The sequence below is a fragment of the Salvelinus sp. IW2-2015 genome, unplaced genomic scaffold (genome assembly GCF_002910315.2).
Source record: "Salvelinus sp. IW2-2015 unplaced genomic scaffold, ASM291031v2 Un_scaffold415, whole genome shotgun sequence".
In the NCBI taxonomy this organism is placed as follows: domain Eukaryota; kingdom Metazoa; phylum Chordata; class Actinopteri; order Salmoniformes; family Salmonidae; genus Salvelinus; species Salvelinus sp. IW2-2015.
Window position 1 is genome coordinate 41,763 of NW_019942553.1, and position 72,089 is coordinate 113,851.

Genomic DNA, 72,089 nt, shown 5'->3' on the forward strand with positions numbered 1-72,089 from the left:
CGTCCATGTGTGTGTGTTAACTATTTAACTGGCCGCTAAAATTTTAAATATTGGTTATCAGTATCAGTTGTAATTGTAAATTACTTGCAGGAATATCTGAATGCGGATGATGACTCACAATCTACATTGTTTTTCAGTTTGCTTTTTCCCACATTGTTTACTCACTGTTTAATCATCAACTCTACCTTGTGTTTTACAGACGACCCTCCCTTCCTTAACTATTAAGATGGATGATCTATAAAAAGAGAGCCGCTGTTCCAGCTCCAAAACACACAGTATTACTGCAGAACGGTAACTGCTCAGTGCCAATCTAATGTTCACCAATTAGATTTGTGTGGCCGGCCGGCCGTAGGTGGCTAGGAGCTGCAGTAAATGAACAGAATGATGGAAAACGTGTCTGGAATGTATTCACTGGCAAGCAGCTACTGGGATAAAGATAGGAGAGCTGTGCTGTGTTGCTGTCTGTCTGTCTGTCTGTCTGTCTGCATGAGGACGAGACAGGCAGGAGTGATGTGGAAACGTGCCACTGGAAATGGGCAGTGGGCACACATAGACACGCACATACATACATGCGTGCGTGCACACACACACACGCACATACATGCACGCACACACACAAACAAATCATGAAACTTCAAGAAGTTTATGCTGTTTCATTTAAATATTCCATCAAAATGTGTCAATTCCTATACTTCCCATACCACTGGCATCCCTAAACTAAGTCTCAGTAGTATGAAATATGTTTGCTAGCAGAGGTCAACATTACAATGACACCCAAACTATATGAATAAGATATGATGTCCTGCCTTAATCATAGTTAAACAACACAGGTTTACTTTTCTAACAGGAGCGATCAATAAATGTTCTTCATTAGAAGTTGTGCTCATTTGGTTAGCATGCAATGTTCTGCTCTGCCATGAACTAACATAGGGCCGAACCTGACGGTGACGTAAAGTCAAAAAGGCTCCTTAGAACAGTTTCTACCCCCAAGCCATAATCAAATGGCCACCCGGACTATTTACATTGACCCCCCCTTTGTTTTTACACTGCTGCTACTCGCTGTTTATTATCTATGCATAGTCACTTTACAAATTACCTCGACWAACCTGTACCCCCGCACATTGACTCGTTTTTTATTTTATTTTTTACTTTAGTTTATTTAGTAAATATTTTCTTAACTCTATTTCTTGAACTGCATTGTTGGTTAAGGGCTTGTAAGTAAGCATTTCACTGTAAGGTCTACACCTGTTGTATTCGGCACATTTGACAAATAACATGTGATTTGATTTGATAAAGTACAAGTATCTCAAACCTTTGTGTGAATCTTCCACTGACATCAATCCATGAGGTACAAAGTGTGTTTCTAAAGTTAGGGGACAGCTCTTTAAAGAAAACACAATTTTGTTAGAACTACTATAGCTTAATCCATATACTGTACATCTATACATACAACTGAAAAAACACCAATATGGATGAATATAGCCCAGATAACTTTCTCTCTGACTGAGTCATTCTGCTGCTGTCCATCCACCTGTCCACCTGAGAGAAGAGAAGAGAGAAGAGAAAGACAGAGGAGAGAGAGGGGGTGTAGAAAAGAGATGAGGAAAGGAGAGAGCTCCCACAAGCGAAGGCAGATTAGCACTGTCTCTCATCTCAAATACAGCCCACAAGAAAAACAAAGAGTCTGACCTGTGTTGGTAAACGCCCTCTCAACAAGACACTTCAGGATTACAAAGAAGGATCTCTCTCTCTCTCTGTTTATGTAGTCTGTCCACAAGAGATTAAGCAGGAAGAGGAATGGGAACTTTGGTTAGCACTTGACTGAAGTGTGTCGTGATGTGTGTATGGAAGTGATCTGATGATGGGGGAAGTTATGGCTGGTGAGAGGAGAGGAGAGGGGAGAGGAAAGAGAGAGAGAGAGAGAGAGAGAGAGAGAGAGAGAGAGAGAGAGAGAGATTTAGAGTGGCAGAGGAGAGATTTAATATGCTATACACACACTGGCTGAGATACATAGAAAAGGTAAAAATAGAACTGAACCATACCAAGAGAACAGAAAAAAATGTACGGAGAGTACCGGAAGCGTGCAAAATGGCCAGCCGAAAGACAAAATACAAATACCTATATGTGTTAAATATCAGAACACACATTGCTGGCTTACTAATGAATCCCATTTGTGGGAGAATAGAGCAGTTTTGGATCAAGAACGAATGCACATATATCTATAGTACTTGTGATGTGTACTGAGTGTAGAAATGTGATGATCACATACATTTGTCACTTATTCTTGAGGCATAAAAGCCAAAGACAGAATTTGTAACATTAAGACTACCCAAAACAAACATTAAACTTTCTATGGCTGAAGTGCTTTCTTCAATTCAAACTCCTGCTTTTCCACCCACCTGGGTCAAAACTATTGTCCATGATTCAACAAAAGCACTCAAGCAGTTCAACACGTTTTAACTAGCTACAGCGCTGTGTAAAAACATTGATTCAGTATGCAATTTATTCAATCCAGATGGCAAACTGACTTTCAGCTTTCCAGCAGAGCTCTTTTAATCCCACACAGAGAGCTGAACAGTTGAAGAGCAGCGTTTAGCTTCTATTTAGCACTTCTCGCTTGCTATCTCTATCTCCCTTTTCCCCTTTCAACAGCGAGCCTCTATCTCTCTCTCTCCATAGCGAGCTGAACAGATTGAGAAGCAGAGTTTTAGCTTCTTTTCAGGAACTCCCAGGTGGTTATTGCGCCTTTGCTGCCGTATGGCACTCTCTCGTCACTCAGTCTAGATTGAGCTAGCAGGAGGTGCTCCAGCTGACAAGGTAGAAACACGATATAAAAGAAGGATATCAAAATACAGCATGAGGCTGCAGACCAGATGAGCTGTTTTTCCTGAAGTCTATCACTCATTATTTATATATCAACAACAGTGTGGAAACTAAAATGATTGAGAGGGCTTGTAACAATGCTTTAAAAGGTACTTCAGGATTTTGGCAATGCCCTTTACCTACTTCCCCGGAGTCAGATGAACTTGTGAATTCTATTTGTATGTCTCTGCGTCCAGTATGAAGGAAGTTAGAGGTAGATTCGCAAGTCAAAGCTTACTAGGGTTAGCACAATGGCTGGACGTCTATGGTAACAGCTAGCATGCCATAGACGTCCAGTAATTGTGCTAATGCTAGTTAGCAACATACTTCAAACTGAACGTAGAGATAAAATGATATCCACGAGTTCATCTGACTTTGGGGGAGTAGATAAAGGACTTCATTGCAAAATCTGAAGTATCGCTTTAAACCTATACTTCTTTAGAGACCTCAGTCGGCAACGCTGGTGTACCTTGAAGATGGGGGAGAGTTTGGAGATACATCCTCTAGGCCAGATCTAAAAGGACATGAAGCCGGTCCGTTTCAAGAACAGCCTCTATCTCTGTGATATTACATACACATAGCATTTACGTCAAGATTTCACAACATTCAGTTATTCCTTGAGGGGAATATAACAGTAGTAGGCTTTGTAACAAAGTCAAACTAGTAGTAACCAAACATCAACATTCTGGGAGGACATTATGAGAGAGAATAATAGCTGAATATGAGATTATAACAACAAGCACAATTATATACAGTTGAGTCGGAAGTTTACATACAATTAGGTTGGAGTGATTAAAACTCGTTTTTCAACCACTCCACAAATTTCTTGTTAACAAACTACAGTTTTGACAAGTCAGTTAGGACATCTACTTTGTGCATGACACAAGTAATTTTTCCAACAATTGTTTACAGACAGATTATTTCACTATAATTCACTGTATCACAATTCCAGTGGGTCAGAAGTTACATACACTAAGTTGACTGTGCCTTAAACAGCTTGGAAAATTCCCAAAACGATGTCATGGCTTAGAAGCTTCTGATAGGCTAATTGATCATTTGAGTATATTGGAGGTGTACCTGTGGATGTATTTCAAGGCCTACCTCAAACTCAGTGCCTCTTGCTTGACATCATGGGAAAATGAAAAGAATCAGCCAAGCCTCAGAAAATAAATTGAAGACTCCACAGGTCTGGTTCATCCTTGGAGCATTTCCAAATGCCTGAAGGTACCACGTTCATCTGTACAACAATAGGACACAAGTATAACACCATGGGACCATGCAGCCGCATACCACTCAGGAAGGAGACGCCTTCTGTCTCCTGAGATGAACGTACTTTGGTGCAAAAGTGCAAATCAACCAGAACAACAGCAAAGGACCTTGTGAAGATGCTGGAGGAACAGGTACGAAAGTATCTATATCACAGTAAAGAGTCCTATATCGACATAACCTGAAAGGCCGCTCAGCAAGGAAGAAGCCACTGCTCCAAACCGCCATAAAAAAAGCCAGACTACAGTTTGCAACTGCACATGGGACAAAGATCGTACTTTTTGAAGAATGTCCTCTGTTTGATGAACAAAAATAGAACTGTTTGCCATAACCATGTTATGTTTGGAGGAAAAGGGGAAGGCTTGCAAGCCGAAGAACACCATCCCAATCGTGAAGCACGGGGGTGGCAGCATCATGTTGTGGGGTGCTTTGCTGCAGGAGGGACTGGTGCACTTCACAAATAGATGCATCGTGAGGACGGAAAATTAGTGGATATATTGAAGCAACATCTCAAGACATCAGTCAGGAGTTAAAGCTTGGTCGCAAATGGTCTTCCAAATGGACAATGACCCAAGCATACTCCAAGTTGTGGCAAAATGGCTAAGGACAACAAAGCCAAGGTATTGGAGTGGCCACAAAGCCCTGACCTCAATCCTATAGTAATTTGTGGGCAGCACTGAAAATGTGTGTGCAAGCAAGGAGGCTACAAACCTGAATCAGTTACACCAGCTCTGTCAGGAGGAATGGGCCAAAATTCACCAACTTATTGTGGGAAGCTTGTGGAAGGCTACCCGAAACATTTGACCCAAGTTAAAGAATTTAAAGGCAACGTTACCAATACTAATTGAGTGTATGTACATTTCTGTTTACAATTTAAAGGCAATGCTACCAAATACTAATTGAACTGTATATATTGCTGAGGTATTTGTCAGCAGGGAGGCTATGCTATTGGCTGCTGAGCAGATATTGGCTCTAGAGAGTGTCTGAATCTCAGCACAGCTTAGTCCCCATTACAGTGCAGCCAGGGAGTCAGCAGCAGCCAGTCAGGCAGGCACAGATCCCCAGAGACTACAGACAAGAGAGGACAACAACAATATCAACACAACAACACACACAGATATGCGCTTACGCACACAACATTAATTGGTGAGGAAAATGGAATGTTGTTCCCTTATTCCCATAACATTACATAACTATATCACACGTCCGTGCTTATAGTAACACTATCTCCCATCATCAATAGCAGAGGCTGTAACACATGTAATTAGCGTGATTGTGTGGAACACCTCTCAGTACATAGCCTATATCCCACATACTCAACTGGCGGATCGTGGACCGGATCCGGACCCAGAACGGGGTCAATATGGACCATAGGCCACCTCCCAAAAATATATATAATATTTATACACATTTTTTACTCGGTCAGGCTTCGACCCGTGGTACCATAAACACACAAGACATGGAAGAATGCATAGAATTGCAGGAATTTGCTTTAAACTGCAAATTGTCTATCCGCCAACAAGAGGGGTGTGACAGTTTCAGGTCGCATGGGTTGCGAGTGGGGTTTGTTACTACGCTGATAATGACATTATCCATCTGGACCTTTGCCACCTAGGAAATGTGTGACCGGACCTTCTCAAATAGTACTTGAGTACCCTGGCCTCTATCAGCCGCCACTATCCCCCATGCCTTAGTCTACGTGCAGCCTGTGTGTTTTTCACCTCTCCACCAGTGGCTTAGGCCGTAAACCCTGATAGGCTATGGAGAGGACAGTCAGAGGAGAGACCCGGGGATATTGGGTTGTTGGGTATCCTCCAGAGTCCTGGGCTGCATCCCAAATACCTCTCTATTCTATTTTTGACCTGGGCCATAGGGAATAGAGTGCTATTTGGGATTCACACCAGACTAACCTGGCAGCCTTCCACAGTGACTGCAGGACACAGACATGATCCTATACAGGGATGCCAAGAAGAAGGGCCAGTGGCAGTCAACCTGGCATTAGTACAGCTAACATGTACAGGCCATCTTGGTGTAAAATTTCTCTTTCCCTCTCTCTCATTCTATCCCCCTCTCTCTCTATTATAGTTCCTCTCCATCCCTCAATCTGTATTGTCCTCTATCTCCCTCCATTTGCTGTGTTCAACTTCTATAGCGCCAAGCCCACTGAGAGGATGAGATGATAGTGTTGTCAGTAATGTGCAGAGCTAATGTGCAGAGCGTGCACCTCTACAGACAAAACACATCATTCCTTTGTAGCTCAGTTGGTGGAGCATGACGCTTGTAACGCCAGGGTAGTGGGTTTGATTCCGGACCACCCATATTTAAATGTATGCACGCATGACTAAGACTTGGATAAAAGTGTTTTTCTAATGGAATCTATTATTATATATTTATTATCATTCAGAGTGACTGAACACACGCAACAACCCTTGGACACACACACACAAAACATCCAGGAACACACACACACACACACACACACACACACACACACACACACACACACACACACACACACACACAACACACCACACACACCACACACACACACACACACACACACACACACACACACAACACACACATATATATACAGGTACTGTGCTGCACACACACAAGTACGCCAAATACGCACCATAACAAGTACGAGCACCTCAGTGAAAACATAATTAATATGCAGATTGAATATCAAAAGGAAGAGAAGACTTAATGGGATTCCATGAATTTAAAAAAAAGTCCTCAGCAAACTGCAACAAAACAATGTTCAAGTTCACTGCTTTGACACAATCATCTGTCTGACAGAATCACCCTCCCATTTCAAGATAGACTCTACAGCAGGAGAACTGCAGCACTCTTAAATAAGCGTTGTCACTCCTTTCAAGTTCATCATGAAAGAAGAAAGGAACGATAGCATACTCCATGTCTGAGCCAGAGTAGTGAGTGGAGCGGAGCTGGAGCAGGAGCGGAGCTGGAGCGAGGGAGCGGAGCTGGTGACGAGGAGCGGAGCTGGAGCGAGGAGGCGAGGAGCGGAGCTGGTGCGAGGAGCGGAGCTGGAGCGAGGAGCGGAGCTGAGTGCGAGGAGCGGAGCTGGGGCGGAGCGAGGAGCGGAGCTGGAGCGAGGAGCGGAGGCTGGTAGCGGGAGGAGCGGAGCTGGAGCGAGGGAGCGGAAGCTGGAGCGAGGAGCGGAGCTGGTGCGAGGAGCGGAGCTGGAGCGAGGAGCGGAGCTGGAGCGAGAGAGCGAGGAGCTGGAGCGAGGAGCGGAGTGGAGCGAGGAGCGAGCTGGCGGAGCTGGAGCGAGGAGCGGAGCTGGAGCGAGGAGCGGAGCTGGTGCGGAGCGTGCCCAATTTGACTGGAGCATGGAGCGAGATTCCCAAATGCTCCAATTCTTCTCCAGTAGCGCTCACTTCGACCTCAGGGCATGCCCGGCCCAGCATGCATTTGTAGTGTACTTGTGTGCTGCTATAGCCCCTTGATGTAGCTACTGTCATGGAGTTCGCTAAATATTTTCATAAAGAAACTGAATCAAGGTGACTTACAAAGATGAGGACCAAGAGCAAGAGAGTGTCCATAGTAGTGTCCATAACTAAAGAACCATTGTGGAATCTGAAAAGCATGACGGTGTACTTTACTTACTACATTGCACATGCTAAAAGAAAGCAACGAGGTGGATAGATAACTACGTGTGTCATTGTGGCAAAGTATTTATAAACAAAAAATCTGATCTCTTAAACGTTTCATTCATTTTTGTTCTATAATCTATAGAATAGGCAATAATTGAATTTGGCCCAATAGACATGGCATATTCCCACATTCAAGGAGTTTTCTGTTTTGAGTGTGTTATTTTGCCTAAAAACCTTTAGGCCTACCTATAGAATAATTTAAAAAAACAACTCTGCATCTCTGCCCAGCCTGGCATCAGTGGTCAAAGGGTGTTTAGCATCTCCAGTGGCTCTGCAAGTGTGGAGAGGATATTCTGCGATGCTGGCCTGCTCCCCAGGCACCATCGCGTGAGCCTGAAGGCAGACTGGCCAAACTCGTGTTTCTGAAAAATGAATTCTAAAAATGAATTCAAAAGGCACTAATAAGTCATATTTCATTTAATTTGTATATAATTCTAAGTAAGTCATAGCCTAAATGCACAATTTATAGACTATACTGATTTAATACAACAAAATGTTGTTTAAATGCTGAGCTCTTTATGTCCCTACCAGCCTATTGTGTCGCACTCGCAAATGTTTCACAATGTATTTCTTTGTAGGCTATAGCCTTAAAATAATTGAAATAATATAGCCTAAATAATTCATTTTCATTACTTCTTTGGCTCCAWGTCTGGMTCCTGACCTATTTAGAGTGTTTATATGCTATTTAATATGACATGTAGCCTTTTTGAAATTATGAGCGCTTCTTACATTCACCTTTTCATTTAAATCCATATGGTTTGGTTTCAATACGTCAAAACCAATTGGTAAGTCCAGATAGTTACAAAAATAGATGGGTGTTGGTTAAATTGTGATTTTAATGAATGGAGCGAATTTGGAGCGGCAGTTTTTTTCCTTTGAGCGCAGAGCGTTTTTAGCGGAGCTGTTGGAAAGGACGATGAGCCCTGGACGCTCCATGAGCAATGAGGGGGATTTCCAACCGCTCAACTTCGCTCACAGGCTCTGGTCTGCGCCACAAATGGCACCCTATTCCCTTTATAGTGCACTACCATAGGGTTCTGGTCAAAAGGTATACACTATATAGGGAATATGGTGCCTCTATCATATTCAGGAAACTTGTTTAGGTTCCCCAATGCATAGACAAGCAGCTAGCCTGCACAACTAAAGCATCTTCTCCTCCAGCTATAAACCCATTTTAAGAGGCTGTACTGATGTATTCTCTAGAGGTGCACTGCTACACACGGTGGATTAACACTTGTGGAATTCTGTCTGGTTTGATCTGTCTCTTCAATGCCATGATCACATGGTGTAGGTTTACAGTCAGTGGTTGCTCTTCCTTCATACAAAAAACTATGACTCAGGCAGTCATCTCTTAGGAATATGGGAAGTTCTGACAAAATAACTGACTTAGAAACAGCAGGAAATGCGAACTTGTAGTGTATTCGAGGTTAAAAATGGAATCTAAAGTTTGTAATTTCCACTTAAAATGTCAGACTTAATGAAAAATGTATCAACCCCTACAAAAAATCTCCATTAATTCTAATCCACATAATAATTCACATTTCCTGTTGCTGCAGGATTATTTTCCGGCTGTAGCAAACTGGCTCAAATGAAGATCCTACATCTGTCTAGGTAGATGATCTGAACTGTCCAGACAAATCAATGAAGAGCTGCCTAGCTATTGCTCATTGCCAAATGAAGACGAGAAGGGACAGATGAAAGTGATAATGTCTGAAGGAGGGAGAGAGACAGAGAGAGAGAGAGAGACATCTAGAAGAAATTCCTAACAACATTCGGCCACATTCATTTCTCAGTTTCCCAGTTTCGCAGACAGACATGCATTGGTTCTGTAATCCAGGAGACGAAACACACTTCATAATCTCCTGCTTGATTCCCAGTACGACAAAGGCTGAGAATTACTTTTCAGCAATAACATTTAAACGGGTAAATGTAATGTGCAGGGAGCAGGATACACACGAGGCGGTGCATAAAAGCTGGGATATTGGATCATTAAACTGTTTTGATTACTGATGCATATATCAGATCTGTCAACTACTTTCTGCATCCAATCTCACACCTGATTTTGATACACTGATAGACCTCTGCTCAACTCAGCATGCACTCCTCAGCCAGATTCATTACTACTGCTCAGTTCAGTTTGCTTTGGTTCACGTGTGAACTTTTTGGCTTGGCACGACTCGACCACCTGTGTGTATGTGTGTGTGTGTGTGTGTGTGCTTGCGTGCATGTGCGCTTGCGTGTGCATGCATTTATGCATCTGTGTGTGTGTGCGTGAATCTGTGATTGAGTGTGTGTACTCTACTCTGAGCCAGCTCATTAGGCCTCTATGGCACACAGTGTTAGTGATGGATTAGTACAATGGGCAAGTGTCAGTGATGAGGATGGCTAGGAACAGTACAGGGACAAAACACAGGCCATCTGTTTGGTCCTGGCCAGCCTGAGACACAGCAATCATAGCGGGAGGCCAGGTCTTCTGGGTCACTGCTCCACAGTGGTCTGAGGGAGGAGAGACAGCACTACTGCACCCATAGCAGCACACAGCACAGAGACAGTCCACGCTGGATGTGCTCTTCGCAAAAGCGAACCCCATAGGGAATGGCCTGCAGAGACGTACTAGATATATACACACATCTATACAGAGATACAGCACAGTATGTACACACAATCAGCTTCCTCTTCTGCACACCAGCTCACTACTGCCGGTGCTTTAGTCATACAGTGATACAGTGCATGTTCTGCTGTGTCATGTACACTCAGTGACAGTTTATTAGGTACAACCATCTAGTACCGGATCGGACCTCCAGCCTGTTTTCAGGAGTGGACTTCGAAAGGTGTTGGAAACGTTCCACAGGGATGTTGGTCCATGCTGACACGATGGCATCACGCAGTGGCTGCAGATTAGAAGCGGTACATTCAGGCACGCATGTATGTCGGGAAACAGCCTTTTCCATCATCCCAAAGATGCTTACGTGGTTTGGTCAGCAACAATGTTCAGATATGGTGTGGCGTTCAATCGGTTCTCAATTGGTATCAAGGGACCCAACGTGTGCCAGGAAAACATTGCCCACACCAGTACACCATCGCCACCAGCCTGTACTGTTGACACTAGGCAGGATGGGTCCAAATCCTGACTGCCATCAGCATGACACAACAGGAACCGGGATTCGTCGGACCAGGCAATGTTTTTCCACTCCTCAATTGTCCAGTGTTGGTGATGGCGTGCCCACTGGAACCGCTTCTCCTTGTTTTTGCCTGTTAGGAGTTGAACCCAGGTGTGGTCGTCTGCTACAATAACCATCCATGACCAGGATTGACGAGATGCCGTTCTGCACACCACTGTTGTACTGCGCGGTTATTTGTCTGTTGTTGTACCGCCTGTTAGCTTGCACGATTCTGCCATTCTCCTTCGACCTCTCTCATAAATGAGCTGTTTTCTCCCACATGTCGGCCGCTGACTGGATGTTTTTTGTTTGTCGCACCATTCTTGGCAAACCCTAGACACTGTTGTGAGTGAAAAGCCCCAGGAGGGCGGCCATTCTGAGATACTGGATCCGGCCCGCCTGGCACCAACGATCATACCACAAAAAGGCACTTAGGTCACTAGTTTTGCCCATTCTAACTTTCAATCAAACAGTAACTGAATGCCTCGATGCCTATCTGCCTGCTTTATATAGCAAGCCAAGGCCATGTGACTCACTCTCTGTAGGAACGATCCATTTTCGTGAACGGGTGGTGTACCTAATAAACTGGCCAATAATTGTATATACTGTACAGTACAGAGCCTTCACTGCTCTGTCATGTATATATACTGTACAGTACAGAGCCTTCACTGCCTCTGTCATGTATATACTGTACAGTACAGAGCCTTCACTGCTGTGTCATGTATATACTGTACAGTACAGAGCCTTCACTGCTGTGTCATGTATATACTGTAGGCTATACTGTACAGTGGTGTCAGGTTCTCTCTGGGCTGCTGTCTCATCAATCTACAGAGAGAGCCGCAGTGCTGAAGGGAGAGAGGAGAGAGAAAGAAAGAGAGAAAGAGAGAGAGAGAAGGGGAAGAGAGAAAGGGGTGAGAGAGAGAGCGAGAGAGCGAGGGGAACAAAGAATGGATTCTGTGCTCAGAGGTTCAGATACCAGCTAGGAACTAACAGGAAGGAGACTGGAGCTGGGAGAAGGAGGGTAAAGATCTCTAGGGTGACATGGGTACAAATATGACACTGCCCCTTTGGCATTACCTGGGAATAAATACCTGGGAAACAATATGAAATTCCTAACAATATGATGCACCACCTAAACGTCACAGCTCCTAGGCTAAAGACTCGTCTGAGTGGACTCAGTGGACACTTCCATGCACCTCAAACTATTGGGATTGTTTTGTCTTTCTATTTTCTCTTTCCCTCTGTATTTCCCGACACACTCAAGTCACTCACTAAACCCTGTTGAACTTGATTGTGTTACAAGATCTCCCACTCAGGTAGATTACAAGCTTAGAGGCATTAGAAATGTCAGATCAAGAGTTGCAGACTGTAGCTAGGTAAGTAATGAATCCCAAAGAGGTAGCAAACCACAAAGCACTATGGGAAGAGTTATTGTCCAGAAAAGACTAGGTAGAAGGAAAGGAATAGGAGTAAGATACAGTACTATTAGAAACTGGGTGGTTCGAGCCCTGAATGGCTGAAAGCCGTGGTATATCAGACCGTATACCATGGGTATGACAAAACATGTATTTTTACTGCGCTAATTACGTTGGTAACCAGTTTATAATAGCAATAAGGCACCTCGGGAGTTTGTGATATATGGCCAATATACCACGGCTAAGGGCTGTGCCCTAGCACTCAACATTGCGTTGTGCATAAGAACAGTCCTTAGCCGTGGTATATTGGACATATACCACACCCCCTCGTGCCTTATTGCTTAATTATACTATGCCAAGATATTACATTTTACTTATCTTGTTTACATTATTCTCTGTCTAATCTTTCTTGAGGGAAGTTGTTAATTTAAAGTAATTCATGATAAATCCATCTGTATCTCTTAATTTCTCTGGACAGATTGGGGCATCCTAATACTGCTCCATATAGGATGAAAATGTACACTGAGAGAATATACTCTATACTGAGAGTGACTACAGCGGGAATCTTCATTGCTCCTGTGCTGACTGTGGATCCTACAGGCACTGCTGCAGAGTCCTGAGCTATCCCAGTGACATCATCACTGGGTGAGGAGAGAGGGAGCATGCAATGGTTGCAAAGTGAGCTAAAAGATTATATTTTTGCTTCCTAGCTGCACCACAACGAAATGAAAAATCACTACTAGCAGCAACATATCTGTTGCTATTGTGGTGTGTGCGTGCGCATGTGCGCACGTGTCTGTGTGTGCGTCTGTGTGTGTTTGTGTATAAACAGCCCCAAAAACATGTGTGCTGTGATGCCTGCAATCGTAGCAGTCTGAGGTAGAGGTGAAACGCTCCAGGAAATATTCCCTCCTGACACACATTTGTATTATTTATTGTCGTGGGTCGGCACAGCAACAGTAGAGCCGCGTGAAKCCTAAACAGAGTCAGAGACAGCTCTGTCATCACTGCCTCACTGCTGACGGAAGCAGCCTGTCAGTCCGCTCTGCAGGCAGGCACTCTGTGGCTCCAATGTCTGTCTGACAGCGACTAGGTTCATATTCACTAAGCTACAGAGAAAGGTGTTTATCTATCAAGGTTTGTAAGCAACATAACTGTGCTTATGTTCCAGTAAGGCAGAACATTCTACTTTATAACCAGTAATGTATGCTCTGGTATGTTCCTGTTACTTAATAGGACGTGACATGGTATTAATGTGTATTGTCTGGTAATGACTTAGTATAATTCAAAACGACTAGTACTAATTAACGACCCAAACAAACAAACAATTCATAGGCTATTAGTGTGTAACTGCAATTTTACCATGGAAGTAAATACCATATCAAAATATTTCTGTGCTTCTTATCCGACACTCTACAGGTCACCTGGGACTGGTGTGGTTAAAGGTCCACTTCTGGTGCTGCTGGCTAAATATGGAGGTGTAAGGTTTCATGCAACACCTGCCTGAAGTTGGCAGTCAACCAGAGATGTTTGTTTTGTTCTTCCAAACTGCTATGGAGTATAGCGTATCTTAACAGCAGTACAGCACTGACTCCAGGAATGGGTTAGGGCACAGCAGCTCAGATGCATGCAGCTTAACCAAGTATTAGAGAGATGCATGTTGGGTTTATCAGTTGTCATGGTGAGTAGTTAGTAAAAGTAAAGGAGAAAACTCACCAGACCAATTGTCGGTCTGCACAGTACAGGGCTGCTCCTCCACCGTTCGCTTGCTGTCAGAGCGGTGGGATATAGGGACCACCCACCGTTGGCGACTGACCATAATGACCATCATTTTCGCCCGTTTCTACATGTAGAATCGCTTTGCACTTAGTTTTCAAATTACGTCCGCACTCTGTTCAGAGGTGGTAAGTAGTCTCACTGGCAGACGCTCGCCAATCCTACGGTCTGTCCACTCGTAGTAGTAAAATCAGCACCATTTCAAGCTGTCAGTGACAATGATGCAAATGTTTAAATTCTGAAATTTGGCATCAGAGATTTTTTAAACATTGCTGAAAGAGCAGCAATCAAAGGGACAAGCTAAAGCAGTCAGTGCCTGCACCCTAAATGTCACCCTATTCCCTATGAAGTGCACTGCTTTTGACCATAGCCCCATAGAGCCCTGATCAAAAGTAGGGCACTAAATAGGGAATAGGGTGACATTTGGGATGTATCCAGTGACATCATTAGAATTATGGTTATTACTGTCATGACCGCAAATCATCCTAATCTGAGAACGCACCAAAGCCTTGGAGGATTTATCTCACTATCCTCTACATTATGGATTAACCATGTTGTTGCAGGGCGCTTCGAATCAAAGTGACATGCGTTGTGTAGATTCAGCTCTGTGGCGTCAGGACTGGTTCAAATAGTATTTGTGAGCGTTTGCTTGAGTCTGTTGCCTTCACTGTACGATTCCATTAGTTCTACTGCACCAGGCATAGTCAACTAAGCAGCGAGAAAGTATTTGAAAGACAAATACTGTTTGAACTCAGGCCTGTGGCGTAGAGTAGGCCTGTAGCTAGAGGGACTGATAAGCAGAGCTGTGGCTGTCTAAATCACATTTTACTGCTATTCTAGGTTCTATTAAGCCTGAGCCAGCAGTTAGAAATACATATAAATAGGGGAACAGCAATCCCATCTCAGGATTATCATGGGGTGAAATGATCCCACTTGGAACCCTCTCTCTCTCCTGTGATGTAATGTTCACTCTAGGTGGAATTTCAGTTTCAGGATTTATTTGGTATTGCATCTAGGAGAGATTATTTTGACTGGGAATGATTGGGGATTAACCCACATGCAGTTTTAAGAAGTCCTTTTGGTAATAACATGTTCATGTACAGTAACAACAATGCACAATATGACAGTCCAACTTAACAAAAAGTACAATTTATAAGGCTTTAAATAGCATACTTCATAATCACAACATAAATGCTTCACAAAGAATCTATAATTGTATGTCATACTCTATAAATGGTGGATAAACATACATAGTGCGTTGTGTCACATTTGGCAATTGACCCTACAGTGGGAATGGTTATGTCACCCTTTATAGAGCATGATATACGCTTATAGATTATCTGTTAAGCATTTTGCAGTGCTTACAAAGCCTTTATGTATCTATTAAAAGTCTTAAAGTCGTACTTCGTATAAAGTGGGACTCAACAACTAAATGTGCAAATATGATCAAAAGACGAGTATTGTATAATAATATGAAGAAAAATGCTTCGATAATTTTAGATCATCTTTTTTAGATAATCTCTGTTAAATTTCAACAGTTGTTACGTTTGTTGAAATGAGCGGACCAAGGCGGCAGCGTGCATAGAGTTCCACATGTTTATTTAAATGAAACTCACCAACAAAACAATAAACACAAACGAGACGTAACGACTGGAGTGCTCACAGCACTAACACAAAAACAAGATCCACAAACTAAAGGTGGAAAAAAGGCTGTCTAAGTATGATCCCCAATCAGAGACAACGATAGACAGCTGCCTCTGATTGGGAACCATACCCGGCCAACAAAGAAATAGAAAAACTAGAACGCCCACCCAAATCACACCCGACCTAACCAAATAGAGAAATAAAGGCTCTCTACGGTCAGGGCGTGACAACGGTCTGCTTGTATTTTGACAATAGGGACATAATTATGATCAAACTGTATGGTATAGGCATGAGAAGAAAGAAAAGCTAACTTGACATCTACAATAGGCTTTTTCTATCTGAATGTAGGCTCCAAAAATGAAAACAAAGCTGCCTAGCCCTTTCCTGCAGTCAATGACCAAAAGCACCCTCTTTGGCCTCATGGGTGAAATGTTATTCATATTTTTCCTAATTTAATCATTATTTAAGATTATTTTTAAAAACCTGACTGAAATCCAGTGTTCCTATGTCAAACTGTTACGTTATATTTCAATCTTCTGTAATGTATATAAAGTGTAATATTGGGATGCAAACTCAAAATGTAATACATTTCAACTCTATATCTGACATGGTACAGGTGTCTTATTTTTTTAAGCCCATAACCATGTGGTGTGAAGTGTATACTTTGTTTCAAAGTAGATGTGTTTAAGACTTACCAATAATCACTCTGTGGAACCTGATTTAGCCCACTGCAGTAAAAGTTTACACAACCCCAACATTACCAGGCAACACGCCAGGCAGTAAACAACATAACTTAACAACGCCCACTTAGTCGATAGCAGCGGAAGTCTATTTCAATAATGCATTTACAAGACAAAATCAGACTCCATCCAAGTCCTGCATTGACTTCCAGGGAACGGTGGTGATTTCATTAGTGCACCACAGAATGCAGCATCTTAACTGAGGCCTGTAGACTGTGGACGTCCCAAATGGCACCCTACTTTTGACCAGACTCCTATGCACCCTGGTCCAATATAGTGCACTACATAGGGTGCCATTTGGGACACCACCACTGACTCTGTGCCAGTGCCTCAGTCACCCATACTGATGAGGAGGAAAGGACTTCTCTTGCGCATCTGGATCAATACATTATATGAAAGACAGAGACATATTTAATTCAAGCTCCTGTCTAAATCAAATCAAATCAAATGTATTTATATAGCCCTTCTTACATCAGCTGATATCTCAAAGTGCTGTACAGAAACCTAGCCTAAAACCCCAAACAGCAAGCAATGCAGGTGTAGAAGCACAGTGGCTAGGAAAAACTCCCTAGAAAGGCCAAAACCTAGGAAGAAACCTAGAGAGGAACCAGGCTATGAGGGGTGGCCAGTCCTCTTCTGCTGTGGCGGTGGAGATTATAACAGAACATGGCCAAGATGTTCAAATGTTCATAAATGACCAGCATGGTCAAATAATATAATCACAGTAGTTGTTGAGGGTGCAACAAGTCAGCACCTCAGGAGTAAATGTCAGTTGGCTTTTCATAGCCGATCATTAAGAGTATCTCTACTGCTCCTGCTGTCTCTAGAGAGTTGAAAACAGCAGGTCTGGGACAGGTACCACGTCCGGTGAACAGGTCAGGGTTCCATAGCCGCAGGCAGAACAGTCTAAAATCATTAATAAATGTACTTGTTTCTTTTTTAAACTTGTATGAATTCCAGGTGAATTGAAGAGGGTACAAGTAAGGAATACCATTGTGCCATAAGATTAGAAGAGCTTTGGGGAAATACAGTACACTTCAAGACTTGGCTAGGAGTGATTCCAGTTTCCTTCAGGGTGAGCAAGACCAAACACCATCAGAAGTTAAAATGCTCATCTTGCCACAAAGTCAGTGCATCTCAAAATCTTGAGTTCCTTCCTTTTTTAAAACGTTTATTTAATTACTCCAGTGGGCTAAATCAGAGTGTTTCTTGGTAGTCTAAAATAAATCTACTTTGAAACACATATGGTTATAGGCTTACAAAAAAGAAGATACCTGTACCATTTCAGATCATTTTGAGTTTGCATCCCAATGTTACACATTATATACATCACAGAAGGCAGAACTATAACAAAACCGTTTAACATATAAAACAGGATTTCAGAAATATGTTGATTCATGAAATTATGAAAAATATGAATAACATTCCACCCATGAGGCCACTAGATGGCACTTTGGTCATTCGACTGTAATCAGTATCATAAAGGGTTTGAATATGTCCTGTTCCAAACCACCCTGTAACAATAGAGAGCAGCAGATCCAGAGATGCATTCTGAATAGAACCAGAGAGCACATTATAAGTACGGCTGTGAGCAGTGCAGCTCTAAAGCGTTGAGGTACACAGACTAATAATGCCCAAATGCAGTATATAAAGAGCTGAAGCTCTCTTTCTCCCATACACTGTCTGTCTGTCTATCTTTCTAGCTATCCATCTATCCATCTACCTCCCCTTCCCTCTCTCTGTGAGAGAATTGCAGATCAGCAACAATGGTCTGAGAGTGATTCAAATGTGACTTGTGACAAGCCTTAAAATGTGTGTCCTGGAGATGTGTCTTGTGTTTCAATACTTTGTCTCTCTCTTAGAGCAGATGCAAGGACCTGATCAGGCATGGGTCAGCAAAAGGAAGGCCAGGGTCATTACAATACTCAGAAAGTCAGAGGTTCTCATACAAAGAACCCAAAAAATGGTCATGTTGATTGATTGCAGATGGCTGACCTCTTCTTATACTGTAGATTCTCTGAAAAGGTATCAGCATTTGTTTACAGACTTTACATGGTTGGTGTTAAATCCTACCATTTCCTTTCAATTCAGTGTTTCAGTCACATTGGAAAGTAGGCTGTAGCTTTCCTTTGTTGTCAGATCCCAGAGATGTTGGTGAAGGTCTCTACCTATTGTCATTACTAATATGATGGTGAGGAGAACTGTCACATCTCTAAGCGTCCGGGTTAGGAGACACACTCACAAACTGCTATTGATGCTGATTATCACTCTCTACCTAGGCCAAGCCAGTCTAAGACCAAGACAAACATAGAAAATGTGAAAAGTGTCATAGATCAATAGATGATCCATAGATGATCAATATTGCATGATGAACGATTCAGGACAGTTGCAGTGCACCGAAGCCACGCTTCCAAAATTCAGCCAGCAGAATGACATCAAATACCCGATGAGATACATTAGATCTTTACACATTTAATACGCAATGCAGATTACGGTTTTCTCTATTTTCATCAAGCTGTCATGTGATGCGCACAGGTAGCAGATACTCATACGAAAGAGACATGACCCACACTGGGGCAACCAACGGTGACAGCAACAGCATCAACATAATAGGTTCCCTGCTTGCTAAACAGGAACTGACCTGGATCGTGCAGGTGTACTCCGAGTCATCCAGCAGCCTCACCGTACAGTTGTATTCTCGTTCCAGATTCCTGATGCTGCCACTCATGAAACGGCTCAGCATCTTCTTGCTCTGTGTCTGTGAATGGGACCACAAAAAACTGCACACAGCATAGATGTAATGTCACATCAACAAMGTCCCTCCTCTTTGGTCCAACACCTGGATAGCAGCAATGTCAATCTACAGCGGTGGTTGAGCATCGTATTTCCGGTAGCCCAGATGTGATATCGCACTGAATGCTCAACGGCTGGGCAACCAAAGAATGTATACTGTATCACTCAATGTGATAAAATGTTAGCCTGCTGCTGAGGTCCAGTTAAACTGTTGTCATACCTCCACACTCTTCATTGCTCTMTTCAGTCAAATGCTGCTGGGCGGGCCACGGACTAGTCTCTGAATGACGTGTCTGCGCGCAAACGACAGTCAAAGCAGAGGAAATTGGCTACATTTCTGTGTGTAAACCACAGGTTGGTTCTCCGCGRGAGCAATGTGACGAATAGTAATTTCGAATCTCCCACGTTTCCATCAGAATGCAGGGCCATGCCCATCAGCTGAAATAATGCCAGTTAGCCTACACCACCAAGGATACGAAATGCCAGCAAGGACTGCTCGACCTGATTCGATGAGCTGCTCAGTTCAAGWGCTGTTTACATTGTATTTCAAATCGCACCGTATGCAAATGAGTGCATCACGCGCTCGAGGAGAGCCGCTGGAAAGGAGGTTGGCGAGCGGGAGGTGTTAATCGGAGACGTGTTTAATAATAACAGAGAATGCAATAGTCATATTTTTCTAGATTCAACCTTTGAAATAACCTAGGGAATATGCAATGTCCATAATTGCAAACAGTATCCAATGAGGATACAACGACCATATCACCTCCACCCTACCTGACACACCTAGACCCACTCCAATTTGCTTACCGACCCAATAGGTCCACAGACGACGCAATCGCAACCATCGCACACTGCCCTACCCCATCTGGACAAGAGGAATACCTATGTGAGAATGCTGTTCATGACTACAGCTCAGCATTTAACACCATAGTACCTCCAAACTCGTCATCAAGCTGGAGACCCTGGGTCTCGACCCCGCCTGTGCACTGGGTCCTGGACTTCCTGACGGGCCGCCCAGTGTGTGAGGGGTAGGTAACAACATCTCCACCCGCTGATCCTCAACACCGGGGCCCCACGGGTTCGTTCTGAGCCCTCTCCTGTACTCCCTGTTCACCACGACTGCGTGGCCAGCACGCCTCCAACTCAATCATCAAGTTTGCGGACGACACTACAGTGGTAGCTTGATTACCAACAACGACGAGACGGCCTACAGGGAGGAGGTGAGGGCTCGGAGTGTGGTGTCAGGAAAATAACCTCACACTCAACGTCAACAAAACAAAGGAGATGATTGTGGACTTCAGGAAACAGCAGAGGGACACCCCCTATCCACATCGACGGGACAGTAGTGGAGAAGGTGGAAAGTTTTAAGTTCCGGTGTACACATCACGGACAAACTGAATTGGTCCACCCACACACAGCGTTGTGAAGAAGGCGCCAGCGCCTCTTCAACCTCAGGAGGCTGAAAGAATTCGGCTTGTCACCAAAAGCACATCACAAACTTCTACAGATGCACAATCGAGAGCATCCTGTCGGGCTGTATCACCGCCTGGTACGGCAACTGCTCCGCCCACAACCGAAGGCTCTCCAGAGGGTAGTGAGGTCTGCACAACGCATCACCGGGGGAAAACTACCCGCCCTCCAGGACACCTACACCACCGATGTCACAGGAAGGCCATAAAGATCATCAAGGACATCAACCACCCAGCCACTGCCTGTTCACCCGCTATCATCCAGAAGGCGAGGTCAGATCAGGTGCATCGCATGACCGAGAGACTTCTATCTCAAGGCCATCAGACTGTTAAACAGCCACCAACTAATTTAGTGGCCGCTGCCAACATACTGACTCAACTCCAGCCACTTTAATAATGGGAATTGATGGAAATTATGTAAATTTACCACTAGCCACTTTAAAACATGCCACTTAATATAATGTTTACATACCCTACATTACTCATCTCATATGTATATGTATATACTGTACTCTATATCATCTACTGCATCTTGCCATCTTTATGTAATACATGTATCACTAGCCACTTTAAACTATGTCACTTTATGTTTACATACCCTACATTACTCATCTCATATGTATATACTGTACTCTATACCATGTACTGCATCTTGCCTATGCCGTTCTGTACCATCACTCATCATATACTTTTATGTACATATTCTTTATCCCTTTACACTGTGTTGTATAAGGTAGTAGTTGTGGAATTGTTAGGTTAGATTACTTGTTGGTTATTACTGCATTGTCGGAACTAGAAGCACAAGCATTTCGCTACACTCGCATTAACATCTGCTAACCATGTGTATGTGAAACAATAAAATTTGATTTGATTTGAGGTAAGGGAAAACAATGATAATGTAACTTATTATAGCCTAATATGCCTATAATTGATCTCACCGGGGAGTCTATAATTTATTGCATAGACTAGGCCTACTACTAGGATTGTCTGGTTATGCAATAGGCTGTTGGCTCCCTCAGGTGGTGGGTAATTTCTAGTGCAGTCGCTCTTGGTAGTCTTGAGCAGGTGGGCGCTAGACCACTAGGAGAAGCCGCTGGAAATGGTTGACATAACGGTATGTACCTGCCCTACCTGCTTTACCGTTATCTCAGTGTACGCTTATAATAAGTAGAGGGGTGGATGGGATCGCAGATCACAGAATAGGCTACCAACACATGTGGAATGCATGTAGCTGTAGGAGATGAATATATTAGGCTACACAACAGCCCTGTGAGTATCGGAAGCTGTCAATGATATCACTTATCAATTATTAATGAAAGACTCATGTTTCAAACAAGTTTTGTTTAACCCATAAGAGTCTAAACCCTGTCTATGTTCTACTAAGCTAATGGAATTGTTTTAAGAAGGTCATACCAGGATCATTTTGCTTTTGGTTTTGAATTTTAAGACCCCTTGAAGTATAAAAAAATATATACACAAATTATTTGATGAAACATTTTATTTGGCCTTACTGCTATTAGCCCATACAAACGCATTGAATAACAGATTCACTACATGGAACAACAGATAGTCCCCCAAAAAATCTAAAGGAAGTTTGTTCTGAGGTGTCTGTCCTATATCTGAGAGATATAAGAAAGATCAGGAAACATTTGTTGACATATATTTGACCCCGTATTTTTGGCACTTCACAGTCTAACGCCTCGATCACACCGACAGCGTAGAAAAGAGTACGCAGCATCATCTGGATATGTGTGCCACAACATTTCAACATTCACCTTCTGCTACCATTTCTGTCAAGCCGTCTACACATACCGTTAATGCATATGTTCGATAAATCCAACATATGCACCACACAGAACGCACTGCAACTGCCCTCTGCAACGCAATGCTGCAAGGCAAACACAGCGTTCCATTGGAAATGAATGTACTTCTGGTGTACCACAATGCAAGGACAGCTGTCGGTGTGATCAAGGAGTGAGCCCTGTCTAAGAAGGGGGGGGGGGGTTACTAACTATATGGAATTGTTTTAAGAAGGTCATACCATGGATCATTTTGCTATTTGATTTTTAATTTTAAGACCCCTTGAAGTATAAAAAAAAATATATAAAAAAATGTGTAGAGGGTGAGCTAATCCTAGGTCTTTGCTAATGCTAACTCTGGGATAGGCCTAGGTGCTGTTAAATTCTGATATGTGTTCAACATTACATGAGTGGGCAAATACTTTTTAACACAGGAGAAAACACATTTACCAATCATCATTCAGGACATGACAGCATGCTAGTAACACCTTCTGTGATGGCATGCGCAGTTGATTGGTTCATGGCACTGCAGAATGGGTGTGTCCAAGCATAAATGTGACCCTGAGTGAGGAGGGGTGCCTGGGTGTTGTTCAGCTGTCCTTCTCGCTGTCCTTTCACAGGGTCACGTCTTCTTCCTGTTTCTCCTTCTGGCCTTGGGAGTCAACACGGTCTGGGTGTGAATAACCAAGAGATGATGTCATAGATTCAGCAGCCCAGGACAGTCTTACAAATCCAAGCCCAGTTTCCACAGTGACCTGACCCCAGGCTGTCAAACATCAAAACAACCCTACCGGCTGGCTGGGGGGTAAGGAGCGAGAACAGGACTTGGCATCATGCTACCYGAGAGGSGTAAACAGCACTCCAATATAGCCTATATATAGTGCACTACATTTGACCAGAGGTCAGAAGTGGTGCATTACATAGGGAATAGGGTACTATTTAGGACATACCCCAGGACAGCCAGCCAATCACTCTGGCACAAGACGTCATGTCAACACCTAGCCGCTCCAATTAGCTCAGATCTTAACCCTCATGAGTCCAATCGAAACGGAACACCATGTTCCAATGTTCCATAGTTCCGATACCCTAAATGTGATATGTTGTATTTTAATCTTAGCCGATATGTATCCTGATGGAAGCCATTTGAAGCTGGACACACTACTGTATATCTTACATAGCTTTGTGATCTCAATCCCATACACACAATGTTTATGAAAGCCTAGCAGTCTGAAAARTCAGTGGAGTTTAATGTTCTGCTTTCACCAAACAGTAATTAACTGTTGGCCCACCTGGGTGCATGTGAGGATGTCTATAGGAGTGATAACAGAAGTTTCATAGTAGTGTGCCACACGCAGTCTACTTCCTGCTCGTTTGCTATTGGACCACTAGAGGGAAGTAGTGAAGTGTTCAGTACTGCATAAACTCAGGCACCTACTGTAAGCAGGGTATTTGTACTCTTTACAGACAAGAGCACCTGTTTGAATTGAAATTATTAAATTGCTAAACTGTACAGAGAAGTGTATTTTTATCCAATGAGATATTGACTTGAGTGACTTTACACATCTGTCTAGCACTGAGGCATATTGTAGTAGGCATACATTAATTATATCTTTGGGCCTACATCTGAAGGGGCTCTGGTTGTGTTTAGCTGCTGTTGAAACTGCTGAGGCCTAGAGACGACATAGGAAACTATGATGATAAATGTATTCATTTGATAATAATTAGGGGATCAGTTATCCTGTATCCTGTATAGCTGACAGGCAGATAAGCATTACAACTTCTACCATTTATAAATACTGTAGAAATCTGTAGAAATGTTGTCTCATATCAGAACCAACATGATATCTTGTATCACAGCTGTAGAGTAAATCAAGTTACCTGGTTCTACATGACCTTGTAACAGAGTGGGAGGAAGCTGGGTGAAAGTTCAGGGCCATGAGGCGTTAAAGGTCACTATTTACGATGTCAATGAAGTGGATTATGACCCCGCCGGCCATGGTGGAATCAAGATGAAGTTACAGCGGCTCAGCCCCTTATCTACTACCACACCAGAACAGAAGTACTATATCCCAACAATGTGACATAAAGTCCTCCTTCCTCTTTAACAGCCACTCACCTTGTGATAATGTGATTTAATTGGCTGCTTTTTGGTTTCACTTTTTGCGGCACAGTTTACTCATTATTTTGGGCAAGCACATTGCTCTATGCTGTTGTTACGGATACAAGTGTTCTGTGTGTATCCTGTGTGTATTTCTTTTCTCTCCTTCTCCCCTACTCACAGGTGACAATAATCATTCCCCAATCAGTCATCAATCAGTCGCTAATCGGAAGACACCTGCTCCTTTTCCCTTACCCAATCACAGTCCCTTTCCCTTGGTTTAAAACCCCTGTCAGTTGTTTTCTCCCCAGCTCAATCTCTTTTGTAAATGCYTTCTGTCTGTAGATCGCTTGTGTGTTTTGCATCTACATGTCACTTTGTCCCCACCTGTGAGTGTTGTTTTGGTTATGGTGTTTGAGTGTTTGTTTGATGGTGGGAAAAGGGGGTAACCAGACAAGTCGCCCTTGGGCATACACTACCCGTAGGTAAACTTTGTTATATAAACACTAGTTAGAACTGGGTGGACCACCCCCTGTATTTTTGGTTAGTTAGTTAGCTGTTTGTGAAGTAGGCTAGTCTAGCTTAGGGGTGTCTTTGAATTATTATTCTTTCATTCCTTGGGTCCAGCTCAGCCCCTTTTCCTGCTCCCCCCATTACCGTGTGTTTTTAAATAAACCTTGAGTGTTTGACGGTAGTAATTTAGTTGTCTGTGGTCATTTTTGTTCTCACTGTTACGTTGTCACTATAATAATTTGCATGAGTTGTGTTACGGGTCCCATTACCATCCCCCCTAGATTGTCGGGCCAAAGGGATTCGTAACAGCTGTCTTGCATTGATTGAAGAAGGCTTGTATAACCATTTTACAGTCATTCAGAATTGGATATTAGCGTTATAGAGTGTGTAAATTAGTATAGAAACATTTATTTTGAGGGTGCTGTCCAAAATTAGCAAGAGATTGCCTTGTAAAAGGGTAAAAATGGGATGAACTCCAGAAACAGAAGCCGGTGAACCTACATTTCATCTGTCTTGTATAACTATTTTGCCATGGGATTATGTTTATGTAAAGGYAGTGCCGCTGGTGTTCCTGAACATCATTCACAGACATCTATAAATCTGTCCAACAAGGCTACAGGACATTAGGATCTGCTATAGATAGCCCGGTATGACGCTACGCAATACAAAACATGCTTTTCAAACCCACCATCTGATCCAGACAATGAGGTCAATACAAATAATAACGTAACGTCTGAGTATCAGGTTTCCTCATTTATGCAAAGGGATAATTATCACAAATCAGCTGTAAATTCAATATAATTACAATAATGTGATTTTCTATTTCCATAATCAGTGGGCAAAACATGTGGTGTAACAAAAGCTACTATCAGGTATGAAGGTAAAACCCAGATGCAGACAAAGTCAAATTAACAATTATTTAATAATCCAACAGGGGCAGGCAATAGACGGGTCAAGGCAGGCAGGGGTCAGTAAACCGGAGGTGGGGCAATGGTACCAGACGGCAGGCAGGCTCAGGGTAGGCAGCGGTCAATAATCCAGAGGTGGGGCAAAGGTACAGGTCGGCAGGCAGGCTCAGGTAGGCGGGCAGGCTCAGAGACAGGACAGGCAAGAGTCAAAACCAGGAGGGTGCGAAAAAGAGAGACTGGAAAAAGCAGGAGCTGAGACACAAAAACACTGGTTGACTTGACAAACTGGCAACAGACAAACAGAGAACACCGGTATAAATACACAGGGGATAATGGGAAGATGGGCGACACCTGGAGGGGGGTGGAGACAATCACAAAGACAGGTGAAACAGATCAGGGTGTGACAGCTACTTTAGACGTCCACTATACCAAAGATGTATCCAAGACAGCCTCTGTGAGGTCRAAGAGGATATCAACCAAATTTGACATAATCTGAGACCCTTGTACAATCTGTCATTCTCTCTTTCCACACATCTTGTAGAAAATCCCWTCCATTACGCCATAGRCCAGGTGTTTCAGGGTCATGTGACATGGCCTCGTGGTCTATTGGTCTATGTAGTGGTTTCACACAGTGTTGTGCTTGGATCCCAGTAGCATAGCAGCATACACACCCCTCTAAGAATGTACAGCCAGGCAGAGGCTAGCCGAGGGCTTCCCTCTTTGTCCCTACCATGGCTTCTGATTGAGGGCTCTGAGCCAGCTGCTGTGTGTGTGTGTGTGTCCAGTCCAGTTCATGTACGGCCGTCATCACGTGGTGGTGGTGGTGGGAGCAAGCAAAATTCCGCTTGATAATAAGCAGAGACACACTGCATCAGCTTTCCATGTAAAAGACAAGGCCTGCAACTTACTGAGACACGCTACATCAACCTGCTATGAAAAACAGGGCCTGGAACTTACTGAGAACACACTGCATCAACCTGCTATGTAAAAGACAGGGCCTGGAACTTACTGAGACACACTACATCAACCTGCTATGTCAAAGACAGGGCTGGAACTTACTGAGACACACTGCATCAACCTGCTATGACAAAGACAGGGCCTGGAACTTACTGAGACACACTGCATCAACCTGCATGTCAAAGACAGGGCCTGAACTTACTGAGACACACTACATCAACCTGCTATGTAAAAGACAGGGCCTGGAACTTACTGAGACACACTGCATCAACCTGCTATGAGAAAGACAGGGCCTGGAACTTACTGAGACACACTGCATCAACCTGCTATGTCAAAGACAGGGCCTGGAATTTACTGAGACACACTGCATCAACCTGCTATGTAAAAGACAGGGCCTGGAACTTACTGAGACACACTGCATCAACCTGCTATGTAAAAGACAGGGCCTGGAACTTACTGAGACACACTGCATCAACCTGCTATGACAAAGACAGGGCTGGAATTTACTGAGACACACTGCATCAACCTGCTATGTAAAAGACAGGGCCTGGAACTTACTGAGACACACTCATCAACCTGCTATGTAAAAGACAGGGCCTGGAACTTACTGAGACACACTGCATCAACCTGCTATGACAAAGACAGGGCCTGGAACTTACTGAGACACGGCAATGGAAATGTAAAAAAGTGTCATTTAAAATAGCAGCGCACGTATGCATGTGTAATCTRATGACTGTCTATGCAGAGTAACATGGGAGGAATTTTGATTGGTATCTTTGGACTTGATTTAAGTGTCACTCACTCAAAAATCTGKGAATTCATAGTGATAGTGCCAGTTACGTTCCCTAATCCCTAGTGCACTGAGATGCATGTTGAGTTGTCCGTATGCTGGAGAGAATGCAAGTTAAGGTGAAAAGTGTAATATCCTTCTTTAGAGTTATTTTGATTTTGTTTTGAATTTGTTGTCCATTCATTGACTAACTAATGACCTAGAACTATACAAATGAGGCATCATGCACCACATTTTTGGAGGGGACACTGGTGACCAAATGTGATTTATATTTTTTTTTAACATTTTGCGCAAAATGTACGATATTGTGTATATTTTCATTGTGCTCCGTCAGTTGGATGAGCAAATGGCAATGTACCACCCACACCCATAGATGTTGAAGGGACTATATAAGGCTGTTCTATTCCTATTGCTTTTCCTCTGGGGGTCTGACAGAGAGCACAGGCAAGAACCAGGGTGGTCGAACAGTGTCATCACAGCTTAACCAAACAGCAGCCCAACAGATGATGAAACTGACATCCACAACTTGCAAGGCAATTCTGTGAAAAACTCACTAAGAACAGCACTTGTTTACATGTTATATTACTAGCATAAAAATATCACAGAGTAGTAACCATTGCAAAATGTTCTATTGCATTTAGACTCACATTTGTCCCAGTATATTTGTCATATGCAGGATCAACAAGCTTATTGCTGTGGAAGGTCAGTCATTGTAACCAAACACTTTTATGTTTGGAAAGTGGGAGCGATGGGWCTGGATGCCTGAATTTACAGCTCTTTTAAATTGACTTTTAAGGCTGGTGTCATCATTCTGATTGACAGGGTCATATGATACTTTAGCACCACGGGCTGTATCAAGCACTAAGCATACACGCTGTTTAAGAGAAGAAAAAGCGCAGTCACCCATTGGGCCACATGAAAGACCCTCTGCTGTTTTAGAGGGCACGTTTTCCAATGGTAACCAAGTCACAAACTCGTGGTGGCCTAACTTGCTTAACCCAATTCATAACATTTGGAAGACAACCAACTCTTAGATGGCCTTGTGGCTTCTGACTAAGCATTGTTCCATATGGATTTATCTCCTCCACAATGCTGGAACGGATATCATCAAAACTATTTTCTACGGATTCTTTCCCAAATGGAGTTTTCCTTGTGGTGGTGGGGTATTGTACTTAAAATGGTTCGAAGGCTAGTTTTGGAAAATGTGATGTGCTCTTGTGCCTATTTGTAGGCCTGCTATAAATAGGTTTGGCAGGGTACGCATGCTCATGTTTGATTGGAAATTGCACAGTGCCTTGAGCCGGAGAGAGTGGTGGGTCCTTATACAAAGAGACAAAAGGAAAGCTATGAATGGTGAGTTTACCTCAGAGATCTGATGGAAGATAGCTTGTCGATGAATGATGATATAATGGATGTGTTACCAACTGAACATAACAACATTACTTTGAACAAACATCTCTGTTGCTGATATCAGTCTCTATAGTATAAGGCATTACACTACAATTGATGAAGACAATAGAAGTGTTTGTTTAAAAAAAAAAACATGTTTTCAAGCTCATAAATATTTACCAAAAAAGGGCATCATCTTGATTTTGTATCTTGTTATTAAAAATAACTTTCTGTTATCTTTATCTCTCTTTCAGCTGCTATCTCCCAGATTTAGACCATAACAGATTACAGCCACAGAAGAAAACCTCATTTGTTTGGTGGATGTACATCATCATCTGTTGCCTTCTCTGAGGAAGTTTCTCCTGGGAATTTAAGTTTGAAAGAGAAACTCTCTATCTGTTGGAGAATGAGTTCCAGGAGGCTGATGACACGCTCCTACTCTGCGGGGGACGGGAGGTCCAGCTCCCACAATGGAGATGATGTCATAGGGAGTAGCAGAGCCAGCAGCCGCAGCTACCTCTCTGATGTCAGGCCTGAAAACAGGTACCCAACCCCTCAGCTCAACACAGGAAATATTACTGTACCTCAACAAGCAACAAGAAAGTTAGAATATGTTTATTACCACATCCCTCTCCTTCTGAAGTGAAGTTTAACCATTGATTCAGCATCATTTCATTATGAGGTCTTAATAATAAAACAATAATTATTGAATTTATAATGCCCTTTTAAATTAAAATGATTGGATGGCTTGGATTGAAATGATTTCTCAGTGTGTTAGTTAGTTGGAGATGGTTGTGTTAGCTATATTTACATAACATTTACATTTGAGTCATTTAGCAGACGCATTCATCCAGAGCCACTTATAGTGCATTCATCTTAAGTTACCTGGATGAGTCAACCACATATCAAAGTCATTGTTGGTTTCCATGGTGTCGTTTACTGCATTTAGGACTGTTTGAATGGCCAGCTGATAGGCAACACTCACTACCGGCTCATAAAAAGCTATGACCATGAAGGTCAGCTCTCAGCTTTTTTTATAATAACTGCATCTCACTGCATGAGCCTGTGTAAAGGCAAACGGCTTCCAAAATGCATCCTACAAATAGATAAACGTTTATGAATACAATCTTCCTACTATGGGTATGTCTACTTGTGGCCAAGTGCGTGCTGCAAAACTATCAAGTCAAGTGTCTTAATTAAAATTCAGTAAAATATTAATGGTAAGATAGTATCGTCATGTAATACTTTCTGACGTCACTTAGTGTTTTTCCACTGTCAGTGGTTTGATTTTGTTTCACTGTAGACACTAGGCAATAGTCAGTCAAAATAAAATCTCATAAACCATGGCCTTAGCAGCACCCTGTCTTAATGATCTGGCCGAGAGACTGGATTAGATGACAAGACCAGACAGAGTGACTAGACCTCCCTTAACACTGTTTATGGCCATGATTACAGGCATGACATATCCACCAATTAAGATGTTGCGCCTATGGTGTATGGAGTGATAGTAGTTCACAGAAATGGAATCTGAATTCAATAATTTTCAATTCAAAATAGATTTCTGAATATAAAATGCAGTTTTTGTTGGCATTAATGTACTACTCAATAGAGCCTTCAATACCTGCATTCTGTATTGAAAGCACTATATTCATATAGAGTCATGTACAGTTGAAGTCGGAGTTTACATACACCTTAGCCAAATACATTTAAACTCAGTTTTTCACAATTCCTGACATTTAATCTAGTAAAATTCCTGTTTTAGGTCAGTTAGGGTCACCACTTTTATTTTAAGAATGTGAAATGTCAGAATAATAGTAGAGAGAATTATTTTTTCAGCTATTATTTCTTTCATCACATTCCCAGTGGTGCAGAAATGTACATACACTCAATTAGTATTTGGTAACGTTGCCTTTATTCTTTAACTTGGGTCAAACGTTTCAGGTAGCCTTCAAGCTTCCCAAAATAGTAGGGTGAATTTTGCCCATTCTCTGAAGCGCTGGTGTAACTGAGTCAGGTTTGTTGGCCTCCATGCTCGCATACACTTTTTCTGTTCTGCCCACAATTGTCTATAGGATTGAGGTCAGGGCTTTGAGATAGCCACTCCAAACTTGACTTGTTGTCCTTAAGCCATTTTGCCACAACTTTGGAAGTATGCTTGGGGTCATTGTCCATTTGGAAGACCCATTTGCGACCAAGCTTTAACTTCCTGACTGATGTCTTGAGATGTTGCTTCAATATATCACATAATTTTCCGTTCCTCATGATGCCATCTATTTTGTGAAGCGCACCAGTCCTCCTGCAGCAAAAGCACCCCACAACATGATGCTGCCACCCCGTGCTTCACGGTTGGGATGGTGTTCTTCGGCTTGGAAGCTCCCCCTTTTTCCTCCAAACATAGCGATGGTCATTATGAACAAACAGTTCTATTTTTGTTTCATCAGACAGAGGACATTTCTCCAAAAGTATGATCTTTGTCCCATGTGCAGTTGCAAACCGTAGTCTTTTTTATAGCGGTTTTGGAGCAGTGGCTTGTTTTGCTGAGCGGCCTTTCAGGTTATGTCGATATAGGACTCGTTTTACTGTGGAGATAGATACTTTTGTACCTGTTCCTCCAGCTTTCACAAGGTCTTTGCTGTTGTTCTGGGATTGATTTGCACTTTTCACACCAAAGTACGTGCATCTCTAGGAGACAGAACGCGTCTCCTTCCTGAGCGGTATGACAGCTGCGTGGTCCCATGGTGTTTATACTTGCGTACTATTATTTGTACAGATGAACGTGGTACCTTCAGGCATTTGGAAATTGCTCCAAGGATGAACCAGACTTGTGGAGGTCTACAATGTTTTTCTGAGGTCTTGTCTGATTTCTTTTGATTTTCCCATGATGTCAAGCAAAGAGGCACTGAGTTTGAAGGTAGGCCTTGAATACATCCACAGGTACACCTCAAATGATGTCAATTGCCTATCAGAACTTCTAAAGCCATGACATATTTTCTGGAATTTTCCAAGCTGTTTAAAGACACAGTCAACTTAGTGTATGTAAACTTCTGACCCACTGGAATTGTGATACAGTGAATTATTGTAACGTTCGTCTGAAGAAGTGGACCAAGGTGCAGCGTGGTAGTGTTCTGATTCTTAATTACTCAGAACACCAACACAAACAACAAAAGAATAACGAATGTCACGTTCTGCAGGCTTCGCAGGCTAACAAAAACAGATCCCACAACATAGGTGGGAAAAAGGCTACTAAGTATGATTCCCAATCAGAGACAACGATAGACAGCTGCTCTGATTGGGAACCACACTCGGCCAAACACAAAGAAATACACAACATAGAATGCCCACCCCAATCACACCCTGACCTAACTAAATAGAGAATAAACGTCTAAGGTCAGGGCGTGACAGTACCAAGGTGCGGACTCCGGCCGCAAACCTGAACCTATAGGGGAGGGTCGGGTGGGCATTTACCCTTGGCGGCGGCTCCGGTTCGGGGCGTAGCCCTGCTCCGCTCTGGCTACCCCACTTTGTGGCGCTCTGGTGCGGGGGCCCTCGTCGCCGGCCCCGAACTGGGGCCCTCGCCGCAGGCCCGGACTGGGACCTTGTTGTAGGTCCCTGGGACTGGGGACCGTCGCTGGAGGCTCCGGATGGACCGTCGCTGGAGGCTGCGGACTGACCCATGGAGCAGGCACAGGATGAACCGGGCTGTGGGGGAGCACTGGAGATCTGGTGCTTATCCTTGGCACCATCTTTCCAGCCGAATGCCGCACCTTAGCACGGCACCTCCAGAGCGCAGGCACAGGTCGAACCGGGCTGTGGGGGAGCACTGGAGATCTGGTGCTTAGAACTTGCACCGCCTCCTCGTGGCTGAATGCCCACTTTAGCCCGGCACATGCGGAGCGCAGGCACAGGACACACTGAGCTGTCACAGCGCACCGGAGACACAGTGCGCAGAGCCGGCGCAAGATACCCTGGGCCGAAACGGCGCACCGGAGACCAAGAGCGCTGAGCTGGCACAATCCGTCCTGGCTAGATGCCCACTCTAGCGTGGCACTTACGGAGAGCTGGCTCCGAGCGCACCGGGCTGTGCACGCGCACTGGAGACACCGTGCGCTTTACCGAATAACACGGTGCCTGCCCGGTCACTCGCTCCCCGCGGTAAGCGCGGGGACTTGGCTCAGGTCTATAACCTGACTCCGCCAATCCCCCCGTGTGCCCCCCCCCAAAAAAAATTGGGGGGCTGCCTCTCGTCCATGCTTCGTCGTGCCAACTCCTCGTATCTTCGCCGTTCCGCTTTTGCTGCTTCCATTTCCTCCTTAGGACGGCGATATTCTCCAGCCTGCGCCCAGGGTCCCTTGCCTTCCAGTATCTCCTCCCATGTCCAATCCTCCAGAAAACGCTGCTTGGTCTTTTTGTGGTGGGATCTTCTGTAACGTTCTTCTGAAGAAGTGGACCAAGGTGCAGCGTGGWAAGTGTTCATGATTCTTTAATTACTCAGAACACTAAACACAAACAACAAAAAGAATAACGAACGTCACGTTCTGCAGGATTTCCCAGAGCTAACAAAAAACAAGATCCCACAACATAGGTGGGAAAACAGGCTACCTAAGTATGATTCCCAATCAGAGACAACGATAGACAGCTGCCTCTGATTGGGAACCACACTCGGCCAAACACAAAGAAATACACAACATAGAATGCCCACCCCACATCACACCCTGACCTAACTAAATAGAGAAATAAAACGKCTCTCTAAGGTCCGGGCGTGACAATTATAAGKGAAATAATCTGTCTGTAAACAATTGTTGGAAAAATGACTTGTATCATGCACAAAGTAGATGTCCTAACCGACTTACCAAAACTATAGTTTGTTAACAAGAAATTTGTGGAGTGGTTGAAAAATGAGTGTTAATGACTCCAACCTAAGTGTATGTAAACTTCTGACTTCAACTGTATGTCTCATTACTGTAAAATTAATTTCATATGGACTAAAATATGGGAATTTGATAACCAATTAAATGTAATAACCAATTAAGGGCATTTGATAACCAATTAAAAGCATGACAATTAGTGATAGTTTATGTAAGAACACTTCTTAGTCCATCTTCATTCATACCAGAACGCCTATATATTGTGCCTGATAAGCTGCTTCTATTTGCTTCCTCTCTGCATAGCTTCTCCAGTCACAGCTATTCTCAATACAGGCCATCAAGGTACTGTCATGTATTTGTTTCATGAAATTCATTTCAAATAACACCAGCACTTGCTATCTTTTAGCTTTTCCTTAGCCTGGCTTATGTTGCCTCACCGTCATGACATTGAAGATGAAAGATGGAACAATGTGTGCTTGGTGAAATATGTTGGCTGATATTTGATTATAGTGATATTGGATTGCACCAGATATTGCATCACAAACTACATAACACCCATTTTGACCTCTGCAATTCTTATGGAAAGCAAGACAATCCATGGAAATCAAATCACTAGGAAATGGAATCACATTACCTTACAGTATGTAGGGTTGAATGTATTGATAAAAATACATATTTTTATTTTACAAACTATTGCATTTTATATTCCATATATTTTGGCTATCTTCCATTGCCTTTATAGAAGATTACATATTTTGAAAATAGCTTTGGCCCAGGTGAGAGACATTTGTTTACATTTGAAAATGTAACTAAGTGTTTTATGCAGGAGCACACTACATTGTGTTATGGTACATTTAACGGAGGAGACCCAGCCATCCTTTGAGACGACATTAAAGTCAAGAGCCGTGTCTGAAACCTGTAGCATCAAGTTCACCTGTGAGGTGTCAGGTAAACTCTCCTCTGGTGTGAGTGGGCGCAATACGTTGCTTGTAATAGCCTACATACTTTGTTGTTGTACTTCCTAACCAGTATTATCTATCTGAAGATTTTACAGTAAATGCAAAATGTAGTCTCTAACTGTTTCTCTGTTTCAATTTGTCTTCAGGTCACCCCGCTCCAGAAGTGACATGGTATAAAGATGATTTGCAATTGGACAGATACTGTGGACTACCTAAATACAACATTTCCCGCAATGGACAAAACCATTCACTGCACATTTACAAGTATGTATCAAGATCATAATTGTCATTTGTATTGAAGATGTTAAACRTTWTCATATTGATGTCAGTTTCGTTTGTAATGATGCACRCAAATATTATTTWAARAATTGTGCAGCAACTGTATAATACAAGTATCTATAATTTGTTTTCTTTACAGTTGCACTATGGAGGATGCAGCCATCTACCAGGCGTCAGCCAGGAACAACAAAGGCATTGTGWCCTGCTCTGGAGTCCTTGAGGTGGGGACGATGAGCGAATACAAGATCCACCAGCAGTACTTCGCCAAGATCAAACTGAAGGCCGAAAACACACGCAGAGAGCTGGAGGAGCCCAAGCCGTGGGACAAGGAGAACCACGGGTCTCCTGGTAGTCGGCAGGAAACACTGAGGACCATCAGTCCAGACCGGTCCCAGAGGAAGCGACGGTCCCCCATGGACCCCAGCCTCAGTGCCCCCAGCTTTATGGAGGATGAAGTGGTTGAGGAGAGCACTCAGGCTCATGCTGGGGAGGCAGAGGCCAGGCTACAGGACACACCTGTGGTGGGAGAAGAAAAASGGGAATCTAACAGGGCTGGGTCTTCCAATGTCAATRGACAGGCAGCYATTACAGAAAATAGCAGCAACAAAGGCCGGACGTATGTTTACGATTCAGTGGAGAAGTCTTTTGCTCCACACACACCAAAAACATCACTGGCCAAGAAGAAGATAAAGATCTCCAATGGAGAGGATAGTGGGATGACGGCTGATAGCCAAGCAGGGAAGAAGCCTGAGGAGAGAGGGATGAGTGAAGAAGGAGAGGTCAGTGTGACACCCTGTCTGGTTGAGTCCTCACCCTCACTGGGGTCATCAGAAGAGGCCCTGGAAGTGGAGAGTGCTGTTGAAACTTCAGCCTCAAAGACARAGAGTGTAAAATACATGAATCAGTCTGAGAGAGCCCCACTGRACAACACTSTGTCAGTAATGGAAGAAGTGAAGGTCCAAGTGAAGGAGAAAGTACCTGTACAAACCCCACCACACAACGGAGAGCCTAGCATCCTGTCTCCTTCTACTGGGCTCCTCTCTACAGGGGAAACCGTCTCAGGGAATAAGAGTCAGAATGCTGCAGTGGCACAGGTGACCCAAAATGTTGGAAATAACAATATTATGGGGAGTCAGAGTACAGTTCCTCCTGTCACCTCATCACAACCAAGTCCTTCAGCTAAACTAAAACCACAACCAAGTCCTTCAGCTAAAATACAACCACAACCAAGTCCTTCAGCTAAAATACAACCACAACCAAGTCCTCCTTCAGCGAAATCACAATCACAACCACGTCAACCAAGTTCTCCTTCAGCGAAATCACAATCACAACCACGTCAACCAAGTCGTCCTTCAGCGAAATCACAATCACAACCACGTCAACCAAGTCCTCCTTCTGTGACGTCACAGCCACAACCAAATCCTCCTTCCGCGAAACTACAACCACAACCACGTCAATCAAGCCCTTCAGTAAAATCACAACTAGGTCCCTCAGTAACACCACAACCAGATCCTCCTTCTGCGAAACTACAACTACAACCACAACCACAAATACGTCTACCAAGTCCTTCAGAGAAACTCCAAGCAAGTCCTTATGTGAAACCACAACCACAATCACAACAGAGTCCTTCTGCGAAACTACAACCACAACCACATCAACCAAATCCTTCAATGAAACTACAACCACAACCACGTCAACCAAGTCCTTCAATGAAATTACAACCACAATCACAACAGAGTCCTTCTGCGAAATTACAACCACAACCACGTCAACCAAGTCCTTCAATGAAACTACAACCACAACCACGTCAACCAAGTCCTTCCCCGAATCTACAACGACAACCAAGTTCCTCTGTCACACCACAACCACAAGCAAGTCCTTCAGTAACAACTCCACAGGTGTTGAGCAACACACCAGAGGACATTAAAACCCATCAAAGCAACGTAACAGACATGGAGGTAGACGATAAGCCTTCTGTCCTGGAACACCTAAACAGCACCACTACTTCCCTAAAAGGTCAAACTGAATGCCCGGGGAAGGATTCAGCATCAGTGCTTGAGGTGCTAAACTCAGATACTTATTCCATCCATGGAACTGGAACTGCAGTTGAAGTTGCTGGGGAATCAGTGGAGTCAGTACTAACATCACCCTGTAAGAGCAGCGAGGCTGTCTCTGCCTTGCCTCAGCGTCTGTGTGAACAGTCAGGAGATCAGCTGTCTGTGGAGGAAACAAGCACGTGCCTAAAGAATGTGTCTTTGTCTCGGCTGCCTGYGCAGCTGGGCGGGGAGGTGAGTGTCTCTGCCCTGGCCCTATGAGCTCATGGAGCGCCTAACATTTCCAAAACACACCAGCCAGATCAGTAACACAAGCACACACAGGGCTATTATTAGACTTTACAAGTATGCCACTCTCTGTGTGACAAGACGTATGTGTAATGATGCATGTGCTGGCACGGACAGCAGGTATACTACCACTGCTACATATCGAATGGCTGAAAACTTGAATATAGAAATCCCAGAGTACCTCAAGGCTTCTGTTGTGCGTATGATTTGTGCAATAAGGATTTTGGGAGGTCAACAATCTTAGCTTGTTTGACAGTGTGGGGCTTTAAGGCGACTGTGAATGGTCTTAGTGCTGGAAAACACTTGGCATGAGAGTGAAAAGCACAATGGAACAGATGGTACAGCAATGATGCCTTAAAAGGTTTTGGATTGGTCCAGACATAGAGGCAGAGAGCATGATGGGTAATACTTTTGCTATCCTTGAGAGTTGAGCTGCACTGTTATCCTCGTCTTTTAGTTACGCTGTTGGTCGCAGCCATGCAAACAGAGAGGAAGATGATGTATTTTTTTTGTCTCTCATCCATAAAGTTGTAAATCATTTTAGGCATTGATTATTTTTTCTCTCCAAAGAAGACATTTATGGTTTCATACTATTTGGGCTTTTTGAAACACTGCATCTTCTACTGAACCAAAGAAAAGGAAGGTATGGAAGCAAAGTACTGTGAAAATAGTGCTGAGACAGACTTCTGTCCACTCTGTTCCACCAAAGCACCCCTTTGAATGATCCACATTACATTGTCTCCTCACTAAACCTAAAAATATTCCATGTTCCATGTCTGTCTGTGCTTAGTCCACTATCATACACTCCACTGTGAGTGAGTGAGTGAGTGAGTGAGTGAGTGAGTGAGTGAGTGAGTGAGTGAGTGAGTGAGCACTCACTTCTTGTTTCAATGAAACCAAAGTAGGCCTACAATAGATTTGTGTACAATGTGAACCTAAGAGCATACTCTCCCTTCTGTACTTGTCATTGTAAATGTTCATGTACTCCCCATTTCAATATAATTTGTCAGTTGATTCTTCAAAGGGAATGCACTGTTATTTCACACAACACCATATTTTAGTTCTGTGATATTGAAATCAAAGTAGATGCAATGTGAATGGTCCTTTCAGTAACTCTGGACTTATCTCATTCACTGATGGAGTGACACATAAGTCACACCGGAGCCAATCCCTCTGGTGCTAATTTCAGCTGACCAATTAGATCTGGTGCTTATTTCAAATGAGTTACATATCTCTTACTGTTATGTTTATCTAAGACTAAAAGAACATGAGCTCAGACCAGGAGTCAATCTCACAACAGATCCACATGCACTCTGCACCTGGTCGAAACATTAGACTACCTCGTCCTGTACTGTGGGACTGCACTGTGTTTGTGAGGGTATTGTTCATCTCTGTGGCTCATCAAAGGACCTATTAAGTGAAGTAATAATCCTATCATAATCAAATGAGTGCAGCTTAACAACACTACACCACCAGTAGCACTATTAGACACTATTCAAATCTTTCTATCTGAGGTGTTGAACCTGTGTGAATTATAGTGATTTGACTACAAGCCATAGCTGTCAAGTCAAGAACAGTTTGTGAGATAGTAACAGAGTTATAACTGGAAAACAGGATTGCTTCATCCATTGACCAGGTTCCAGTTAGTAAATATGTCTGAGCACACGAGGGCTCAAAATTGAAAACAAGATTAATTCGTTAGATACATTACATGACCAAAAGTATGTGGACACCTGCTATGGAGTTGGTCCACCCTTTGCTGCTATAACAGCCTCCACTCTTCTGGGAAGGCTTTCCACTAGATGTTGGAATATTGCTGCGGGGACTTGCGTCCATTCATCTACAAGAGCATTAGTGTGATCAGGCACCTGTTTTGGGTGATTAGGCCTGGCTCGCTGTCGGCGTTCCAATTCATCCCAAAGGTGTTCGATGGGGTTGAGGTCAGGGCTCTGTGCAGGCCAGTCAAGTTCTTCCACACCGATCTCTACAAACCATTTCTGTATGGACCTCGMTTTGTGCACGGGGTATTGTCATTCTGAAACAGGAAGGGACCTTCCCCAAACTGTTGCCACAAAGTTGGAAGCGCAAAATCTAGAATGTCAATCTATGCTGTAGCGTTAAGATTTCCATTCACTGGAACTAAGGGGCCTAGCCCGAACCATGAAAAACAGCCCCAGACCATTATTCCTCCTCCACCAAACTTTACAGTTGGCACTAAGCATTCAGACAGGTAGCGTTCTCCTGGCATCCGCCACACCTTGATTTGTCCGTCGGACTGCCACAGGATGAAGCATGATTCATCATTTCAGAGAACGCGTTTCCACTGCTCCAGTGTCCAATGGCAGCGAGCTTTACACCACTGCAGCCGACGCTTGGCATTGCGCATGGTGATCTTAGGCTTGTGTGCGGCTGCTCGGCCATGGAAACCCATTTCAGAAAGTTCCTGACAAACAGTTATTGTGGTGACGTTGCTTCCAGAGAGAGTTTGGAACTCGGTAGTGAGTGTTGCAACCGAGGACAGACAATTTTTACGCGCTACACGCTTCAGCACTCGGTGGTCCCATTCTGTGAGCTTGTGTGGCCGACCACTTCAAGGCTGAGCCGTTGTTGCTTCTAGACGTTTCCACTTCACAGTAACAGGACTTACAGTTGACCTGGGCATCTCTAGCAGGGCACAAATTTGACGAACTGACTTGTTGAAAAGGTGGCATCCTATGACGGTTCCATGTTGAAAGTCATTGAGCTCTTCAGTACGGCCATTTTACTGACATTGCTTGTCTATGGAGATTGCATGGCTGTGTGCTCAATTTTATACACCTGTCAGCAACAGGTGTGGCTAAAATAGTCAAATCCACTAATTTGAAGGGGTGTCCATATATATACACTACTGTTCAAAAGTTTGGGGTCACTCTGGGATGCTGGTCTTCTAGGCAAAGTTGCAAAGAAAAAGTCATATCTCTGACTGGCCAATAAAAATAAAAGATTAAGATGGGCAAAAGAACACAGACACTGGACAGAGGAACTCTGCCTAGAAGGCCAGCATCCCAGAGTCGCCTCTTCACTGTTGACGTTGAGACTGGTGTTTTGCGGGTACTATTTAATGAAGTTGCCAGTTGAGGACTTGTGAGGCGTTCTGTTTCTCAAACTAGACACTCTAATGTACTTGTCCTCTTGCTCAGTTGTGCACCGGGGCCCCCCACTCCTTTTTCTATTCTGGTTAGAGCCAGTTTGCGCTGTTCTGTGAAGGGAGTAGTAACAGCGTTATACGAGATCTTCAGTTTCTTGGCAATTTCTTGCAGGATAGATTTAATTTCTCAGAACAAGAATAGACTGACGAGTTTCAGAAGAAGGTTCTTTGTTTCTGGCCATTTTGAGCCTGTAATCAAACCCACAAATGCCGATGCTCCAGATACTCAACTAGTCTAAAGAAGGCCAGTTTTATTGCTTCTTTTAATCAGAACAACAGTTTTCAGCTGTGCTAACATAATTGCAAAAGGGTTTTCTAATGGATCAATTAGCCTTTTAAAATGATAAACTTGGATTAGCTAACACAACATGCCATTGGAACACAGGAGTGATGGTTGCTGATAATGGGCCTCTGTATGAATACTTATAAATACATACTGACATTTTTTTTAACACACATCTGCAGGCGACAGAGCTTTGCACATTGTGGATGTGGAATGTATTTCAGTTTATCGGAGAAAAGGTCAAGCCTTTGTTGTTATTTTCGTAGTCTTTAACACTTACAGCAGTCTCTTTGGTGACTTGTTCATAAGATAACACTTTTAAGTTTTTGATGTGTTTATAACAATGATGTGTGTTTATGTGTCATGTATATGACTGCAGCAAAGTATTTACACAATGGAAATCTGTCTCTGCTTTTATTGTGCCTCAAGGTTACACAGAACCACAGACAGACAGAGAGAGAGTGGAATGGAACACCTGTCGTGCAAGAACCTGTAATACTAACCATCCGGAGAAAGCTGGMCGGACAATCACCTTCGCCACGACAACGTTCTCCATCGTCATCGGACAGAGAAGTCACAGCAAATGCCAACAAACGGTCTCCTACTTTGCACAATCCTCCGRGCCGATCGGCCTCTGACAAAATGACGCAGGGYACACAGGATCATTCCAGGGGATCAAATGAGAGCCATACATTACCTTTTACAGARCCACTAAAGTCACCCCTGGAAAGCCCGGGTGTTGGTGAGAAAACCTTGGGGTGTAGTGTTTCCTCAGTAGGCCAGCAAGGCCAAGTTGAGATAGCTATAAAAACCGTTGGTGAGACAGAAATACAAGTTGACGTTAAAGTACAGGGTAATMATTTGGCTGAGTTACATGCACAGGGAGGCAGTTATGAGAGAAGAGYTGACATGGAAACTGTTTATAAAGTTAGCAAAGTTCAGGAAGGTGAAATTGAAAGACTTACGAAAGCACCTGAAAAGAAAACCGTTGAAAGTATAGCTGTATGGGATGAGAAGAGTATACCTGTGTTGAAGATAGCAGAATGCCAAGGTCTTTCTCTAAAACCCCGCTTTCAGCCTATTATTCCAGACACATCACAGACGGCAGACACAACAACAAGTGTCCCAAACACAAATATCTCAGAGCAACAAACAAAAGCCCCAACACCTGTAGCCAAAGTAATGTCTATTGCCGATATTCTAAGGTCACAAATGGAGAAAAGTGCCCCTACAGAAGTAAGTCCAGTGCCACCCATTTCAGTGGCACCTATTTCAGTAGCTACCATTTTAATGCCCCTTATACAAAGTCTAAACACAGACCAACAACCTAAATGTCCCCCATCAACTGACATACATGATGTGAGAATGCAAAGTCCAGAATTGAGGATGGATGAGACAGAGTACAGGCGGGAACCTGAGAAAGACACTTGTAAGAAGGAAACCGATACGTCTGTCGGTTCTATTTCAGCTTCAAATGTAGAATATAGATTTAATACCTATGAACCAGAACGATTTGAGTCCCCCATAGTTACTCCTATGACTGAAGCCTCACCTAAAGCTTTTGTTATTCCTCCGATCTCTATTGTCGACATGGATGGCACTTTAGAGAACAGTAATCCTCCTGTATGTATAGTAACCGACATTGAAAGTGTCATGGATACAGACCAGGAGCATCTTTTGGACCATAATGCTGATATTAGTCTGGCTGCGAATRAGGRTGGTCAAAAARAGTCTTCTCTTGTTACTCCAGAGCAGAAGTCCTTGGACATTACAGTTCCTCCTACATCCATCTCATCTGTTACCTTCACTGCAGAGAAACAACAAACACTAGAAAATACAGTCAAAGGGATGGATTCTTCACACTCACTGCCTCCAGTGTTCAGCAGTCAACATGGCAGAGACAAAAGATGTGCTTCTCCCCWTTCGGAGCGTTCAACAGAATCTAGCTCACTTCCTAGTGCCACTGAGAACCAAMGTTYTTCTACAAAAAATACAGGATTTACAAACAACATTGCAACCCCGACATTGCAACCTGTCAGTGAAAAACGGAGAGACTCTTCACCAGATACTGGTATGATTTTAGGTCGGAGTGAAGCATGCAAACCTGATGTTCCTCAGCCTGGTCCTCAGACTGTACGAAGGTTTGATACCAAGGGTTCCCCAAGTAGTGAGACAAAAGGGTATGTACCTGTTCCCACCATTCCGTTGGATAGCAAAAGCTCTCCATCCAAGGAGGTGAAAGTTGAGGAATATTCAAAGCCAGACTCTTCAACATCTGTCTCAGTCACTGAAAGCAGTACTGGCCTGCTGAAGGAATCAGACAGTGTGTCCCCCATGCCCTCAGCCACCCCACAGGAGCTGGCCTCTGGTGCTAGACGCAAAATCTTAATCCCGAAACCCAAAGGAGAGGACCCTGAAGCTGTTGCTTCACAGATTGACACCCAGAGCCCCCAGAGAGAGGAGGTCCTCAGGATGAGCTCCAGGCTATCCCCAGAGTCCTCCTCTCCCATGTCCCCTGGTCTGTCCCGCAGGTCGCCTCTGCTGCAGCCCCCTAATGGGCAGCGCACCCCTCCAACAGAGAGACGCTCCCCACTGCTCAGTAGGAGGAAGCTGGCTCCAACACCAGAGACCCTCAAACAGAGCCAGGAACCTGCCCTAGAGACAACCGACACTACCAAGACTGAGGAGAAACCAGCTAAGAAGGACAAGCATAACCCATTCAAAGGTAAACTTCTTTCAAGATATATCAGCTTAGTGTAAAAAAAAAGGGGTGGCTTATGTTGGCATACTTTTAGAGAGTAGCTAGTCTTATTCAATTAAATTAACCATTGGAGTCAGTGTAGTTTCTTTGGCTAAGCTCCAGTAGGGAGATCAAGAGCCTTCGTGATTCCTCTGTTTGCTTTGACACTGTCATGAGATGGATCATCAGTTATAGATATAGAATTAATAGAACTGGCTTGCAACCTTTAAACCTGGCAATTTGACTGGGGATGCTTGTTCTATTCATTCTATTTCTATGGGGCCAGCTACTTGCCAGGTGGGATTAAATGGAGGCTTAACTGAAATAGTATCCATATTACTTAAAGTTAGGAAGCTGAAATATAAGAAAGTGTTAATCTTTACCTAGTTGTGCCTGTCTGTCGGGAGTCCCTCTCTTACTGGCACTAATCTCTCTCTCTCCTCTCTTTATCTCCCCCCCTCTCTGTCCAGCTCCTCAGGTCATCAGGAAGATTAGAGGAGAGCCCTTCTCAGATGCGGCAGGACATCTGAAGCTGTGGTGCCAGTTTTTCAACGTTCTTAGTGACTCCACAATTAAGTGGATCAAGGATGAGGTGGAGATCGCTGAGGTTAAAAGAAGGTGAGTCCTCCATGCAGGCTGCCTTGACGTGAAATGCTGTAGCCAAAATTTGGAAAATAGTGTTTATAAAAGGGATTCAACAATAAAATAATCACTATCAAAGATGGTTTTCCTGATGGCAACAATGTAAAGGTGTTGTAGAGACACCATGTGGCTGAGAAATTCTAGTTAGAGCTTTCTGAAACTCTGTTTATATTGCTGTTCTGTCCATCCCTGACTCCTGTGTGTTTCCCAGTGCAGGAGATGAGACTCAGGTAGCCTTGGCTATTGTCCAGACGTCCAGCAGAGACTGTGGAGTTTATGGCTGCACCATCACTAATGAATACGGGACAGACACAACAGACTTCCTACTGAGTGTTGACAGTATGTACACTAGTGTCTCAGTTCAATCTCTGAAGTTTGACTTGTTTCAACACGTTATCTCCTATATCTTTATATCTCTTATCTCTCATTTTGTCGACAGAATCAATTTTTTTGCAGTACTCTGCGTGTTTATTCTCCTATCAAGTTTTATTTGTCACATGCACAAGTACAGTGAAATGCTGAACTTGCAAGCCCTTCCCAACAGTGCAGTATTCAATGTCAAAATAGTGAAGAAATAAGAGAGGAAGCAAAATAAATAGAAGAATGTATGTTATATACAGGGTCAACGCCAGTACCACATTTACAATGTGCAGGAATACTGGAGTAGTAAGGTTGATATGTACATGTAGGCAGGGATCAGGGAGAAAGTGACTGGTAGCAGGATTAATAATAATAATAATAGTAAACTATATGGCAGCTGTATAAGTGGAAGGTGGGTGTATGCGTGGTGGTGAGTGTGTGTGTGTATATGAGTGTGTGTGGGTGTTAGTGTGGGTGTGGTGAGTGTGCAAGAAACTCAGTGTAGGCGTGAAGGTGGATATGCATAAACTGGGCTGAAAAGTGACTGGTAGCAGGAATATATAAATACTTAGCATCTCGCAAAGCTCTTATTCTTTCTACTCTGTCTATTTTGCAGTACTCTCTGGCATGTTTTCTGCGTGAGGATCAAGAAGGTAAGATTACATTTGTCTATTATTTGTTAGGATTTAATTGGTGTTCAATACTGGTCACACCCATCATTTGCCTTGCGAGGCACCTGATCCCAAGCTTACATGAATGGTTAGCCGGCTGTTCAACTAGCCATTCATGTAAGCTTGCAGGATCAGGTGGCTCATGATGCAGCCTCATAATACCACTTCCAGTGCATTATGTTTGATGATGTTACTCTCTTTCCTCTCTACAGTGGGAGAGGAGATAGAGATGAGTCCACTACTGTTCACCAAGGGCCTGGCTGACTCTGGCGTCTGGGAAGTAAGTTCTTTGGGCGTATCGTGATGGAGAGGCCATATAGGAGAGGGCTGCTCCACAAGGCCTGCAGAGTGAAGGTCATCTATGGGCTAGAGCCAGTGTTTGAGTCTGGGACCACATGTTACATCAAGGTGAAGAGGCCCCATCGCCTACTACGGAGTCAAGGAGGAGAGCAACCTGGTCGAGAGGAACCTGGCAATCACCCAACAGGTGAAGGGTTTTACTTCTTTTACATAAAGTAAATGTTTAATGAGAATCAATGGAAATTGGGCCAATGTAATGATATTATTGATGTTATGAAAGGAATCAAAAAAACATTTAGTCAAAGCTCTGATCACTAACCCAATTAAAGTTTTTCTGTCCGATCATGAATGCAATCTTCTTTCCAAAAGGAATGTAGACTTCAGAACATTGCTCGTGAATACTGCAAGATCTTTGCTGCGGAATGTAGGGTGATAGGAACCTTTGGAGAAGCGCTGGAGTGAGTGAGATCATCAAAATGATACGAAACTTACACATAAAAACATGTTTTTTCATATTATTTCACTACTTTGTTTAGTCTTCTGTCATACCACAGTGTGTGTATGTTCTTGGTTACACAGAGTGATCCCAGTCCACCTTATGTATCGGCCTGCCAACACCATTCCCCATGCTACGGTGGAGTCTGACCTGAAGGGGGTCTATCTGAGGTACTGTCTGATGGACGCTACAGGCCGGCTGGTCATGAGAACTGGCTCAGAGGCGGCACTGAAGTGTTGTGCTCTGCAGCACTGGATCCTCCAGTGGACCAATGGAAACCTGCTGCTCACTCGGATGGAAGGTACAGTGTCCATAGTCTCAGATGACTAACTCTAGCAGGACAATGCTTTGGCTGAAAAACAGAACAGGTGAAATGAACTGTAATTGTGATTGTGCTGCAGGTGTTGACTTCAAGATCACAAACGTTGGAATTTCCATCAAATCAAAAGGGTTGGTAGGCCTATAATTTATTCTGTTGTATTTTCTGAACATTGTGTTCTAGAGATATTCATGACTACATAGACCATTTACAATTACAATACTGTAATAACAAATAACAAACTGTTCCTTTACTCATCTGTAACATTGAATCTGTTGTTATTATTCCAGGTACCAAAGTCTCACGATCACAGAGAACCCCAATGTGTTTGAGCAGTTTGTCTCTCAGCACCAGTGTAACTACTACTGCGGCCTCCTCAGCCTGAGGTCCCTGAAGACACAGGACTCCCTGCAGACCCCAGCCAAACCCAAGTGCTCCAGGAGCCCCCTGCTCCACCGCAAGATGGGCGGCTCCTCCAGGTATGAACCACTGCCATTGTGCCCTTCAGCAAGGCACTTAAAGGACAACTCCACCCAAAAACTATCTTTTGGTATTTGTTTCATTAGTCTTTTGTTGATATAGTCCCAAAATGTTTTGCATGTCAGCAATCAAGTTTTCAAGATATGTAACGTTCAAAATACAGACATCTGGCCGAATAATGTATTTTGCATCATATGATGCAAACGTAGCACCAGAGGATGCAAAATGCATCATTCAGGCAAGATTTCTGTATTTTGAACGTTACATATCTTGAAAACTTGATTGCTGACATGCAAAACATTTTGGGACTATATCAAGAACGGACTAATGAACCAAATACCAAAAGATAGTTTTAGGATGGAGTTTTCCTTTAACCCCCAAATCCTCTCCATCCAAGGGCGCTGCGCTGTGGCGGGCCCTGTAACCTCTCAACGTGTGTGTCTAGGGGTGTTATTATAAAGGTAGAAGTCGAATATCTGTGCTAGCCAAATTGATTAATAAAGTACCTATTCTATTCAGTCCCCAGCCCTCCAGGAAGGCCACAGGAAGCCCCCGGCTGATCAGAAAGCCAGCACAGCCAGAGGACAGCAAAGCCACCGCCAAGTACAAGGCCGTTGATGACCCCAATGTTGTCCGAAGTTAGAATGGCTTCATCGGCCGTAGAAAGCAAGCAACTGCTTTTCTCAATAAAGAGAATAAATGCTGAACCAGATATGGAATTACTGCCAGACTTGTCCTCCCACCTATAGAGCTTTCGGGGAGCTGGGAGCCGGTCTGGGATGAAAGGCTGGTGACCCCTCCTCCAAGCTGTGACAGACAGACAGACAGAGACAGACAGACAGACAGACTCAGAGCCCGGGGTCCCAAAAGAAAGATGAGATCAGAAGGAGAAAGAGAAGGCCAGGTGAAGGAAGAACTTGAATGTTTCCAGAAATGACAGAGGCTTCATCCACATCTTTTAATGAATTCTGTGTTAAAATAAACAATGAAATGCCACCTCAGTTTTAATGGGCATGGGCTCTGTTGCCAGAATCAGAGACAATGAAATTAATGACCACACTAGTATGTCCTTCAAATTATTAAATTACACATTAATTTCACTAATGAATACATTCTTAATTTATTGAGTAGATCACATAACATTTTAGGCTTTCACATTATACAGGGTGTCACGTTCCTGACCTGTTTTCTGTTAGTTTTGTATGTGTTAGTTGGTCAGGACGTGAGTTTGGGTGGGCAGTCTATGTTTTCTGTTTCTATGTTGGTTTAAAGGGTGACCTAATATGGCTCTCAATTAGAGGCAGGTGTTTTTCATTTCCTCTGATTGAGAGTCATATTAAGGTATGTGTTTTCACACGGTTTGTTTGTGGGTGGTTGTCTCCTGTGTCTGTGTCTATGGTACACCATACGGGACTGTTTCGTGCGTTCGTCATTTTGTGTAGTCATTTTCCTGTTCGTGTTTTCTTCGTGTTTCATGTAAGTTCGTCGTCCAGGTCTGTCTACATCGTTTTGTTGTTTTGTAATATATCAAGTGTTCTTCGTGTGTTTAGTTCGTCTTGTAAATAAATCATTATGTATTCACAACCCGCTGCGCCTTGGTCGAATCACTACTCCTCCTCTTCGTATGAAGATAATTTGGAGTAGTAATTCACAGTAGTAATTCACAAGGTTAGCACGCCAGCTCRATTCAGGTCCCAACAACATGAACATCTGGGGGAAATACATTTAAAGGGATTGTTGAGGAGTTAAATGTTATTTTCAATGGTGTACAGTGCTCAGGATAATAGTTCTGTTAAGAAAACTATGCCCTAAGAATGTAGCGTATATTGTATTCCATGACACTGTGAATAAAAACTAGGTGCTTTTTATACTGTAAATGTGCCTACGTTTTCATGTTGCAGTGTATGACATTCATAGAAAATGCTCACTGGATGCAATGGCTGTAAATTAAAATGAAATATATTGAAATTAAGCCTCTTATTGACCAGGGTGTGTTTTTCTCAAGGAATTTGGAGTGCTACCCTGGAAACCATTTGACATGTAATGTATCTCAGTCGTAAATAATGACGTGGGCTAGCCGCTATGTCACTTGCTGTAATCTGACATATAAGTATCTGACATTACAGATGTAGGATCGTAATTTGGTCACCCTGTTGCAGGAGAACTTTCCTGCAATGCAGGAAATGTATCACTTGGGTAATGATTTACCTTGACGACATATCCATAATCTATAAGCATTTCATGAACGTGTTATAACAGATCCCAACCACATTATTAAAGGTTAATTCAATATATCCATAGCCTATCTATAACTTAAGTAATGTCATGCTATACAAGAGTTCATATTTAGGTATCTTAATAGATCCTCATTACAATGACAGTATAGGCCCGGGACTTACCTTCTGCTTCTTCTTCTCACTTAGCTCAATTATACAGGAAGATCCCCAAAGGCTTGAATCCTAAAGGTACATTTTACGGATCAAATTATGTAGTTGAGGGTAAAAGTGTCTCGGTTCACCAAATCCATGGTTCGAATCATATTGCGGTTTTGGGGTTACGGTTCAGTTTCAGTACAGCGGAAGAAATACATTTCAACAGTTACTGCAGTTTTAATTTGTGTTTATTTGGGAAAATACGCAAAATTAAAAAGCACCCTATTTGTGGCCAAAGTCCAGTTTCTGTGACATCATTCACAATGTTTCTGGCATTGTCTGTTGTCACAGGGATTGTTAGGTTCGGCCTCAAGTAGAGGTCTAAAAAGTTGGACACGATCCGAAATTAGACTTCAGGCTTTCCCACCCGGAGTAATATGCATAAATAAATGTTTCAATTCAGAGACCCGCTCTGAATGGACCTGAGGATGTGGTCGGATCTGAGTGAGGGAAGTAGCAGAAAAATATATTTGTAAGCTACTTTAATCAGAGCTGATTAAGTGCAAAGGAGAGCAGGCGGAGGAGGGGCCTTGCAGTGTGTGTACTTTGAGTGAGTGAAACAGGAGCAAGGAGGGAGGGAGAGGCAGCAACCAACCGAGCTGACTTGTGCTAGTAGACTAACTTCTAGCTTTTCATAGCTAGGTTATATATCTTCCAATATGATTACGTAGTACCTGTCTTGACTGCATCAATACGAGAGAAGCTAGTTGGCTAAGATAGCTAACTACCCCTTACAAAAATTAATTTGTTGCTGCAAACTTCCCGTAAGTTTGTGGCAAATTTGCTGCAAACTAAATAGTGTGCAACAAAATGTTGCCAGAAGTTTGCAAACGTTTGCCACTAGTGGTGAATCTGCAGCAAACCTTTGGCAACAATAATATTTACTACCACTAGTGGCAAACAGTTGATGACCAATCAAGGGGATTAGAAACATCTGTTGGAAATTAGAAACCAAGCTATCTAGCTAGCTACAGTACCTACCAACACTGTCTGGTGAGTGTCTAACTTATTAATTAAACTTTAAAATTGTATTAGCTAAATGATGCCTAGTTAGCAATGTCATGTTTTATCAGATAGAGTGAAACATTTGTTGATACCAGTTTCATTCTGTCGGCGCCACTGACTGACTGGCTAGCGCTTAGCTAGCTAACGTTAGCTATCATATTTGTGCACAATTCATATGATTGGTAACAAATTAATGATTCGTTTTTTTTAGGTGAACACATTGCTGTCCTTTAATAACAATATGCATGTCAATACAGTGCATTCGGAAAGTATTCAGACCCCTTCACTTTTTCCACATTTTGTTATGTTACAGCCTTAATCTAAAATTGATTAAATTAATAAAAAATACTCATCACTCTACACACAATACCCGATAATGACAAAGTGAAAACAGGTTTTTAGATTTTTTTCAAATGTATWAAAAATTTGACAGAGCTCCAGAGTTCCTCTGTGGAGATGGGAGAACATTCCAGAAGGATAACCATCTCTGTGGCACTCCACAGGCCTTTATGGTAGAGTGGCCAGATGGAAGCCACTCCTCAGTACCTACCTGGCCGGCCAACCGGACCTAGCTGTCTGGCTGGCCGGTTGGATGGATGGACCTAGATTTCTGGCCGGCCGGCCAGCTTGACCAATCTTTCTGGCCGACCGGTCAAGATAGCTAGGCCCGGCCAGCCAGATAGCTGGGTCCTACCTTCCAGATAGCTAGGTCCGGCCAGCCGGGCTGGCAAGATAGCTAGGTTCGGCTGGTCAGGTAGCTAGTTCAGGCCGGCTGGCCAGATAGCTAGGTCCGGCCAGTCGGCCCGCCAGATAGCTAAGTCCGGCTGGCCAGATAGCTAGGGCTGACTGATATCTGAGAGGGCAAAGTCACATTGCGTTCTGTCATCACCATGCAATAATATACAGCACCACCGGAGCTATGGATAGTAAGGCTACATTAGAGCTGCGCGCCACTGATAATAATCTACTTTAGTCTTAATCATTCTAATATTTCAGATCAAAAGAGCAAACACATAATTGCTGTAAGACATTCACTTGAAGAAACATCAAATTGAGAGAAATACTGCAATTTCAGTCAAAAGGGAAGATAATTCCCTTGTTCATGGATTGGGTATGTCTGACAAAGAGTAGTACAATATGTAATGTATGACAGACACTGTACTACCTACTCATTGAGATTCAAATAGTCAGTGCACAGCTGCTGAAGTAACTGTGAATTATGCCAGAAACCACATACGTACTCAGCACCTCAAATAAGCAGCACCTCAAGTGTCCGTATTCTGTACACTAGATGTCAGCATAGCACAAACAGAGATAATTTGCTCAAGTAAAACAAAATTTGAGTGGTAGTTACTTTTCTTAAATTATAAAGCACTTAAATATTGTTTTGTATAGTTTCTATAGATCAGCAGTGTTTGGGAAGAAATGGCCCAAGTTCATCAATGTTATTATTCATGATTCCCTGTGGTTTTATGAGAGAGAGAGCAGGAGAAAGACAGAGAGAGAGAGAGAGATGAGCGATGGCTGCACATGCAGGTGTGAAACCCCAATGTGAGACTCTTGTGGCGGAGCTCGGGCTGAGTGTACTACCCCCCCCCCATCCTTGCTTGGCGACTTATTGTATACGCACACTTGTGATGTCATAATTCCGTCAGTCAGTGAGAGAGAGGGTCAGGAGCTGTCAGCGTCAACACAGCCTCAACGTAGTGATGACAGACAAATCAGCATGATGGCGGTGGATGGCAGCGGAGGTTTCAACTGGAGAGAACACATTACTCACAGCGACAGCCTTTATTTGGGTTTAATCTGTGACAGGATCTAGAGGGGATTTTAGACAGCACAACATAAATAAATAAGGAGGAWGTGTTATTAGAGGTTTGATCAGATAGCCACCAGCAGGAACAAGAGTGTTYGTGTTTCTGAATAGACCGAGGGCTCTATCAAAGTCGACCACCAACATTTGAGATTCTCAAAGCACACGTGTCAAATTGATTCCACGGAGGGCCGAGTGTTCGTTTTTTTTTTCTCCACCCTTGTACTTGATTTATGAATTAAGGTCACTAATTATTAGGAACTCCCTCACCTGGTTGTCTAGGTCTTAATTGAAGGGAAAAAACTTAAACCTGCAGACACTCGTACCTCCATGGAATGAGTTTGACACCCCTGCTCTACAGCACTGAAATATACATGTACACTCAGCATTACAGTAAGTTGCAATACAACACACAGGAAACAAACGCTGACATAATGCTCACGATACAATCATGTCCTTATATTGCCTTCTCATAATTTAAATCAACCACCACATTTGGGCTCTCACCACATCAAGCAGACAAAGCGTCAATACAGAACTAAGATCGAATCGTCCTACACCAGCTCTGACGCTCGTCGGATGTGGCAGGGCTTGCAAACCATTACAGACTATAAAGGGAAGCACAGCCACGAGCTGCCCAGTGACACGAGCCTACCCGATGAGCTAAACCACTTCTATGCTCGCTTCGAGGCAAATAACACTGAAACACGCATGAGAGCACCAGCTGTTCTAGAAGACTATGTGATCACGCTCTCCGCAGCCGATGTGACTAAGACCTTTAAACAGGTCAACATTCACAAGGCCGCAGGGCCAGACGGGATAACAGGACGTGTACTGCGAGCATGCGCTGACCAACTGGGAAGTGTCTTCACTGACCGAGTCTGTAATACTAACATGTTTTAAGCAGACCACCATAGTGCCTGTGCCCAAGAACACTAAGGTAACCTGCCTAAATGACTACCGACCCTTGGCACTCACGTCTGTAGCCATGAAGTGCTTTGAAAGGCTGGTCATGGGTCACATCAACACCATCATCCCAGAAACCCTAGACCCACTCCAATTTGCATAACGCCCCAACAGATCCACAGAGGATGCAATCTCTATTGCTCTCCACACTGCCCTTTCCCACCTGGACAAAAGGAACACCTATGTGAGAATGCTATTCATTGACTACAGCTCAATGTTCAACACCATAGTGCCCTCAAAGCTCATCAATAAGCTAAGGACCCTGGGACTAAACACCTCCCTCTGCAACTGGATCCTGGACTTCCTGACAGGCCGCCCCCAGGTGGTAACAACACATCCGCCACGCTGATCCTCAACACAGGGGCCACTCGSGGGTGCATGCTCAGTCCCCTCCTGTACTCCCTGTTCACTCATGACTGCATGGCCAGGCACGACTCGAACACCATCACTAAGTTTGCAGATGACACAACAGTGGTAGGCCTGATCACCGACAACGATGAGACAGCCTATAGGGATGAGGTCAGAGACCTGGCCGTGTGATGCCAGGACAACAATCTCTCCCTCAACGTGATCAAGACTAAGGAGATGATTGTGGACTACAGGAAAAAGAGGACCGAGCACGCCCCCATCCTCATCGGCGGGGCTGCAGTGGAGCAGGTTGAGAGATTCAAGTTCCTTGGTGTCCACATCACTAACAAACTAACATGGTCCAAGCACACCAAGACAGTCGTGAAGAGGGCACAACAAAACCTATTCCCCCTCAGGAGACTGAAACGTTTTGGCATGGGTCCTCAGATCCTCAAAAGGTTCTACAGCTGCAACATCGAGAGTATCCTGACTGGTTGCATCACTACCTGGTCCGCTCATAAACCTAACCAGTTATCAATTTGTGTTATGGCAATGCTGTTTCCGAGCAATATTGAGAGCTTTAGTGGCTGCTGTTCTGGGCACTTATTCATAAAGTGTCTCAGGGTAGGAGTTCTGATCTAGGACACTTTATGAAAACTGGAGCTGATATTAAACTTCTCTATTGGCTGGATATTCCTTTGAAAGTCGCAAGAAAAGGAGAATCAACTTCAAACAGGTTCCCCTTCGCTGAACAGAAGACCCGGCTCAGGTGAATACATGACAAAGCCACAAAAAAGTCACACCACTCTATGATTGAATCACCTACAGAATATATTAATGAGCGATATGGTCATAAGACTCCTCCTCCTCAATGAGTTTTTCCTACTGTATCGTCATTCTATAGGCTGATCTGCTCTGATCTGCTTTTTATTTTGTAAATAGTTCACTTAAGTTTTTGCATCAAACTGGCAACCTTTATGTCTTCTTTTCAAAAGACTCCTCTCATGATGAGGCTTCCCACAACATAATAGATATATTGATATCTGACTCCATCATGGCTCATTAGTGGCTCATGTCTTTCACAGTYTTGGCTTGGAAGTRTCTGACTGATACGACAATGACTCAGGTCTGGGACCTATAGAGCCAAGAGGTGGGAGCCGAGGGAGTTGGGGGCCGAGAAGAGGGCTCTTTCAGGAGCCGTTAGAAAGTGTGACAGAGGTGATGACAGCTCAGGGAGATCCAGGGCTGACTGCACTCTCCACACAATGCCATTTAACCCAAGCAAGCAGGAAAATGAGTGCATGGGCAGCATCCTAAATGGCACCATATTCCTTATTAAGAGCTCTATGGGTCCTAGTCAAAAGTAGTGCACTAAATAGGGAATATGGTTCCATTTGGGATGCAGCCCATGCAGTCATTCTCCTGCCTGCCTGGGTTAAATGGCATTGTGTGGAGAGTGCACTGACAGTAGATGGCAGATGTGTCTTGTTATTCTGCCCACATACTATCGATAGACACCCTGGTTTAATTGACACATCTCCCTCGGGGTCAACAGAGAGTGAAGAGTATTTGGTCGAATAGGATGCGACTTGTGAACATTTTGAGAGTTTCCTTGCTTTTCCTCGTCACCTTTTAGGGAGCAGAGTTTCAGGAGTAGAAGTCATGCTGGGTTGAGTGCTGCTATGGTGTTTCCTCACCATCATTTACTGGAAAAGTCTTTAAATCTCAGTGATAGGACAAGGTTGTAACTAGAGCATGTTTTCAAACCCAGACAGTGTGCTGCCTACCCAATCCTACCAAACCTTCATTTCCTTGATCCAACCTATTCCCACAAAGTCCATCAAGTCAAACAATGTGATGGAAAAATCCCTACAAATAGCCTACATAATTATCTGACTTCCAAGAACACTACAATATTATGTGGAAGTTAGACTTTACACTCAGTCTTTCCGTATTCAGTAATAGTTAAACAGAAAGSACAAGCCTACCTTCACAGTTAAGRGTATTAGGCGYCAAGTGATTTCTATGATAATTAAAAACCAATCATCTCTCAGGAGGCTCATTCATGCTACAGTTTGCTTAGTGCYCACATACCCTATTAYATATCCCCCTCRAACCTACAACCTTGTTAAAAACRCTGACGCCAGCCAAATCACATTTCTCTATCAGGACCCACTCAGAGGAACTCAAAATGAGRCATTCCTTAATCCAAGCAGATTCCAGCAGGAAATTGTTGAATAAAAACATCATACATTAAAATAGCTCCTCATATTGCACTGAGTGTGTCTGATGAGGAGAGCTAACGAGCATTGATTCTAGTCAATTAAACTAATCTTTCGATTGAGATTCAGGGCCAAGCACAGCAACTGTGGATATTGAGAGTCACTAATTATAGAAACGTCACATGTAGTACATATAAATAATTGCCCCCTCAGTTAATAAAACAGAAATTCAAGTTAATATCAGGACTTCACACTGCACAGCGACCCAGGGCTCTGTGGACTGATGGATACTCACTGACACAATCAGAGTTATGGAGAGTAATAGAAAGGACAAATCTGTCAATTACATTTTATCCATTCAGGCAATTGTTAAATGTGATATGAGAGGCTACGTTAATTGTAGCATGTTAATCATTTATATGGAGCTAATGTTAACCATAAGGGTGAACGGACCGGGAATAGTCATGCACAATAATAAGCTATAATAAGGTCATGTTAGGCCACACAAGGCAAGAAGATATTACATTTACATTATTCTTAGCAGTCTTCATTCAGAAGGACTACAAAGTAAACAGCTGATTAGAGACACAATGGTGGTCCATTGTCATTGAGATCTCATTTGATCAAATAAAAAAAGATACTAGTGTGATCTCCAGGACAAATCCTTCATAGATATGCCGTGTTCACGTGCTAGTCGGAACTCTGAAGATTCCGACTTGCTAACTGGTTGAACGTGGCACGTGTATAACTACAACCAGTTAGCGATTAGGACATTTTAGAGGCATTAGCCTTGGCTACACCATCGATTATTAAACTCACATTGTTGTGCGTGATGTTCATTTATAATTGTCTGAGAGACATTGTAATTTCCTGACCATTTATTCAGATTTATTTGAAAAGCATCACAGGCTTGCTAAATGTCACAGTGCAGTGATGGCATTGGAACAACTTTTATCTCTAATCCACCAAAAGTCGCAGGCAGCCATTTTGTCCCCGCCGCCACTGTTAGGCTGTCAAGGGCGAGGTAATCTACCAAAACCCAGAATGCCTTGTGCTTAGGAAACGATGACATTCTGATACAGATCTCTCTGCTTCCACGCTGTTCCACTCTCATGAGAGCATAAAGGCTCAATGTGGCTGAATCACATAAATACGGACTAATTAGATGATAATGTAGCCCGGGCTACTTTGAACAATATAACGTTCTTTTGGACATCATATTCTCCTCAGAAAATAATATCCACCACACTACAATTTCGGGTCATATCTCATAGCTACAGTAGTCATACATTGGTGGTTGGTAACAATGTATTCATGACGTCTTCTGAGGAGCTGTGGAAATGCTAGCAATGTATTCATGACACCTTCAGAGGATCTGTTGGAAAAATTATATGAAACAGAATGACAAAAAGCATTGTCATAATAATCATATATGCATGTTCATGTATATTGTATATACTGTATAAAAGACTGGCCTGTGATATAGCCTACAGTGATATAGCTTTAGGGCGGCAGGTAGCCTAGCGGTTAGAGTGTTGGTACAGAAACCAAAGGTTGCTAGATCAAAACAAGACAAATAAGCACCCCCTATTTGAGTACATGTGAGTTATACAACGGAACATAATGGAGATTGTACTGACATTCCAGCATTCAACACTCTTTCTGTAGTAGATGCACATAACAGTGTTAGGTATTTTGATTCAGTCTTTCTATGAGGTAGCAACAACTGGGAGGATTTCAGGTGAGCCAGATCAGCGTGGATTTTTTCAGTGTTATGCTATGGGAAATATCTTCAGATAAAAGAGCTATGTTGGATCTTGTTGCTGTGTGGAAATACCCAGAAACAAGATGGTGGAAGGCCTGAAGATGAAGATGGAACAACAATAGAAAACTTGCCACAAAAAYGGCACATTCACAAAGAGAGAAGTTTATAGAGCTGTCCTCTGGATGTCTTACCAAAAGTAATGTATGGTCTCTAGTTTCACAACAAAGCTCCAAACTTTCAATCGTTCAGTTGCTAGTTAATATGTTGGAGAGGAAGCATGACAACAACATGATCCTCTTCAAAAACAAGTTCAACGCCAGTGAGGTTTTAATTAACTAGGCAAGTCAGTTTAAGAACAAATTCTTATTTACAATGACGGCCTACCCCGGCCAAACCCTAACCTGAACAATGCTGGGCCAATTGTGCGCCACCCTATGGGACTCCCAATCACAGCCAGTTGTGATATAGCCTGGAATTGAACCAGGGTCTGTAGTGACACTGATATGCAGTGCCTTAGACCGCTGCGCCACTCAGGAGCACCTTTGCCAAAAGGGTAAAGCATTTAGAAAAATTTCAATAGCAAGTGATTCACAAAATAATATGTGACATTTCAAGTATCCACCATCATTTTTGAATAAATTCCTAATTATTGAAAGACTCGTTGATGAATGATGTGTTTTCAGATGTGTAATGTAATATAGGCCTAAAGTAATGTACATTATTACCATAACGCCTTATTAGTGATAAGTGTTAACCACAATGTTACTGGGCTATTTTGATAAGAGTTGATAATAGAACACGTGTATACATCAGTGGAAGCTGCTGAGGGTATTGGTATTTTTTGGTATTTTATTAAGATCCCCATTAGCTGTTGCAAAAGCAGCAGCTACTCTTCCTGGGGTCCACACAAAACATGACATAATACAGAACATTAATAGACAACAGCACTACAGGACAGAACTACATWAAAAAATATGTTTTTACAAAAAGCACACGTAGCCTACATATCAATACATACACACAAACTATCTAGGGGAGGACGGCTCATAATAATGTCTGTAATGGAGAAAATGGGATGGCATCAAACMATGTGTTTRATGTATTTGATACCATTCCACTGATTCCGCTCCAGCTATCACTACAAACCCGTCCTCCCCAATTAAGGTACCACCAACCTCCTGTGGCATACATCTATTTCTCAGAGCTGGTGAGACATATTGAATCAGAAAGATTGAGGCTGGTCTACTGAGCTTCGGCTGAGCGTCTCTCGCTCTCTCTGAGGAGAACAGAACTTGGTATGCTGTCTTCTAAAGGTGTTTATCTGCCATTATGAAGGCAGGACTGGAGGTGTGTGTGTGTGTGTGTGTGTGTGTGCGTGCGCATGTGTGTGTTTGTGTGTGTTTGTGTGTATGTGTGTGCGTTTCATCATACCCACTCACAAGCTCACACTGACACCACCACAGTGTGGGCATTTCAAAAGCACACCTTCCCTTATCAGCACGTACCTCTACTATTCTCATCCACAGTGGGAACAAGTGAGTGTTCTGTGAAGATCTTGAGCCACGACTCACTCTCTGCCTGGCGCTCTCTCCCTGGGCGAGCCAAACACATTGGAGAAACATAATATGTCAAAGCTAAAACCATCAATGCTTAAACAACCAACTAATAGGGTCAGTTTCACCTTCTAAAGAAATCCTTATCCAGCCCCCCCTGGATAMTAGCTTTTTAGTGTGACGTGATTGCTGGGGCGCCACCATGACTCACAAACCTATATCTGTAATTATATGAGGGYTTTTATTATGTTGTACAAGACAGTAGATCTGTGCTTGTTGTCATGTAACCTACATTAATGATAGGCTACACAGTTGCAGTATTGGTCAAACATTGACAGAGGCTTAAAATATCCATGAATCATTATAATTGTCAACATGAAAAAAAAWTCTGGCAGTTCTGACAATTGTATGTGACTCATCTTTTCATTCAAATGTACTTCCCCTCGGAAATTTGACTGAACACATGACAAAAACTATTTGCTCAGTGACAGTATCAATTAGCCTAATGTGCCTGGGTTTGTTTAGTGACACAATGCATTGTGATGTACAATAAGCCATCTGAAACGTGAGTAACTCCCACAGCCACACAGTTCACTGCAAATAAAGAACAAACCCAATAGTTGATTCTGGGAATTGACACAACACAAGCCACCTGTACAGGCTCTTGTCAAGATGATGAGGATGGATGCTTGATGCTGATGCATGAACAACAGACAGAATTGATATTAGAGCACAGAAGCAGCGGCTGTAGCCTAACATCTGAAACATGACTTGACCCACACAGCCTAATAAAACTTTCCTGGTCCTAGAYGGACAACAAGGAGGTCAGACTCATTTTCAAAATCATGATTTGGCTTGAGTTCTAAAACGTTTTTTATACTCATACACACAAAACGAACAGGCTCCCTGACCTGCTATGGTTCCTAGCAAGGTAACACTGCCACTACCTCGCTCTGTCCAAACAAGGTGCATGAATTGAGGAGCAACCTGAACATGAAAAGTATATCAGCAACTCTCTTGGAGGGCAGTGGAAGTTGMCAAAACGCTTCATTATTGGTAAAACCAACGCATTTTGCCACATCAGGGGTCRGCCTTACCAGCYTTCATCATGGCTTACAGATGGYAAACTGAAGGAGGATTTTATCTATTTCAAAAACGTCCTCCTAGTTTTCAGAGACCAATCACAATGGGAATACAAAACAAAAGATGAAGATGATTAAGATGACTTTATTCATCAGTTGTYCTCAAGGTCCAACTGAAACGTGACTTCTGCTTTATCCCAACCCCTCCAAAAGACACACATACMGGTACATATACAGATTGGAGCAGAGGGCTGCCACACTAGGAGCCCGTAAAACAGTTGKTGTGGAGGGTTATGTGCCTTGCTCAAGGGCACAACAGAAGGCAATGGCATCTAGAATTCAATACCAGCAACCCTCCGGTTGCCGGCTCACTTCCCACCAGATTTTGTCCCGTCAGACCGGGAATTCTAACTGGCAACCCTTCAGTTGCTGGCTTGCTTCTCTAACTGCTAGGCTACCTAACGTGATTGGTGAATGTGTTGTAAAAATCTGACCAATGGTGTTTAGATATAACCAGGTTCGATCGCGTCCTGCTGTTGTGATATTGATGGTTTCTCAAAAATGACAGCTTCTACATTTGTGGCTAGATAGAGTACAGATACAGACAGTAGTGACTTAACGCAGCAGGTTAGGATAATTAACGCAGCAGGTTAGGAGAGCTAACGCGGCAGGTTAGGAGAACTAACGCGGCAGGTTAGGAGAACTAACGAAGCAGGTTAGGAGAACTAACGCAGCAGTTTATTAGAATTAACGCAGCAGGTTAGGAAAATGAACGGTGCAGGTTAGGAGAAATAGCGCAGCAGGTTAGGAGAACTAATGCAGCAGGTTAGGAGAATTAACGCAGCAGGTTATTAGAATTAACGCAGCAGGTTAGGAGATTTAGGTTAAGGTTAGGAAAAGGGTTAGGCTTAGCTAAAATGCTACAGTTATTGTTACGGTCATCGTTGCATGAAGAAGTGGACCAAAGCGCAGCGTGGTAAGTGTTCATGATTTATTAATAAAACTGAACACTAAGTAACAAAACAACAAAGAGAACGAACGAAACCGAAACGGTTCTGTCTAGTGCAGACACAAAAACAGAAAACAACTACCCACAAAACACAGGTGGGAAAAGGCTACCTAAGTATGGTTCTCAATCAGAGACAACGATAGACAGCTGCCTCTGATTGAGAACCACACCCGGCCAAACACACAGAAATAGAAAACATAGAACACAAAACATAGAATGCCCACCCCAACTCACGCCCTGGCCAAACCAAAATAGAGACATAAAAAGGATCTCTAAGGTCAAGGCGTGACAGTTATCCACGATGTGACAACTAGATGGAGATGTACTTAAGTACGTTTCGAGATGTACGTTTGAAAAGTCTTGAAATCTTACATTATCAACTTTCCTGTGTGTTCAAGGCTTCTTTTTACGGTCTATGGCGCGAGGAAACTGTGCAGACAAGGTGATCTGAGCTATCTGATTGGCCAGCACTTACCTTCAGTTACCTTTAACCTTCAGACACATGGAATGGTTCAAAATGGGAACACTTTGCCTTCCCAGAGCTAGGGCTGCTGAATCAAGTGCACCTACCGCCGACAGTCCAAAACAAATAAAAGACGTTGGAATGCAAGGCTTTATTGTTGGGTTTTTTACAGAAATGTTTGGTGATCGACAAGGAATCCCTTGGAGATCAACCAGACGATCACAAATGACCGGCTGGTGACCACTGCGCTAGGCTTTATATCCCTGTGTGTTCCCTCTGTAGAGAAGCTGTGTGCCCTGTTCTGTTCCCCCATCATTATCCCCCTGTGTGTTCTCTCTGTAGAGAAGCCGTGTGTCCCTGTTCGGTTCCCCCATCATTATCCCCCTGTGTGTTCTCTCTGTAGAGAAGCCGTGTGCCCTGTTCGGTTCCCCCATCATTATCCCCTGTGTGTTCTCTCTGTAAAAACCCGTGTGCCCTGTTCTATTCCCCCATCATTATCCCCCTGTGTGTTCTCTCTGTAGAGAAGCCGTGTTGCCCTGTTCTGTTCCCCCATCATTATCCCCCTGTGTGTTCTCTCGTAGAGAAGCCGTGTGCCCTGTTCTATTCCCCCATCATATCCCCCTGTGTGTTCTCTCTGTAGAGAAGCTGTGTGCCCTGTTCTGTTCCCCCATCATTATCCCCCTGTGTGTTCTCTCTGTAGAGAAGCCGTGTGCCTGTTCGGTTCCCCCATCATTATCCCCCTGTTTGTTCTCTCTGTAGAGAATCCGTGTGCCCTGTTCGGTCCCCCATCATTTTCCCCCTGTGTGTTCTCTCTGTAGAGAAGCCGTGTGCCCTGTTCGGTTCCCCTGTGGGGAGAGATTCCCCGCAGAGAGTGATGGATGGAACACCATTGGACCCTACGAGTCAGACCTGTGTGTCCACTGCAGTGTCAGGTACACACACACACACACACACACACAACACACACACACACACACACAAACACACACCACACACACAAACACACACACACACATGCAAAACTCCAATGCAGCGCAGATGCACACTCTCACACATACAAGGCAGACTTGTGTGTCGATGAAGAAAAATAATGTGTTATGCACATTCCACACATGAGAATCCCGGTGCTGGGTTAAAAGAAAACGAAGATAAAGAAATTATAAGAAATTCCTGTAGCCATTAAGCAATATTCTGTGTCTCTCATTTCCTTAGAGTTGTGTGTCAATGTCAATGAACTGCTCAAATCAGAAGTGCTGATGGCAATTATACTGAACAAAAATATAAATACATGTAAACGCAACAAGATCCCCAAAATGTTGTGAACAAATTTGTTTACATCCTTGTTAGTGAGCATTTCTCCTCTGTCAAGATGATATACTACCCTGCCTCACTCCCTCTGTCCTGTGACAGAAACCCTGCTCAGTCAGAGAGAGATGATGGGACCTGTCAGTAGTTCACTGGAGTAGGGTTTTCTCTCTGTAGGTAACTGGATAAGGGTTTTCTCTCTTCAGGTCACTAGTGAAGAGTTTTCTCTCTGTGCTGGTGGATTTAATTGTCTCTTACAATATGGCAGACTGGTGGCTTCAAAGCCTCTCATTGGCCAATACATAGCAATCTTCCTAGTGATTGTCTCTCTGGTGAATGTTATAATAACGTGTGGCAGCCTGTAGAAAGTTCAATCTTGTTTAGTTATATTTCAGACCTCATAGTTTTTTATGCTTTTAGAGTTTTCATACATTCATTGCAGGCGGTGCCCCACTGTCTGATTCATATCGCTTGATTTCTAATGATAGTTGTCGATTAGATCGACTGATTGCAATTGAATCGGGTGTTCACTACATAAGTGAATGAAAGCTCTTAGAATTTGCATATCCAAACCTTCTGTCTGCCAGCCCCCGTATCGAGAAGCGACACCTCGACAAAATATTTTGAATGTGGGCGGAACTTCCGGCTGAGGGTACCCGGAAGATTTGGATGCAAGTTTCTCGGACGTTAATCCATATGTTCGCTTTTTATGTATCGATGACTGGTTTTTATTTAATTTAGGTAATTTTATCAACTCAATACCGGGACGATGTTGTCTATAGATTTCCTTGATGATGTGCGGCGGATGAATAAGCGCCAGGTATGTACGATAATATTGTTTTTAATGTGTGAATGTGACGGATTCTTCCAAGGCTAGTTAGCTAGCTATCTAGTTATGCTAGCAACATTAGCCGGCGGGTTAATAACACGTTGCTTAAAATGTCAAGTCGTCTATGCTAACTAGCTACCCAGCTTTCCGTGTGGTCTTAATCATGTACAAAGAAAATGACCCTGCTAGTTAAATACGTTACATCACCTATTGAACATGCATGATAAACTGGGTTGTCAAAATAACTAGCTAATAACCTTGCAAAATCAATGTAACTTTAGCCAGTACAATTTCCTCTCTGCCTAAATATGGTGTTACTTCAGTCTTCTTCAAACCTGGTGCTGAGGACATACAAAGTGTGCAGACTTTTATTCCAGCCTGGGGACTAACAAGGTGTGCAGGCTTCTACTAGATTCTACTGATCACCAAACACTTTATTAACTGAAACATATGTATTAGTACTGTGTTGGTACAAAAGCCTGCACACCTTGTTAGTCCCCAGGACCAGCTGTTGGTAGATATAGTTGTTATAAGCGAACACTAGCTTATCCTCGTCTCAACCTGACAACCTGTCTTATTTGTTTTCAGCTCTACTACCAGGTGCTGAATTTTGGTATGATAGTGTCCTCAGCCCTGATGATCTGGAAAGGACTGATGGTCGTGACAGGCAGCGAGAGCCCTATTGTTGTCGTCCTCAGGTAAAGCATTGGTGTTGGATTTATGTAGATAGGGTGCTTTTCAATAGACTCAAAGCGCTTTACATAGTAAGGGGAGATTTGCCCACTTTCACAACCAAAGTGTAGCACCAACATACCTACTGTTTGTCTGAAGCGCATCTGCTAATTTTAAGTAACCTGTCTATCCTTGACTGTAACATGTCCTTGGTTTCAGTGGAAGTATGGAGCCTGCTTTCCATCGAGGAGACCTTCTGTTCCTGACAAACCGGGTCGAGGACCCCATCAGAGTCGGAGAGATTGTGGTCTTCAGGATAGAGGGCAGAGAGATCCCCATAGTACACAGAGTACTAAAGATTCATGAAAAGTTGGTCTATGATGTTTCTGTAGTTATTGAAATGCGCTAGTTCTCTCTCGGGATAGTTCTCTTTGTTTGTTACAAGTTTAAGAAGGCCTACTTCCCCCCAAAATGTTGTATTGCTACATAACACTCAAACTAGGCTCTAAATATTCTGTAATATTTCTTACCTTGTATATGTTTTTTTTTTAATATGCTGGGTAACTGAATAAATGTCGTTGTCAGAGCAACTTTATAAGCTGCTCTGGGGCCAGGAAATCGATGTATGACATCCAAACTAAATCTAAATGTTGTTTATCTCCAGGGAAAATGGCGAAATCAAGTTCCTGACCAAAGGTGACAACAACTCTGTAGATGACAGAGGGCTGTACAAGCCGGGACAGCACTGGCTAGAGAAGAAAGACGTGGTGGGACGAGCCAGAGGGTGAGCATTTATCTMATTCCACCAGAGTGATACTAGGCTTAGTCTGCTGTATGACTTCAGTCWCATGCTTCACTTCACTGGATCTATATGATACCATTTCCCTTGAGATATTATTTAGTGCAAAATTAAACTGAACTTGAGTCTGCGCTCATCTAGCCTGTAGTAGTGGAAGGGCTCAAGCATGGTTTAACGTTCTCCATCAGTGACGGATTTGAGATCAGTGTAGATCCGCAATAAAAATCTCAGGGGGAAAAGTGTGGGGGGGGGCTGATTTGGAGATCACATATCCTAATATGAAGTAATAATTTCCCAAATAAATGTATTATCAAATATGTTATTTTCTCTGTTACGCTGTGTGTACTGAACTGACATACTGTTGCTGACACTTGGATATTCAGATGAAAATGGCAGTTTAAAAGTTAAGAACATTTTTCCATTTGTCACATCCCTACACTCGAGGCACATTCAAGTTGCGAGAGCAGTTTTGGCAAATGTATTTTGCGGGTTTGGCCTTTTTTATTTTTATTTAAGAGGAGGTTCCCAGTTTTCCATTGCTACCACGTTTATTTCTCTACTCCTTCAATTATGCGAGTGGCATCATTTTTGAAATGCTCTGGTTACAACAGAGCACGGTTTAGGCACTTCTGCGCAAAGTAGTGATGGGCAGTTTGTTCGCAAAAAGGATTAGGTTATTTTTTGCACAAAAAAAGTCTGTTTATTTGACTCCCTGGTGGGCATACTGCTGCTTTTTGATCTCCAGACATCGACTATCTGCAGATAAATTATAAAAAGTATTCTCTGAAGATGGTAATTCCTCAGTGCAGGAACCATACTGTGAGGAGAGACCCTCATTCTGCACTATGCAATTTTATTCAGTGCTTTACATTTTTTTGTCTTTTATTTTTGCAAGCCATCTAATAATTTGGTCAGGTAAAAATGTATTTGAACTCAAATTTCACGATCTGACATAATGGTAGGTAACATTTTAGGCTTTAAATTAGGGGTTGACCATTTTTTGTGGTTTTATGTAAATTTCTAAGCACTACTGATGAGGAGCAATATGAGAAGCTCTTAGGTGAAAGGAGCCAAATGATCCGGCTGACCGAAAAGACTCAATATGTAACAGCTCTAAAAGGGGCAACGGTGTCTTAAATGGACAATGACAGTTTGTAATAGAAACCAAAAAATCAAATTGAGTGAATAATAATTAATTGATATACAGTATATTTATAATAAAAGTATAGTTATTAATAACAATCAGGATGTTGTGTCCAATGAGTAAATGCAGATGGTCAAACTCCATGCTTCAGCCTATGTACATTTTATAGTCACTATGCTGCATCAGTTGGGCTACAGGTGATATTGCTTATAGCATATCTGATAATATAGACCATGCATAGGCATTATGCATGGTCCAATATGATTTTACCAATATTTTATTGGACACATTTCTGGAGGTGGTAATTTAATTTGAAATGGTTTCAGCATAATTTTATTAGCATTTTGGAGCTGAATGTCCCTTTAAAAAGTCACCAGAACTGAGCTTCTCAGTCTTATACTTACAAATTATCCCAGGGTGGACCCCGGACCCTCTAAGGAAGGGGACTGGAATTGGTCAAACTCGCAGTTTAGGTCTAATACATGTACACAATTATCCTCTTTCCCTGAAAGCATGATGGCCGTGACTTTCTGACATGAAAGGGCAGGTTAACTTGGCCCCAGACAAGTTTCAGTCACAGGATTTTTTTGTTGCTTTAACACTTCTCAACTATTTAACCAGTTGTGAACATACTTTAAAGTACTACTTAAGTAGTATTTTTCTGTGTCTGTAGTTGGCTTTAATATTTATGTTTTTGGTGAACTTTTACTTCACTACATTTTTATTTATATTTACTTATTTAACCAGAAGCTAGTTAGAACAAGTCTCAATACAACTCGCCGACCTGGCCAAAATAAAGCAACAGCAGGCGACACAAACAACAAACAGAGTAACACATGGAATAAACAAGGTACAAGTCAATAACACAATAGAAAAAAAGGAAGTCTGTATATCGTGTTGTGCAAATGGCGTGAGGGAGGTAGGGCAAGTAAATAGCCATAGTGCACGCAAATGAAAGCAATTGAGCAGATTAACACTGGAATGATAAATGAGCAGATGATGGTGCAATAGATATACTGGTAGCAGAAAAGAATAAAAGCAATATGGGAATCGGTAGGTAAGGTCTGGGTGGCTGCTATTTAAGGATGGGCTAGGTAACAAGCTGCAGCGATTACGGTTAGCGCTCAGATAGCTGATTGTTTAAAGTTAGTGAGGGAAATATAAGTCACCACGCTCAGCGATTTTTGCAATCGTTCCAGTCACTGGCCAGCAAGAACTGTGAAGGAAAAGGCGTCAAATAGATGTCTGGCTTGATGACCAGTGCAACGATATACGCCTGCTGGAGCGATCTACGGTGGGTATTGTTATCTTGTGACAGTGAGCTGAGAATAAAGGGCGATGCACTGTGATATGACTGCTTCCAGTTTTGCTGAGTAGAGATGGAAGCTATTTTGTAGATGGGAACATCGCTGAAGTCAGATCGTAGGGTAGTCAGTTTACTAGGTAAGTTGGCGCGTGAGTGAAGGAGCTGGTTGCGAAATAGAGAAGCCGACTCCAGATTAACTTGGATGAAATTAATTAGATCTGGAAGGATTAGTAACAGTCTAGCCAGACACCTGGTATTGTAGTTGTTCCACAATACTTCTAGGTCATAACCGTCCAGGGTATGATGGTAGTCGGGCGGACGGGTGCTAAGCAGCGATGTTAAAAGCATGCATTGGTGTACTAGCGTTTTAAGAAGCAGTTGGAGTGCCACGAAAGTGAGTGGTTGTATGCATTGAACCGGTTGGAGGGTTAGTGTAACACAGTGTCCGAAAGTAAGGGCCAGAGTACATCAGATATGGTGTCGTCTGCGTAGAGGTGGATCAGGGAATCACCGCGCAGCAGAGCGGACATCATTGATATATCAGCGGAAAAGAGTCGGCCGCGTAGAATGAACCTGTGTACACCCATAAGAACTGCGAGAGTTTCCGGACATACAGGCCCTTGCCGATTGCAACTCACAACGAACTCTGTCTGCGAAGTAGTTGGTGAACCAAGGCGAGGCACGTCATGTTGAGAAAACCAAGGCTATTTGAGGTCTGCAATTAGAAACGGTGATTGACAGTAGTCGAACCGCCTTGCCAGGTCATGAAGACGGCTCACAGTCCGCTGGTTTTAGCGATTGCGGGTTATGATAGCGTTTAGTACCTTGAAGCGTGGCTGAGGGTGCACCCAGTGACCAGCTCGAAATGGATGCAGCAGGCGGAAAGTGTATGTGGGAGTCTATAATGGTCAGTGGATCGGTTATTAACCTTTGGCTTTGAAGACGTTAGAGAGCAGGAGGATGGATATAGTCTAGTACACAGTTTGGTCTAGAGTGTCACCCCTTTGAATGAGGAGGGAATGACCACGGCAGCTTTTCAATCTTTAGGGATCTCGTACGATAAGAAAAGAGGTGAACAGACTGGCAATAGGGGTTGCAGCAATGGAGGCAGATTGTCTAACCCAGCTGAATTTGTACGGGTTTCCGGTTTGTGCGTCTTCAGAACACCTGCAAACCTGATGGGTGAAGGAGAACGTGGGAGGCTTTGGCAAATAGCTGCGGGGGGGGGCGACTGTTGAGCTGGGGTAGCCAGGAGAAAAGCAGGCCAGCGAGAGAAATTCTTAAATGAATGATTTCGATTATTCATGATTTATTGTGTGACCTTAGTAACTAGCCTCAGAGCAGTGGGCAGCTGGAAGAGTGTCTCTGTTCTCACTGACTTTACAGTGTCCAAACCTTTGGAGTTCAAGAGCTACAAGGATCAAATGTCTGTTGAAACCAAGCTAGCCTTACTTCCTGACTGACTGCGGTATTGTCCGGAACTCACGAACAGTTGCATATCACGGACATCGATGCTAATTGGCCAGTCCGCCACAGGATGTTTCGTTGTGCTGGTCAAGGCAGTCAGGTCTGGAAGTGAACCACCAGGTCTATATCTGTCTTCGTTTGTACATTTGAAAGGGCTGCTTATTTAAGATGGTGAGGAAATTACTTGTTAAAGAACGAACCAGGCATCCTTCGACTGACCGGGAAGAGGGTCAATATCCTTCCAGGATACCTTCGGGCCAAGGTCGATTAAAAGCCTGCTTGCAGTAAGGAGTTTTAGGTAAGCTTTACAGATGAAAGGGTGTCGTGTGACCGCGACACATAGCGCGATCAGGCAATGAGGCAGTGATCGCTGAGATCCTGATTGAAAACAGCAGAGGTGTATTTGGAAGGCAAGTTGGTCAGGATAATATCTATGAGGGTGCCCGTGTTTACGTATTTAGGGTTGTACCTGGTAGGTTCCTTGATGATTTGTGTGAGATTGAGGGCATCTAGCTTAGCTTGTAGGACTGCCGGGGTGTTAAGCAGATCCCAGTTTAGGTCACCTAACAGAACGAACTCTGAAGATAGATGAGGGGCAATCAATTCACATATGGTGTCCAGGGCACAGCTGGGAGCTGAGGGGGGTCTATAACAGGCGGCAACGGTAAGAGACTTATTTCTGGAGAGATTAATTTTTTTAATTAGAAGCTCGGACTGTTTGGGCATAGACCAGGAAAGTATGACAGAACTTTGCAAGCTATCTCTGCAGTATATTGCAACTCCTCCCCCTTTGGCAGTTCTATCTTGACAGAAAATGTTGTAGTTTGGTATGGACATCCTCAGAATTCTTGGTGGCCTTCCAAAGCCAGGATTCAGACACGGCAAGGACATCAGGGTTGGCAGAGTGTGCTAAAGCAGTGAGTAAAACAAACTTAGGGAGGAGGGTTCTGATGTTAACATGCATGAAACCAAGGCTTTTTCGATTACAGAAGTCAACAAATGAGAGTGCCTGGGACATTCCTAAAGAAAATAATTTCCTTTTTACTCCATACATTTTCCATGACACCCAAACATTTTTCAATTCACACACTTATCAAGAGAACATCCCAGGTCATCAATACTGCCTCTGATCACAAATGCTTCGTTTGTAAATTATGTTGGAGTGTGCCTCTGGCTCTCCGTATATCGAAAATGTTGCCGTTTGATTTGCTTAATATAAGGAATTTGAAAGGATTTATGCTTTGACTTTTGATACTTAAGTACATTTTAGCAATTCCAGTTACTTTTGATACTTAAATATATTTAAAACCAAATACTTTTAGACTTTTACTCAAGTAGTATTTTACTGGGTGGCTTTTACTTGTCATTTTCTATGAAGGTATCTTTACTTTTACTCAAGTACGACAATTGAGTACTTTTTCCACCACTGTATTTAACTATTGAAGATGTAATGTTAGGTAATAATTTACTTGAATTGTACATCATAACAGCGACATGACATTGTCATGATCATGTCATCTGATGTTGAATGTCAATTTTGTCTCCAGGTTTGTGCCATACATCGGAATCGTTACCATTCTGATGAACGACTATCCCAAATTCAAGGTAAGATATTTTACATCGTCATCACTAGAAGGAAAATCACTTAAGGTTTTATGACTTGTTTACTAAATTCAGCCTTATTAGGAGCGTGATGCAGGTACTCTAAAGGTTAGAGAGCCTGACCAGCAGCCAGACACTAAACAGTGGGAGAGCAACTGGCAGACAGAAAGCTGTTGGTTTCAGATCCTCGGAACAGTGATACTAATATTTTGTTCTTCCCTTTCCCAGTACGCTGTTCTCTTCCTGCTGGGTCTGTTTGTCCTGGTCCATCGGGAGTGAGGAAGAGACTACCTAACTATCTGCCACGGAGGAAAAATTGGAAATCCACACCCCACCATGCCTTTCAAGACAGAATTATGTTGATTATGTCAAATTAAGTTGCTTTTTCTGTACCATATGTTTTGAATTGTGGATAGTGTTTACATTATAAAAAAACAAGCGTTCATTATTTTTGTGAGGGGAAATTAGATATAAGTTAAGTAGAATAAAGAGCTGTATTTCTTTTATTTTTTCCAGAACATGAATCCAACATTTTATATGGTTAATTGTGTATTTTGTTTTCACTTCTAATTAGGTTTTGCTTTGCTTGAAATATTGAATGACAAGTGATATGTTTGACATTAAATATGACATCTGTTACCCTCTATCCTGCATTCTGGTAACTTATGCATCTAGTGTTTTTTTTCTTATATTCAAGCATAACTTCACAAAAACACATTTGTGCATTTTCAAAATGCCATTATTTTACATGCAGTCTAAAAAGCTTGTTTCTCTCTATTTTTGTGCACAAATGTGTTTACGTTGCTGTTCGTGAGCATTTCTCCTTTGCCAAGTTAATCCATCCACCTGATGTGTGTGGCAAATCAAGAAGCTGATTAAACAGCATGGCCATTTCATAGGTGCACCTTGTGCTGGGGACAATAAACAGACCTCTAAAATGTGCAGTTTTGTCACCACTCAATGCCAGATGTCAGGGAGTGTGCAATTGGCATGCTGACTGCAGGAATGTACACCAGAGCTGTTGCCAGGTAATTGAATGTTAATTTCTCTACCATAAGTCACCTCCAACGTTGTGTAAGAGAATCTTGCAGTACATCCAACCGGCCTCACAACCACAGACCAAG

At 43.1% G+C, this 72,089-nt stretch overlaps 2 protein-coding genes across 2 annotated transcripts; both read left to right on the plus strand.

Annotated features, from left to right (window-relative positions):
- Positions 1 to 29,037: 29,037 nt before the first annotated feature.
- Positions 29,038 to 49,151, plus strand: LOC112068319 (alpha-protein kinase 3-like). The gene is given in 19 exon segments (XM_070438107.1): positions 29,038 to 29,224; positions 29,515 to 29,803; positions 34,429 to 34,467; positions 34,952 to 35,073; positions 35,231 to 35,348; positions 35,503 to 37,651; positions 41,605 to 43,900; positions 44,386 to 44,533; positions 44,769 to 44,896; positions 45,534 to 45,547; positions 45,549 to 45,570; positions 45,801 to 45,863; positions 45,866 to 46,002; positions 46,004 to 46,075; positions 46,258 to 46,346; positions 46,468 to 46,685; positions 46,786 to 46,834; positions 46,994 to 47,182; positions 47,703 to 49,151. Coding segments are annotated over 18 exon segments (6,114 nt in total). The 5' UTR covers positions 29,038 to 29,224; positions 29,515 to 29,666; the 3' UTR covers positions 47,827 to 49,151.
- A 14,620-nt stretch (positions 49,152 to 63,771) lies between these two features.
- On the plus strand, positions 63,772 to 71,611 carry LOC112068320 (signal peptidase complex catalytic subunit SEC11A). The gene is made up of 6 exons (XM_024135428.2): positions 63,772 to 63,966; positions 64,564 to 64,673; positions 64,867 to 65,016; positions 65,312 to 65,431; positions 70,911 to 70,968; positions 71,194 to 71,611. Exons 1-6 carry the CDS (start codon positions 63,916 to 63,918, stop codon positions 71,242 to 71,244), a joined length of 540 nt encoding a protein of 179 aa, XP_023991196.1. The 5' UTR covers positions 63,772 to 63,915; the 3' UTR covers positions 71,245 to 71,611.
- Positions 71,612 to 72,089: the final 478 nt, after the last annotated feature.

What these genes read in the sequence shown, in the direction of transcription:
- LOC112068320 (XM_024135428.2), top strand. Translation starts at nt 63,916, where the DNA reads ATGTTGTCTATAGATTTCCTTGATGATGTGCGGCGGATGAATAAGCGC. An exon ending in GGCGGATGAATAAGCGCCAG is followed by an intron (nt 63,967 to 64,563) that starts GTATGTACGATA and finishes ATTTGTTTTCAG; the next exon opens with CTCTACTACCAGGTGCTGAA. An exon ending in ACGACTATCCCAAATTCAAG is followed by an intron (nt 70,969 to 71,193) that starts GTAAGATATTTT and finishes TCCCTTTCCCAG; the next exon opens with TACGCTGTTCTCTTCCTGCT.